The sequence below is a fragment of the Phyllostomus discolor genome, chromosome 2 (assembly GCF_004126475.2).
Source record: "Phyllostomus discolor isolate MPI-MPIP mPhyDis1 chromosome 2, mPhyDis1.pri.v3, whole genome shotgun sequence".
NCBI lineage: Eukaryota > Metazoa > Chordata > Mammalia > Chiroptera > Phyllostomidae > Phyllostomus > Phyllostomus discolor.
Window position 1 is genome coordinate 130,561,755 of NC_040904.2, and position 72,089 is coordinate 130,633,843.

Consider the following 72,089-nt stretch of genomic DNA (forward strand, 5'->3'; position numbering starts at 1 on the left):
TAGAATAATTATGTATTTACTTAAGCATATAACAAAAATATATCTACCATATAATAATGTGGTTTTGCAGACTTTAGTACTTTCAGAGCAATTATTTTTAAGTAATGAATAATCATTAGGTAAAACAGAGAAGGTGATAAAAACGTAGGATGTTGCTGATCAGTTGGCTGAAGTTTGAGGCTCACGGCGCTATGGGACAAATGACAGCTGTGATGGGAAAGGTGCACTGTGGAAACACCCTGGGATATGAAGTTGGACATGGAGGGACTCGTAAGGCAAATTCAACAATTTACCTTGACCACTCTGCACCATGCCTGTTTTAAGTGCAGAGATATAGCAATGAATAAAAGACACAAGTATCCCTGCTATGATGAAGCATTCACTCTGATTTTCATATCCTGGATGCTACAGTATAAGTTAAGTTTGGAATGAACTGAATTATGATTTTTAAATTATAAACAAAAGAAACTTCACTTCTCCCTTGGTTTTTGTTTGGTACTGACATTTTTTTCCCTAAGAATCTACACAATGCTTAAATGATTTCTCTTGTTTGGAGTTAAACATTTAAGTGGTTTGTTTTTAACTTCAACATACTCAATATTTAAAAATAAAATTTATAAGTAGTTGTAGAAATATACACTATTCTTTCAGGAAGACATTGTCTTTAGTACTTTCATAAAATTAGCTAGTTGGTATAGGAAATATCTTTAGTAAGACCCAAATTAAAAGTTTATTTGGCTATGTCAAGTTTGTTTAACTTTATTTTATGGTCACAAATCATACCTTTACATTTCATGATTCATAGCACTGCTGTGACAAGAACAGATACTTTACTGATGCTCAATTAACAGTACTGAAAATATATCCCTCCAAACAAAGAGTCAGTACTGTCATTCCAATTGCATTAGCTTGTCCTCAGATTATATCCTCAATTTTTGTAAACAAATATTTAGTAATATTAAAGCTTCCTTAGTATTTTCTCAGAAAATCTGTATATGTTCTGTTTTGATTTGATACTAATCTTAATAAAGAAGGTTGGGTATCTTCAGATTATATCTCTGGCATAATCATAGTAAGCTCCCAGGCTCATCAGTCATGGTTTACTGGTGGGGGCCAGGGTGGTCCTCTCAGAAGAAACCCTTCCTTCAGTAACATGATTGGCTCCTTCACTGCCTCTGACAGTTTCCTTCCATTCTGCTTTTTTCTCGTGTAAATTAAAAAGAAAAAAAACTTAGCCAAAACAATTAAAAAATGCTTTTTTTCCCCTTGGGAGGGGGCTCTGCCTGCAACCCCCCCCCCCCCACCAGCCACCATGGATGAGAATAAGTTTACCAAGACATGATCTTCTTGGGGAGGAAAGGTGTCCAATCTCTCAAAGGAGAAGGGCCAAGAGCCTTTTCCTCAATAGGCTTTTACTGGGTTCATTTGCATAGGAATACAGGTAAAGCTCATTAATTATTGTCAGGCAGTAAGGATCAAACAATAGATAACAAAGAACTCTGAGGGCCTATTTTGAGTCAGGGTCAGATAGCTAAAGAGCTATAAAACTTTGAGGAACAAACTCACTTCTTGCTTGGGCCCTTATTTAATTGAGAGCATTCTAAACAAAGCAGGTTTCACAGGATTTTACATATTCTTTCTTAGGCCTGATTGTCCTAGGGAACCTGCCCTTTCCAGCACAGGGTGGTACCCACCACCAGCATTATTTCAGGCTTAAGGCAGGCAGGGGAATTAAGGCAGCCAAGAGATTAGGAGACTTCTCGCAGTCAGAATGAGACTTCTCGCAGTCAGAATGAGAACTCAGGCCATGTCATGGCCGAGGGGTGAGGGTCCATCACCCCCTTTTTCCATAGTCCCCCAAGTCTTTCCCTGAGGGCCTCCACATGATCATGCCTGTCTGAGATTGTCCCTCCCTTGGGGAATCTTACCCACCATTGGCTAACCGATCAAGCACTGGGGGCCAGGCAGGGTGAAGAAAAAGGAGCAGAAGCGGCGCTCCTGCCAGGGAGATAACTTTTGTCTCCTTAGTGGCCTATGGTCTGAAGTTTGCTCACTTAGCCTTAGCCAGGGGGCGGAGGGGGGGGGGGATACAGCTTCTGAAACCAGGCAGGGTGGTTCCCAACATCCCCTAAATAAATAAATGTGTTGTATCATTCCAATTATATGAGGTTTCTAGAGTAGGCAAATTCATGGAGGCAATAAAATAGAGGTTACAGGGTCCTGAGGGGAGAAGGAAAAGTGGAGTTACTATTTAATAGGTACAGTTTTTGTTTGGGAGGGTAAAAAAATTCTGGAAATGGATAGTAGTGATGGTTACACAACATTGGAAGTGTACTTAATGTCCCTAAATTGAACACTTAAAATGTAAAATGGTAAATTTTTTCTGTTATTTTAATCACAATAAGAAACAAAAAAGCCCTTTAAACCACGAGATTTGCAACAGCATCATTAAGTACTTGGTTGTTAGGTAATGTTGGTGCCACCAATCTTTTAATTGCCAATTGGCACCCATTAAGATTTACAACTACATGAAGTCAAACATGAAATAATCTTCATGTTACAGAACAAGGCAGGGGGTGCTGGGATGATATACTGTTACGGAAAGGAACCCCCCAGGTTCGTTATGTCCGCCACCTTAGAGGAAAGACATCTCTCAATGCCAGAGATTCGTGAAAAGGAAAGGAAATGTTTATTTAATGCTATACAGACAAAGCAGTGACCTAATGTCTTCATCAAAATCTCAAAGTTCCTTAAAACACCCACAAACAGACACAGTCCTTCCTTCCCCCTTTGCCCAGTCTGAAGTACTGTATCTCAGGAAAAGAAATAGAAGTCCATGGCTCAGGCAGCCCCTGGTTCTTCCCAGTAATCCGTGCTTGGCTGGTAGGCCTCCCTTGGTTCCCGGCACCATCAGCTGTGTCTCTGGGATCTCTGGTAAAGCTGGGTGGTGGTTCCCCTTTCTAAAGCTGCGGGGGTCCCCACTCTGGCAAAGCCGAGTGGTTATCTCTGCACAATGGCTGCGGCAGTCTCCATTCAGCTAAAACTGCATGGTTCTCCCTCCTCAACAGCTGCAAGGCAGGGGGTCGCCGCTCTGCCAAAGCTGAGTGGCGGTTCTCTGCTAAAGCCACATGGTGATTCTCTCTCGCAGGGCTGCAGGAGTCTCCACTCTGCTAAAGACTGAGTGGGTCTCCCCCTGCACTGCTACAACCATGTCTGGGTTTAAATCTCTGCACCAATCTTCCTCTGAAGCCCCACTTCTGACTCCTCCCACCATCAGCTACACTTGCTAGCCTTCTCATATCCTTCCAGCTTTACTGGGCTGCCATAGTGAGTCTGGGCAAGTGTGGCCCCATGTCATGGAGCCAATCTTCTCCAATCTTCCACGCAGGCACTATAACTTGGGGGACTTGCCTTCCAGTTTTATCTTGGTGGGGAAGTTACTTCCATCCCCCTAGCTCAGAGCATGGCCACAGCTATTTAACATATCTGTGCAACCAGTTAAAGGTTATAAGATATGTTAAATGACCACACCAGAGGTTAGCTGTAAACTGTTGCTATGCAAAACAGCTCTCAAAGGCCCTGCTCCATTTGTCCTTTCCCCCAACCCACACCTGTGGGGGGTGGATTGAGGATGTCCTAATATTTCCTGAACACCTTGAGTTCTGGACCCCATTCCAAATCCCTATTTGGGGTCCCCCCTCTTGGCTATACCCTGTTACATTCACAGTATGTCCTGTGATGGCTCAGCAGCTATGGCTATGTGGTTTTACTTTCCTCAGACAAGCACATAATGTTCTTTCTTATTCAGAAAGTTAAAAATCATCTATGTTTAAGAGCTATTTTCATTTATTGATTTTAGAGATAGAGAGAGGGAAGAAAGAGAGAAACATAGATCATTGATGTATCGTTCTACTTATTTATACATTCATTGCTTGGTTCTTGTATGTTCTCTGACTGGGCATCAAACCCACACTTTGGGGTATGGGGATAACATTCTAACCAATGGAACTACCCTGCCCTGCCAGGGCCAAGAGCTGTTTTGATGGCACAAACTTCTGTGTTTCTTGCTGTATGGGAAGAACTAAATATTTTGTTTCTAGTGGTATTTTGTATTGTCTGAGACCATGAGCAATGCTGGGGAAGTTATTGAAACTGGCCTCCAAGAATGAAGATGTTTCACAAGAAGCCAACCTTTTGTTGAAAAAATCTCCAAAGAGATGTAAACCTGAAATGCTGAATGTGACTATGCCTTAATTTTCTTTGTTAATCTCATAGAGTCATAAAGTGAGCTCACATAGTGGTGAATTAATGTGCATACTAATGATATGCTCAGACATCATTCTAAAAAAGAGCACATACGTTATTTGTAAACAGTAATACTTCCTCAGGTATTGAAAATAGATTTATTAAAAATACAGGATTGTTTACAAAAATAAAAACAGTCATGGTTTAAATGATAAACCATATTCCACTTTGTTGTCATGTTAATCTTTATCTCCATCAAAAATCCATCTCATGTATTATTAAAGAAATAACCTCAACAATGCAAATTACCAGGGATGGATTATTGCTATTTAAGGGACAACTTGAAGGAAATCAAACAGTTCTCAAAGGGCTATAACTATCTTAAACAAAGTACCTAAACTAAGCCATTATTTTACAGTGCAGATACGAGAATAAAGCCTTTCATCTGTTTGCCCACTTAAATTCTGGATGGCTGTACTCTGTGGTGGAATATCAACTCTCCCCAAGATGCAGGGTAAACAGAAAGGAGAATATTTATAGACCAAGTAGGTGCCATACAGTAAATACACATTTGAAAGCTCCAATCTAAACAGGACATAACTTTCAGGCTAGAACATCAATCAAGGGCAATTTGAGGAGAAACAATCTCTTATTAAAAGCACTAATTCATTCCGAAATTTTTGTTACTTGACATGAACTTACATAGCTTATCTTATGTGACCATCTGTTCTATGCCCATTGCAACTACAGGCTCATTTTATCCTCCTGTGTAATAAGGTGCTATCCTTGGGGAGATTGCCTAGAATCAGGGACATAGTTAACGGCAGAGCTGAGAATCAAAGCTGAGCTGTCTGGCCCCAGGTTCTCTGTGCTCAAATACTACACTGAGCTACCTTTTTGAAAAGCTAGTGAAGAGAAGTCATCTTTGTTGCAGCAAATTGCAAATATAGGGTCTTTGCTTTCTAATACTCAGGTATTACACACTATTCCCTTCCATCTGTTATTCTTGGCTACAACTCTTTGCTTGTTTTTCTTTGTTTGAAAAGAAAGTATAGCATTTCCAGTGGAATCTACCTTGGTGGGTTCCTGGTAGCAAGCTTTATTCTTGCAGCCTAGTCAACTAATAAGTGAACTGACAGGCATATAGCCAGGAGGTAGTCTTCCAGGAAAAGTCTGGCTTTTATCTCTCTCTTTTGTAGTTTCGTTCACTTCTAACATGTACCTCTCCAAAGGTGGTCCCATCTGTAAAATGTCAACATTTCTGGCATCAGGGTGTGTGAAGCCTTCATTAAACATGAGGACTTTTCCCATGTGAGAATTCACAGGGAAAAATTGTATGTAACTCCTTCTCTCCTTTTTTAATTCCATAATTCAGATTACATGATTTCTCCAAGTCACTATCAAGACCACAAATTAAATATCCCAAAAGATGACCTCATAGAGTGGTCATTTACATATCCAAAGAGCTTTAGTTAACTTAATCATTTTTGTTTGTTGCTCTTTCCCATTTAAAGAATGTTCTCTTTGGAAATAAGTATGCAAGCAAAAGAAGTTCACTCTCCTTTTCCCTGACATTGCTTACACAGCAAAAGAACTGGTTGGAGCAGTGAGGAGAATAGAGTCACGGAGTGCATGATTTCATGCTCTGAACTGATTTATAATCAATTTTAAAACTGATTATGATAGTAACTAACTGATATGGTTCTTATGAGTCTTAGTTGAGATAAGACACTTAGAGAATACAGCACAGTGTCTGGCACAGAACAGGTCCTCCACTCATCCATCTTTTTTAAAAAAATTTTTTTAGTGCAAAAGCTTTTACTAATTTTTTAAGTTTATTTATTTATATTTAGAGAGAGGGGAAGGGAAGGAGAGAGAGGAAGAGAAACATCAATGTGTGTTGCCTCTCACACGCCCCCCTCCTGGAGACCTGGCCTGCAACCTAGGTATATGCCTTGACTGGGAATCAAACCTTGACCCTTTGGTTCTCAGGCCTGTACTCAATCCACTGAGCTACACTGGCCAGGGCCTCATCTATCTTTGATAAGTCACGTTGGCTTTCTGAGCAGTGGTCCAATACTTACCATGCTTATCTCCTGTTACCAAGATAGTATTAACATACCAAGATGAAAGTAATAGCCTGCTAATTAGTTCCCTTGATTGTAGGGTCACCCTCTGCATATACTTGCAGATTTGATTTGCCAAAATAAAACTTCTATCACATTGTTACCTCATTCAAGTACCTTTCATAACGTCAGCTATTTGCACAGGAATTGGCATATATTAATCAGCAAATGAATATTTGCTGCATAAATCAATGAATAAATGTGTGCTCTACAGGAGACTTTCAAGGCCTTCCATAGTCAGGATTTCCCCTCATTTCTTTCCTTATTACCCTTTAGCTTTTCCCATAGACTTGGATCTCCATTTACTGTGTGACTTCCACACATCAGACGCCATGGCAGTTGTTGAATATTCAAGGATGATAAAAAGGGCTCATGGCTTCCTTGAAAGACAGTGTCCACTTCAGCTGCACTGATTTATGTATTTTCTGGTTATCTTGTTGTCAAGGTTTTAATAGAAATGTTTCAGCAGCCTACAGAGCTGTCTTTCTGCTTTCACATTCTTTTTATCCCTCAGGATTCAGCTCAAACTGTACTTTGTTCTTAACAAATATCTAAACCACCCTTATGTAACGTGATCTCTCCCCCATTCCTCCTCTGACTTGCTGGGATAATTATTTTTAAGTACAACATATTTTGCTTTGGCCAGGTATTATAATTATTTAATGCATTGTAGGTTTTCTAGTACAACTCTAAATGTGCACTCTAATGTGCACATAAATATAATTATATATAGCTTATATATATAAGCTATATATAAGTAAATATATGTATATGTAAATATATGTATATGTAAATATAATTATACACACACACATATATATACATATATATAGCTTATTTTATATATATATGTGTGTATATATAAATATATCTTATACCCTATCCCCTTACTCTAGTCTAAGTATTCATGGGCATGCTTTTCACTTCATAATTTTTGTTTCTTTGTATCCTCCTCAGGGTCTAGTATTGACTTTTCTCCCACAGGGGTCCCTCAGTAAATATATGCTGATTGAGTGTTTGATAGGTTACTGGAAGTTTCCTTGTATTTAACAGAGGGTGTGTGCCTTGCACACACTACTAGATATTCAATAACCGTTGGCTTATTGTCCCAGAGCAAATTGACTAATGAATGTAGAAAGAATAATAAGTATTCTGACTGCAACTGACAAAAGAGATGCCCCCGAATATTCAAGAAGAGTCAAGGAATCAAGAAATTGAATACTTCTTGGGTGAAAGGGAGGTTCACATATCCATGACTTTTCCTTATCTAAAGTGATAACTTACCCTGTCCTTTTCTCTATTGCTATTTCTGCTTCATTGCTCAGAGTAGAGATTCTTTCTCTTGGAGTCTCTGGATTTTTATGAAGTCCCTGAATGAATTTCAGCAGGATTTACTTGGAACCCAGTAAAATGTTATGCATGAAAAAAGCCAGGCAGTTATTTAACAAGTACAAAGTATGAATTTAAACCCAAGCGTATCTAACTATGAAGTCCCTGTTTTTCCAGTTATATTGTTTAGGCGATCTCTCTGCAGAAAACACCCTGGGCCAGGAAAAAGGTGCAGTCTGCCTATTGGACTGGCGTGTCTGAGGAAAGGCTTGTAACAACCACAGCAGGAGGGGCAGCAGCAGGAGTGAGAACACTCGTGTACTGTTTGAGCTGTGTCAGGTACAGCTCCAAATGCGTTATGTAGTAACCTGTTTTAAACCTCACCACAGACCTACAGTGGGTAGTATTATGATTATCCACATTTTATGGATTAAAAACCTGAGAAACACAGGGGTTGCATGGCTTATGAAAGGTACAAGGATACTGAACACAGTGGTGATGGGTGAGGGGAATGGAGTCATGAGGGGAAAGAAAGGAGATAACCAAGGTAGTTGTTTCCCACTACCACATTTGGTCTCAAGCTGTCCCACATGCAAGGCTCCCCTGAATTACCCCCTGGCATTTTTTCTTGGCTAAAGGAGAAAATCTGTCTAGGATGGTGAAAAGAAGAGCCAGACAACCCACTGCAGCCGCTGACCTGACTTTGAAGAGTCAGTCTAAGAATAAACCAGTCACATCAGGTTTGTGAAGATAATCACTTGCTTTCAAACCTCTTAGAAAATAAAAGGATGTCACAAGGAGAACTTTCTAGGCTCTGGCATTCTTCACATCCTTAATATGCAGGTACAGTTTAAATCACTTGTATTGGATGTCACTGAGGAAGAATGACTAGCCTTAAAATGAACTTTGACAGCATGCAGAATGTAGTCACCCTGTTAACCAGTGGGTTGTCAGTAGAAATCACAGTTTAAGTGGTTTTAACAGCAGTTGTGGTATGTGCTCTGCATTTGAATATTTCAAGTATCTATACAGCAGCCAAGGTTTCTGTGAACCCTACCCCCACACATTCCAAACCAGGATAAGTTTCAGTCGTCTCTGTACAGGCCCTGCTTCCAGCCTCAAAATTGTTCCATTTCCCATTAGATTGAAAGCGGCCTGGATTCTGACCACAGCCCCCATGGTTTCTTTGTGGCTTAGTTGCATATGATTTTGTTGTGACTTAGTTTCTTCTATCTAAAAGCAAGCGTGACTGTAAATGCAACTTAACATCTGATTGAAAGTACAGATTTCAATTAAAATCGTGTTTGACCAAATTGTTGGGGTTTTGGAGGTGAGGTTCTTACTACAGTTTTTAAAAAGGAAATATTTGTTCCTACGCAAATATAGAGTTTACACAGAATTAAAATTTGGTCACAGTTTTTAAAATACTCTGAAAAGACATGCTACCCCAAGAATTTTGATGTTAAATTTCTATCTTCAGAGTTTGATCTTTCTTAAAATGTAGTATGGTAATAGGAAACTGGAAGACCTGAGTAGCAGCTTCTGTTGTGCTTCTTACCAGCTAGGTGAACTTGGGTAGACCATTGGAATTCAGTTTTCTCATCTGTAAAATGATAGTAGTACATATGATTTCTCTTAGTCATTTAAAGAGTTCAGTTTACCAGGGTCATGCTTTGAGCTAACGTGCTTTGTGTATATTGCCTCATAGTATCTTCACTCCAACATTATGAATTAGGTAATAATTTCTTCCTGTTGTACAGATATGGACACTGAGATTCAGAGTGGTTAAATAAGTTGTCTAAATTCACACGGATTACTGTCAGGGGTAAGGACAGTATTCCTCCTGCTGCATAAAAGTAAAAAAAAATAAGAGAGAAGACACACATGATGTTATGTCTTCTTCTCCTTCTGTTGTCCTCTTTCTACTGCATTTTAATATTCCTATCCCTCCCTTCTCACTCTCTCTTTCAACAATTATTGCTGTTATTTTTGAGTTGTAATTTGATAGGGTTGGCTTTTGTTTGTTTTTTTTAGATTCCAGGGAGACAGACAGACAGAGATAGAGGTAGAGACAGAGAGAGATGTGAGAGAAACATTGTTTGGTTGCCTGACTTACATACCCCGAATAGGGACTGAACCCTCAATGTAGGCCTGTGACCTGACTGAGAATTGAAACCATGACCTTTGGGTTATGGGACAGAGCTCCAACCAAACTGAGCTATACTAACAGGGCAGAGCTGGGCAACATAATAATCATGGTGTGGTCCATAACCAATGCTTTAATGCCTCTATGGAATCATTCAAGTGTTTCTTGAGAATTTATTATATACCATGATTGTGCTGGGTACAGAGACTCCATAAATATGAAAACACTATGCTTCCTCCCTTCATATTATAAAAACTATAATATGAAGAAGTGGCTGAAAGTCTTAAGAAAGAGATAAATGCCATATAAGAGAATATCAAAGGAAAAATTAATCCAGGTAAGGGGATCATTTGCACCATTGTTTAGGGGAAAAGAATACTTGCCTTTTTCTAAACCATCAAAATTACTGGGTTTAAGGTTATTAAATGTCAAGGATAAGAGGAGTGGGGTAAGGTGCTAAAATTAGGGAGGTGGGTTTGGGAAATAATGTAAAATATAATTTAATAGCGACCTTTCCCCTCCTTTAGTTACCCACTCAAGAATTTAATTCCTTGAAGTTCCATCAAGGCAAAAGAGTGTTTGCTGTGGAATTGTATACTCAGAGGGCTAGAGGAGGGAAGGAGGGAGGGTGATGAATGGAGGGGGATCCTCTCATGTTTCACAGATGTCGATTTCAAGTTTCCACCTGGTAATAGCCCTCGGGGCCAGAGCATAAAGATACAAGTCACAACAGAGAGACACACAGATAGAACTAACAGCGTCCAGCAAGGGAATTACACAAACTCATAAAAAAAAGCCTTCCAGTAGCTAAATAGATGACTTTCCTTGTACTTGCATTGTCTTTTTTCTATTACTGAAATTTGGAAAGAGCCATAGACTTTGCCTCTTCAGAGTCCTAGATTACAAAAGTATAGTCTATGAAATAAATGTTTTCATATGCAGGCTAAATTTAATTGTGACCAACTTCTAGTATCTGGGTGCTTTATTAAAAAAAACTGGTAGACAACAAGAAAGATTTTAAACTACGAGTAATAAAAGTAATAAATGATGTGTTTTTCATATAAAACCCTGGCTTTCTTCCAGGACACTAGAAACACATTAAAAATATATAGGAAACCTCCACAGCATAGTACTTGAATTTGCACAAACAGCCTAAGGCAAGTTAAGTATCCGAACGAGTATTTTCACTTAAGGCTACTCATTTATTTTCACAGACCACATTTAAAATAGCTACAAGATTCATTTCATTCCATTTGCTGGACTTACACATCCCAAAAGCAAGAAAAACTGTCCTTTCAGAAATATAATAAATGTTCCTTATAAACAAGACTAGAAAGGGTGGGTAGTGAGTGGGATGGGGGTGGGGAAACAAGCCTTTTAGTTACAATATTTTGGGAAATGAATCGACACAATAAAGCAAATTTTAAGTCAAGGTCCTTCACTATACTACATAAGCAGTTTAGAATCTTAAGCAGATGTAAAAGGAATAAAGCAAATGGGGAGAAAAAAAGGCCAATAAAGATTCTGGCTACAATACAAGAGACATATCATTACCATATGATCTAATGTGGGTGTCAGCCGGGTAGTGTTCATTGAGGGAAACCTTATTTTTTATCTGGACTATGGAGTAGAAGCAGGAGATTTTCAACCTAGTGACAGGCACAGAGCAGCACCTACCCCCTCCTCCTTTCCACACCTGCAAACTCTTTTGCTTGGGCTGAATATTTAGTGTAATTACATCTCAGCTTTGAGGGCTCCTGTGGCAAATCCCCGGATTAAAAGGTATGGTTTTCAATAATTGTCCTGAACTCTGCTACAAACTAATAAAACTTTGATCAAGTTGAGAGATTATTTGGTGAGAAAAAGAAAAGAAAAAATAACTGTGGTAAACTTTTAAAAATCTTTATGCAGCATTTTAAAAAAGTATTGTTGAAAATGGAAGTTAAATATTTGGTTAAATTGATTGAATGCATTGTTTTAGTTCTTTCTCTCTGTTCTTACAGGAAAAAAAAGATGCTTTTTAACATCTATGACTTAACAACATGACTATCTATGTTTATATATTTGTATTTGTACTGATGAAATGTTTAGCTCTTTACAATGTATTTGTAGAAAAGTATTCTAGACTAGCATATTATTCGTCGTTTCATTATATTGCATTACATAGTTAAGAATGTACTTCCTTTCTGAATTCTTGTCTATTTTAAGAACTTTTAAAACCTAAGAGAAGTTAACCCTGGTCATTAGTTGTAGAAGTCTAGTGTACATTTTTGCAACCTAGAAAAGATAAAAATTATCACCAGAGAGGTGAAAATAAACATTGAAAACATTTATGCTGATTATTAAAGACCTAACTAAAATATCAGACTTAGCTACATAATTCCTTAAATGTAAAGAAGCGACTTTGTCAGTATTTTCAATACAAATGAAAATTTTATATGATACATTTCCTATGAGATGAGGGTGTAGGTTATTTTTCTTTCTAATTGCAAAACAGGGCAACATGACGCCCACTTGTTCAGTGGGTTCCTGGTGATGTAAATACCTGTGGTTTTTCCTTCCAATGGCTATTTTGACCAGAAAAAGAACCAAATGCCTCCTCTAGTAGCTTTTGTTTATGGATAAATACAGTTGTATTGTTTACCTTAAAATTATTTCTTCTATTATTGAGGTTTTTTAAATTCACCTAGGGCTGGGGTGTTTTAATTTTGCTCTGCATATATAGCTTAATTTGTCTCTTGAGGGTTAAATTTTGGCTTTGAAAGCCACTCCAAAGTCAGAAATGACATCACACAAATGTTGATCTGAATTAAAAAATTAATTTACTCAGCTGAAGTAGTTTAAGGAACCAGAGATTGTTATTTTTGCTAAAATACTTGTAAACTGTGGCAAGATGCTTTGGTGAAGTAGTGACATTATTCTTAGCAATTAGCATTTAGGAAAGAGTCTTACATTTAAGAGTACTTAAAACAGTTTAATTAAATTAAAAAATAAACCATGATCTCAGTAATAGGCTGCCTGGTCTCTACATGGGCAGCTGTTGCTTTTTGTTTATTTTTCTGATTTCTTCAGGAAGGAAGGAGATGATTAAAGAAATCATTAGTATCAACTGCCCACATTAATTGTTTTAAGATGCTGAGTCTTCAAGTATTATGGCACCAATTTAAAAGAAGTTTGTGGAGGAATTTGTATGAAGTTCCTGTACATGTTAGTATATATTCCCCAAGACCATTGGGGTTAAAATGCATGCGCGCGCGCGCGCACGCACACACACACACACACACACACACACACACTCTGAAGAAATGGCACCTATAAGCTGCCTGTTTGCATTTAGCTTCAACCAAAAAGAATTTTATATAGAGTAAATATACCATTTTAACAAGAGTAAATAAGTATAAATGATAATTTTTCCTTGAACTTATAGCTCAACATTTCCTTTTGTGGGTTTGTGAAACAACCAGGCACTTTGTGTTCTGGAGAAAAGATCAAAAAGTGACATCTGCATTAATTCTAGTTGCTATTTATTAAATCTGCAATTACTTTGCTACATTTTTCTTCTAAAATTGTGAGACATTAAATATGCAAGGCTAGCAGACTTGCGGTAAACCATAAACTTTGCATTTTAATGTGAAACAGACAGAAAACCCTTCCCTTAGATCCAATCCAGGGGAACTCTGCCAAAACAATAGGGTCTCCGTTAAGAGGCCATGCAGCGAATGAGTGGGAAAGGGCTCCTGGGGAAAGCCTGATCCTGGACTTAAAGGGGCAGAGTGAATAACAATCTTAGTAGTATTTTTAAAGTAAAATCTGCAAGCCCATATTTTATATGTGCCACATTACATGTATTTCAGGAATAAATACAAACTAAGAAACAAAAGAATAATAATTGAAAAAATATTTATTTCCTCTCTAGTGGATCTAGGCAAAAATTTCCTGAAGATACATTAGGGTTAGGGAATACAAAGATTTGTTTGTTTGTTTGTTTGTTTGTGCTACAATTGGATAATGACTCCAACCAATTATTTAATTCTATATATAAATGTGCAGCTTTAATTTGGATTCTTATACATGTGAAATTCAAAATAGAGTTGAGGGGACTAAAGATAATATGTGCAATATGTTTCCAGAATACTCAGAACAGTTTCAATGCGGTTTTTAATGTATCAATTCAGAAGTAGACTCCTTGCTCTTTACATGATCAACTATTGTTTTGTTATTCTGATTTAGTAAGGTTTAGTTAATTTTATTTAGTTTACTTCAACCAAGTAAACGCCAATTTAGTAACATAGTTGTTTATAAGTGCTTAATGAATGAATTCATAAATATTGTATGGATTTGTCAAAAGTGTACTTTTTGTTTGTTTACAGATAGCCCTACAGGTAAAATGAAATCCTGTGTATTATATAAAAATCAGTTAGGGTTTTCAATAGGTGTTTATTGATTCATTTGAAATGATCAGTGTGAGAAACTATCCAATAGAAATTCTTAAAGTCAGTATTGCTTATACCAAGTTGAGGTATTCAATTCAATGTTTTTCTTATGCTAGAAATTTGATATTGAAAAAATATAATTTGTGTTTAAGAAATCAGACTGCTTGCTTAGCACACATTGAATAACTTATGTTAATAAACTGATGGTCAATTGAGTCATTTATGCGCAAAATATTGTGCAAGGCTGGGTAGAAAACAAAGAATAATAAGGCACGCCCTGAAGGAGTGCATCTTCTAGAGGGGGGTTCCCGACTAGACCAAGCACGCAAAACAAATTACAATAAAATGTGGTAAGTTCTTTAAAAGAAGTAACAGCAACAAGCTTTGGGAGCACAGAAGAGGGAGAAAGCAGCATCCTGACTGGATGAGCCAGGGAAACCACAGGGGAAGCCCGTTATCTCATTTAATCTTTACAACACTCTTACAAGGTAGGTACTTTAAGTAGCGATTAGCTTTGAAGGTCAGGGTTGAGGTGGGGACTAGGAGTGAAGAGCAAATGGAGAGAAGTATGGCTAGAATATCAGCTGGTACCAAATTATGCATGGCCTTACATGCACCACAGGGCACATAGACCTTATTGGCAAGCCATGGAAGTTACCAAAGGGTTTCCAGTAGGAGAGGAATATAATTAAGTTGAATTTTTAGAAGATGACTGGAGCAGCAGAGGGCAATATGACCTGGTGTAGAGGGAATATTCAAGGCAGATTACCATTTGGTAGCTTTTACCGTAATTTCAGGGGATGAGAAGGGCCTGGACCAAGATAATACAGTAGGATGCAGAGATGAGATTGGCTTCCAGAGATATTTCTGAAACAGAAATCAAAGATCTCTGAAGTGTATAGATAAAACTTATTGGACTGTGGCATGGCTTGTGTTGAGTGAGCACTGAGAATTTCAACATGATTTATCCATAACAATTTTGTCAATGATGTGAATATGTTTTCTTAATTCAGACCCAACATTCACAAGAAGATTTAAATAATATTCAAATTTCACTTCATAAGCAAATGGCCATGAAAATTAGTCTATAACGTACCTTATCACCTTTTAAATACATTTCTAATGTTCTGCTTCCTAACAATAAATTATATGTATATAATTTAAGTTATATACATATAAGTTTTCTCTATGCTCATCTGCTCTGCTATGAGGTGTTACAAACTAGGCAACATCACCCTTCTAAACCTTTTGTTTGTTTCCTAGGTTCCTTGGTTGTGAACATACATGAAATAAATCATGAAGACAACTCTCATCTTCCTCCTGCTTGCTCAAGTTTCCTGGGCTGGACCATTTCAACAGAGAAGCATATTTGACTTTTCTGAGCTCTTGTCAGCAGATGAGGCTTCTGGTGCAGGCTTTGATGATCCCCCTACTGATGGCACTGGGCTAGAGCCCATGGGACCGGTGTGTCCCTTCCGCTGCCAGTGCCACCTTCGAGTTGTCCAATGTTCTGATTTGGGTGAGTGGAGTGCAGGCTCTTTTTACCTACCTTCTTTGTTGTATCCTGGGAATGGCTTCCCTGGGAGGTTAGCACTTGCAGTTTTAATCTTTGCATTTCCAAATGTGAGAGACAGTGCCATCTAATGAGAAGTAAAGGAAGCAAAGTAGGATAGAAAGAAATAGCTTAAAGGTTAAGAGACTTTTTTTATATTTCCTTTTCTGTAAGTCACAGTTCCATCACTTTGCAATCTTGGACAAATCACTTTAACACAACTTTTTTTTCAGACTCATGGTCCCCCTTCTATACAGCAAAATTTTAAACAAAACAACATCTTACATTCTGTGATTCCAGAGTGATACTTTATTTTAATTTGATGATTTTTTAAATGAGACCTTAGATAGTAAGAAAACTTGGGCAATCTCTCTATTCTTGGCTTAGTTCAGACAACAGAGTTCAAAGATTACTAAACTGTAAAGAATGCAGAGTTATCAGAAGCAAAACAACTTTGAAATTAAAAAAAAATTTAAATACCAAAATACTCCCTTAATCTCTGGGTCTTATCTTTGCCTTCATTGTTGATATTTTCTATTCTAGCTGTTTATATTCTTTAGAAAGTTTCACACTAACTATTTATAAGGCATGGTGTAAATATTCAATATAATCACAGAGCACATATATTGAGCCCAACATTGTAAAAACAGTTTGATTTATCATCTTTCAAGAAGAACTTGGCCTGGGAATTTCAAGAGCAACACACTCTGAAGATAAATCTCTAGAAGTTTAGAAGTCCCAGAACATGGGCCAAAAGGGAATGAATTTAGTTTACATGGCAGCTGATTCATCGTCTTTTTTTCTTTTGGTACATTTTGTTATTGGAAAGGAAAAAGAAAAATGTCCCCAGTGAATGATTCTACCATGGTGTATTTCCTTGTGGAAGAAACCCATAGCATAGTGGGACATTTTTCAGAAACCCCATTTTTCAGAAAGCATTCAAAACATGCTTTCTAGCAGGATTTTGCTGGGAAAAAAATGCCACTAACTTCTACAGTTGAAATAAATTAAATACAGAGACCTAGGAAAACATAAAACATGTTAAATAATAACTGAAAACCAAACTATCTTCTTCAATATTGACATGCATTACATAGCTTTTTGAAACCCAAATAAATGTATAGAAAGCATGTAGAAAGGTTGTAAAAAGACTATAAGACAATTCCACTAGATTCATTCATTCATTCTTCAAATATATTGAGAGCCCTCAATGGGTCAGATCTTTTCTAGGCCCTAGAGAGAAAGAAAGACGTATGGTTCCTATTCGTGTGAGTCTGGTACTCTACTGGTGGTGCGTTTGTTTGTTTGTTTTTTGACTTGTGTAATCGTTACCAAGGAGATTAGATTACTATCAATTCAAAAGAAACTTCTATAAGCATCTAGAAATTATGTGCATTATGGGTTTAGGCAGAAAAAAACAATAAGGTTGGAACTATCTGAACAAAAGAATCATCACTTGATGGATATATTGATGGTAGATTTTTTCTGACGTCACTAATGTGGCTGAGTTCCCAAGAAAAGTGATGCAAGTTAAATTTCCCTTTGCCTCTGAACAAGGTTAAAAGACTTCATGATTACTCCCACCACATATTATCAACAAAAAAAGCTAATGTTTTTGAAGAATGAAGATTTGTCCAGTCACTTCACTTAATTTTATTTTTCCATAAATAGTTTTACTATTTGCATGATAAATGGTCCATAAAGCTTGGTTCTGATAAAATCGTTAGAAGAATTGTCCAGTTGTCTATCATGAAAAAGGCCCACGCCTACTGCGCAAAACTGTACAGAAAAGTGTAGTTTTCAAAAGAAACATCAAGGTTTGTTGACTTGGGTGTCTCACGACAGTTTTATTGATGTTGTCGTTTTGTTTATTTTCTTATTTTTAGATGAAAATGCTTTCTATGTTATCTTTGGTCCACAGGCTGGCACTCAGTCCACTGAGCCACACCATCCAGGGCAATGTTGTCTTATTTCTAAGAACCCAGAATCTGCATCATTCCTTTAGCTTTTTTTTTTTTTTTTTTTTTTTTTTTTTTTTTTTTTTTTTGAGAGGAAAGGGAGGGAGAAAGAGAGAGAGACAGAGAAACATCAATGTGCGGTTGCCGGGGTCCGTGGTCCGCAACCCATGCATGTGCCCTGACTGGGAATCGAACCTGCAATGCTTTGGTTCTCAGCCCGAGCTCAATCCACTGAGCCACGCCAGCCAGGCTTATTCCTTTAGCTTTTAAAAGGGATTTTATTTATTTAGTTTTAGAGAGGGGGTAAGGGAGGGAGAGAGATACATTGATCAGTTGCCTCTTATACACTGGGGACCTGGACCGCGAGCCAGGCACATACCCTGAATGGGAATATAACCAGCTACCCTTCAGTTCTCAGGTCGGCACTCAATCCACTGAGCCACACCAGCCAGGGCTCATTCCTATACTATACATAGTTTTACTGACTCACAAAAAAGAATTAGCTAAAATTGTAATAATGATCTGTCCTGGGGAACCATATTTAACCAAGAGAATTGAGTTCTAATGAGCAATGGGCTCATCCAAGTTAATTTTAGTCTTTATTACTTTACGGATGCATATCTAAATATTTAAATATATTATTGGAAGTGTTGGTCAGATATTCCTAAGACAGAAAATACATTTCCTTTAAAAAATTGTTTTTATTTTTCAATTACAATTGACATGCAATATTACATTAGTTTCATGTATACAGCATAGTGGTAAAACATTTATTGTACACAACTTATAAAGTGAAAAAAATACATTTCTTAAAAGGAAGAGCAATCCACATCTACTTGCCTTTACAAAAACACTCAATTCACATTTTCAACTACTATCTAACTCTTGATCATTTTATGATTTTGGACAGCTGTTCAGAGCCTTGATATATTTATCTTCAGAAAAAAATCACAATCAGTCTTAGAAAGCTCATTATATGTCTGAGGTGCCTGACTCAGAGTAGAGGCTCAAAATGTTTTTTCTCTGTGATGAAAAAACATCTACTTTATATGGAGTAAAAATAGAAAGCAAGGAAGAAGAAGTGGGCAAATTCATTCATACTAAAGGCAATTCGGTTTTAAGTTCTCTAGTGATCTGAACATGGAGTTTGTATTATAATAAAGAAAAAACTGCTGAGCACATTAGGATAAGACTTGTAAATGCTTATCTGTATCAAAGGCTAATGTTTTCTTCAGGGTTATTCTTGGCAGGGCTTTTAATTAGCAGACAGAAGCTACAGTGTTAAAGGACAAAGTCCTTTGTCAATTTGTCTAAACAATGTTTAATATAAAAAAAATTATTAAAATGTTTGACTATATTTGCCACTGAGTTATTTCTGACAAAGTTAAACATCAGCTTTTTAAAACTGTTCTTTTAAAGCTAAGAAGTAAAAACTGTGACAGTAGAACTGGATAATTACTCCACAGGAAAATTTGAGACCTTCAGGAAGATACACTTACTGTTCGGGTTTCTAGTTATAATTTATAAGAATTGCAATATATTATGTTTACCTAGAGCATGGCATATTGAGAAAGTAAACATATATCTTAACCTGTTGGAGGAAGTAATGAATTCTCCATAGACATTGGTCAGATTGGTTTGGCTAAAAGTGTTGCAATTTAGCTTGTAATTTAAGCCAGATTTTTATGAGGTCTATAACTTCTTTCTTTACTATCCTATTAAAACATAAAACAATTCACTCCTAATTATAGAATTTATAAAAATAATAATTTAAAAATAAATGTAGGAACAGAAAATTCAGAAATCTGTGGGTTACTTTGAAATAATAAACTTACAATGCAACTCATTCTTATCCAGTCTTTTGAAAATGCCCTAACATTGTTCCTGTGACTAGATGCTGTGTTTCATGTAACTAATATGTTGAAGAAAGACAGTCCCCCTTACTTGTGTGCTCTTTGAATTAGCCATTCATCTTTGGATCAGCTGTCCAATTGGCATTATGTGGTTATGATTTTCATTGTATGAATAAAGGGCAGATCAGCGTTGACAGGTGAAATAAATCTAAGCATTATACTTTTTACTATTCATCCAATTTAAAGGAATAGTTATTGATACATTTCTTATAAACAAGATTCAAAAGAACTGAAATATCTTTTTAAATTATTTAGTAATGTAAAGAACTTGGGTTATGCAGTTCAACAACTATGAACTCAAGTCCTGCTTTACCGTTTACTGCCTTTGGCTTTGAAACTTTCAAAATCAGTTTTCTCATTTGATAATGGGGCTATATCTTCATTAGATAAGAATAAAAATGTTTTAGAATGTTTACCATAAAAACTGTTACATTCAGTTTACCATTTCAGGTAATGTTGGCTAATAATATGAGGTTATTTCTGATAGGTTTGTTTATTTTTCTTTGAAATTGAGAATCTTTAATAAGTGTATATCTTCTCAAGTTGTATATAAAATAGCATTTTCTTTTCCCTTTGCCCTACAGAAGGCCACATCATCTCCAATGTAAGTAGGTGAGTTAGAAAATTGTGCAATTACTCAACAAATCAGTGTCCTCCAAACACTATTCCTTTGAACAAAATGGACTTGGTTGAGTGAAGAACAATGAAGCACTAAGCTATTTATAATCATAAAGGATTCACAGCCACATACTTAGCCCTGTAGAAATGATGTCAGAAGATGGAAGGTTTTATTTTGCCATGTAAAATCATAATAAATAAATACTGTTCTTATAATGTACCTCATACTGCAAAGGATATTTTAATAAAACTCAGGGGAAAATGTATAACCTTTTAAATTGCAAAAAGTTACTTTTCTTCTCTTTAATCATTTTCTCACCTGTTGAAAATTTTGTTAGTGGTCACAGCTTGGGACATATTATAGTACAGCTTATCTCTTGTCTGGGAAAACTAGTGTACCAGAGGCAAACCTTGCATATGAGGTAAATTAACTGTCAGACTTCCATGACATCAACCCAGTAAAATAATTAGGGCTCTTTTGTAAAGGAGTAGAGAGAATGCTGGAAGCTCAGTTGCTTTCATGCTGATCTCTAGCCCTATAGCAGCAAGGATGTGAGGTGACTCCCCTTAGGAGTTCAGATGCATCAAAAGGGCCCACTCCAAGATGTGGTATAGGAAAGATAGTGTGCACAGAGCATGCCCAGTGGGTTCCTGAAGTTAGTGTTGAATAGAGGCAAAGTATAACAGATCTTCAGATGAAGCAAAGGGAATGCCCAGGAGTAACCCAGGTAACCCAGGCTCCTGACTCACAGGGTTAGAGATGGAAAGGAGGAAGAAGAGAGGAGTTAGAACCAGAAGAAGCTTCCATCTCCTTGACCTGACTGAGAACTGACACATCCTTAGTTTCTCAGTCCCAGGAGGGGAGAGAGGCAGCTGTGTGGGGTCAAGCTGTGTTAGACTGCAGCTGTGGTGCATTCTCCTCTGTACGACCATTACTGGCTCCAGAGGACAGGATGGGAATGGGTTAGCCAGAACTTCAGTTCCCTGGGTAAAAGAGGAAATGCAGAGACCTTTTAATTTTAACTTTTTTTCTTCAAAAAAGTAGCAAGATTATATGTTTCCTTGAAAATAAGGATAAGGAAGAATTAAACCAGTTTGCACTTCAGTCTTAATAAAAGGAAGAAGCCTTGTAGCAGTTACACTGTAATATTCAAGATAAAGTTAACCCTTAACTTCGTCTGTGGATTGTTTTGAGGCAACTTCTGAGCTTGTCAACTTCTGTGTCTTCATTGTGATACACATTTGTTTTGATTGTTCTTTAGCAATCAATGATATGTAATAATTATTATTCACTGTCTTTTTATTTCCTGTTTAAACATCTCTTTTCTCTACCAGAAGGGAAGCATGGCAATAATTTAACTTTGTAGACCCTCTACTCAACTAACTGCCTTATGTTTGGTAGGCTGTCATACGTGATAAACACTTGGCAAATGAATAAATGAACAGATGTAGGCTTAGCCTATGGATGAGTACATAATTCTACACTACTCTTGATTCTGTGAAGCTGGAAATAGGAGGGATCAGGTCTGACTAGGCAATAGTCGTCATAGAGCTGTGGTTCACCCTTTCTTATTTTCTTTGAGAATGACCTTACAAGGAAGCTTATATCTTCCTTGAGTTCATTTGGAAAAACAATTCAATTGAAGGGGGAATCTTCTATATCTCAAATGTGGTCTGACTACCATTACAACCCAATTGCCATTTTTAAGAGGGAAAGAGGGAAACATGCATGCTTTGGGCAGGAAGGTATTTTGATGGGGCTGGATGTCTACATATTGTTCTGGTTATATGCCAAAAACTGAAATGTATCACCATTATCCTAATTATTAAATTGAAAACAGAATTACAAAAATACTGTTGGAAATCAATAAGGGTAAATAGAGGAGTTTGGATCCCTGCCACAAGTCAGAGGGAAAAAAGCGTGTTATGGGACAGCCTGGCCTTTGTTCAGTGTGGTGTTTAGCACCGTTGCTGACACTGCCTAACAGAGCAATGCTAGTCGTCACTGGGACTAGAGAAAAAAATAAAATTATTTTTACTAATAAGACTTTATTTCAGAACTGATTTCCCACGAACATCTTAAGTAGACTTTTATTTAATAAATAACCCTACTTTAAAGATGATAAAATTTCTTTTACAGAATTTGGGAGAGCAAATAAATAATTCAGAAAAACCTTAGAAATAACTGTATTTTAATGGAAAATGTAGGGTTATATTAAAGTATGCTCACTGAAAAATAGTTACATTTAGGTAACTACTCTGTTCCTTTTACTATTGCTGAATAAATATTTCCTCAAAACTTGGCAACTTAAAAATATAATTGTAATTATGATTCTAGGTACAGGAGTATTGAGCAGTGCTCAGAATGGCTGTTCTCACTTGAGGTCTCTCATGCATCTGTAGTCAGGCATTGGCTGTGGCCATCGCTGTGGGGTTGCTAGCCTAAGCTAGACCTCCAGGAAAAACAGCTCAATCTCATGACTGGCAGCTGGTGCTGCTGTTGCCTAAGAGCTCTGCTTTCCATCATCTGGAGTGCCTCAGGTGGCGTCTCCAGTGTGGTGATCTCAGCATAGACAGAATTCTTTCTTACATAGCCTCTGGCTGCCCCCAGAACAAGCATCCCAGAGGAATGGATATCAGCTGGACAGCTGTTTCTGAGCTAGCATCAAAAGTCATGCTGTGTTACTTCCACTACATCAGTTCATAGAATCATTAGGAGGCCAGGCCAGACTTGAAAGAGGCGAATTTGACTCCATTTCTTGATGCGGGTGGGGCAGGTTTGTATTGAGTAAGAGCATATTGGGTGGGAGATATGATTAATATCAGCTTTGAAAAATGCAGTTATCTACACAGTCACTTAAATTATATACCTTTCTTGACAAAAAATAAAGAATACCCTAATATAAATAAAGACTAATACTTTACAGATTTCCAAGAGAGTAGAGGATTTGCTACCATTAAAATAGGATTATATTGACCATGAACAGTTTTTAGGAGATTTCATTCCTAGTTGGGAGCATAGGCTTGTTAAACTGAGGATTACCATCCAAAAATGGAGCTTGGTAGATAAGCTCACCAAAGGCTCTAAACTTCATGAGAACAATGATCAATGCAGCAAGATGATGAACTGACTGACAACAAAAACCAACCCAGTATCAAGAGCTTTAGATAAAAAATCTGTGTGTGACATACCTTCCAAAGACATTTCAACTTCCAGATAATATGCATTATAATTGTATTGTGCAGAGAGAAAAAAAAAAACACGTTACAGAAATACAGACTTGTAATCAGCAGGGTATTGCCTCCTTATTGAAGATAATTACAGGCACCAATAATTTGGACCCTGCTATGCACTGTGGTAAGGAATTATTTTGTAGAACAGTTTATTGAGTTCTCAGAAAAATCCTGTGAAAGATGCAGGAAAATTAAGGAATAGAGAGTTTAAGCAACTTTTCCAGTGATCTTAAGGATCAAGAAATGGACCAAAGTTAAAATTCCAATAACAATCTTATAAAAAGGTGTGAGAATATTTTTAAATATACAAAATTTACAAAACAACAGACAGTTGTACACCCATCATGAAGCTTCACCAAGTATCAACTAACTCCAGTATTTTCTCTATAACCCCATGACTTCCCCCTCCATGTTACTTTGAAGCACATTTCAGACATCATATCATTTTATCCCACAAATATATCAGATAATTCTCAGAAAGATTAAAACTCGTATATAACACAATCACAATAACCAGATCATATAAAAAACTAAAAGCAATTTTTTATTTTGCTATTTTCTTTAGTTTTCATGCATCTTTACTTTCACATTACTATGTATGTTCCCATTTTCTAAATATTATCAAATATTTATCCAATGTACAGATTTTCAATCTTATAAATATTATAAATATTTTATTTTACAGTTTATTTGTATGAATCAGAGTCCAAATGCAGTATATACATTGCGATTATTTAAATAGCTCTTATGTCTCTTTTAAACTACAGTTTCACCAACATTTCTTCATTTTTCTGTGTAGTTTGTTGGTTGAAGAAATTGGGATTTTATTGAATCCATTTTTTAGTAGATTTAGCATGTTCTTTTGACCTCTATATTTTTTTGTAAATTGGAACTTACATCTTGAGGCTTAACCAGATTCAGGATTCATTGTTTCTTCATTTGTTTCATTGTTTGTTTGTTTCTGACAAAACTAATCCACAACTGAGGATCTGTTTCTCCTTCCAAATGCTACAATCACTCCCTTCCCCACCAGAAATTTGAGAAATACATGTTGCTCAAAGAGGATTGAGTGCCGGGCTATGAAGTAAGGGTCACTAGTTCGATTCCCAGTCAGGGCACATGCCTGGGTTGTGGGCCAGGTCCCCATTAGGCAGTGCATGAGAGGAAAGCACATGTTGATGTTTCTATCCTTTTCTTTCTCCCTCCCTTCATTTCTCTCTAAAAAAACAAATAAATAAAAGCTTTTAATAGAAAAAAGAAACTATCACCACAGAATCAGATACAATGTGGAGCAGAAAAGGCAGTCTTCTTCAGACACACAGGTGACCAAAGTTCCCTCACAAGTATATCAGACACATAAGAGGACTAGAGCAATTTTTAGGTACAGATATTGGGGATAATATGTTTGACAGTAGTATTTATTTCTAAAGTGTTCTTGGACAACCAAGAATCAGAAGGAAAATTATGATTATTATAGTTAGTTGTACCCCAATACTTCTCATGAAAGTAGGATGTGAAGAGATGATTGTAACAAAACCTTAGCAGAAAAGACTCTGAAGCTATATCCTGAAATGTTCACCATGGGAGAGCAGGGCAGACTGTGAATTCAGAATTAATCAATCAAAAATCTACATCCTGTGTGTAAAGCGGTAAGATTAAAGCTCTGATGAAGGACAGTCATTCGTCCTTGCTTAACCAGAAGTTTCAGAAAAGAAAGAAACCTAAAATGAAGTATCACATCAGAAGCTTATACATAAGGAGTTTGGAGGGCAGGGGTCATCATTATCTGGGTTGGCTAGGATGAATATTACAAGGGAGGGAAATGAGTATGGATTAAAAGATTGCTAGAATGGAAGCAAAAGGAAATGAGTGGGTGGCATATTCCATACACATAAGTTATATGAAAAAAAAGGAGTAGCTAGGAATAAGCACAGTATGTTCAAGAGAAATCATTGACCAGCATCTTTAAAAACATTCAGAATATTTACATGCATAAGTGGCACATTGGATTGTTCTGGAGTGACGACACATAACATCTTAGTCCTGGTCTAGTGTAGCTATGAGGTGCCTCAGATACGCCATTTAACTTCATTGAGTTTCTGGTTTTACTTATAAAAAGAGATTGCTAGATCAGCTTAGAAGTTCCTGATTTCTGGGACAAATACAGTTTTTTTGAATGTTGAACAAGTTAATTTTTTATTAAAGTAAAAAATCCAACAAAATAACAACAACCTGCCATCTGTATTAGAATCTTTATTTTAAGATTTTATTTATTTATTTTTAGAGAGGGAAGGGAGGGAGATAGAGAGACAGAGAAACATCAATGTGCAGTTGCTGGGGGTCATGGCCTGCAACCCAGGCATGTACCCTGGCTGAGAATCAAACCTGAGACACTTTGGTTCGCAGCCCGTGTTCAATCCACTGAGCTACACAAGCCAGGGTTAGAATCTTTTTTTTTTTTTTTTTTAAGGAGATACATTTAAAACCAAGGCAGTGTGTGTGCATATATCTCTGCTGTGTGTGTTCCACAGTTTATATTAAAACTAACCAGATTGCCCTTATCTTTTTCTGATTTTTATATAGCCTGATAAGAACCTCATCATGGAGTCTACCTGATCAGCATTTGGGAACCGTAGATTTGCTGATATTTAATGATCCTTCCCTTTGTGACATTCTAAGGACTTACAAGTGGCATAATTTCCCTATCCTACTCTGCCTGTAGTTGTCAAGCAAGCTAGTTAACTGACACCCAGATGCTCTCTCTAGCCCTTTAATGTGCAGCCATGCTATTGAGTCTGCTGTCAGAACAGTTCTTATTGGGGTACACACAGGCAGAATAGAAAAAAAAAACTTTTAGCTGGAAGCCAGAAGAATTTTCTTCTGGTCTGCATTTTTTTCACCCTGGCTGCTTGAACTTGTTCATTCATTAAATCCTTCTAAAAATTATCTAGAAAAATGAAATGCTCATAGTGCCTTACCCATCTCACTGAATTGCTGTGAGATCAATAAGATAACATATTTATTGCTATTTTTATAAACTGTAAAGCTACATAAAGTTTTAATAATAGAATAGTGATATATAACGTACCCCAAATAGATATAAAGTAACTAGAATTTCAGAGAAATTGTAAGATTATGATTTTGATTGTAAAAATGAGTTTCTAAGAACTGAACTATAAAAATCTCAAGCCTAAAGATGTTTTTATGATAAATCTTCAGAAAAAAGATTTTGATTTACCCCAAGCATGTCACATTTTTATGAAATCTAGGATGACAACCTAATCAAAATTGTCAGCCATCCAAATATACCATTTTTTTCTCTTCACATCTGAAAATTAGTTGTACTTTGCATGGAACAAATGTCAAAAAAGTCACTAGAATTTAAGTCCAATCACATACAAAAGGCCCTGGCTGGTGTGGCTCAGTAGATTGAATGCTGGCCTGTGAACCAAAGGGTCGTTGGCTTGATACCCAGTCAGGGTACATACCTAGGTTGCAGGCCAGATCCCCAGTTAAGACTTTGACAAAGATGCCTATGGAGTAAGGATTAAATGTAGGTAGTAAATTCTGTTCAAAAGAAAGGAAATATGCCTTTTCTTGGCTGGAAAACAGTAATTATCAGCCAAGGACCTGGCAGAAGTCTACCACTCCTAATTGCATGAAATCAGCAAACTGACATTTCTGAAAGCATCACCGATCACAACGCAGCACAATGGAGTAACCTGCCTCCAGGGTGGCTGGCTGCTCTGGTGGTTTTCTGTCCGTCACCGAAAACAGTTCAGTCGTGTAATTTCTCCGAGAACTCTTTCTGTGATTTCTTAGAATATAATTTACACATGTTTAGGATCACCTGTATTCTAATATTCATGTTTAAAACAATTGTTGATCAATGTATTGGGAACTAGACTTTTTTTCAGAGCAGGTGATTTTAGGTCCATTTTCTGTAGTTTTCACGGAAGACATGAAGATAAAATATGGCTACCATGATGATTTACCAGTATGCCCTACATAAGATTCAAAACTGGAAAGCTATCTTCTTCTCAATATTGCAGTTATTATCTACCCTGTTGCAACTTTTTTTAAAATTGGAAACTGTACATTGAATTACATTTTCCATGATGATGTGGGCAATTTTTGTCTTGTTCCTGCTCTATCCCTAGGGCCTAATAAATTGATGGTATCTAGGAAGTATTCAATAAAGCATTGATGAATAAATGAAAGCATGATGTTCAATACTTCAAGTTTCAGATATGACAGAAAGGTTGAAAAACATTTCTGATTTATGTTACAAAATTTTAAAATTCAGAAACAATCACATGAGTTTATGTTAATATTGTAGAATCTCAAATTTTGACTAAAATCCTTCATTAATATGGAATGAAAAATGTAAGAAAGACAAATATATAATTTAATATTTTTCTCCATTAACATTCCAAGTGATGATTTATTGTAAATGCCATTTATCTTGAATAAAACAGTTCATCCTTGTACTTCTGGTTGAAAAAATATGTTTTAATACAAAAGAATATTTTTATTCATTATGTTTATGTTTATATACTACAACCATAACTCAGTTATTTAGACCAAAATTTAATGTGCAGAAGAAATGCTTGACACTGATGATTTTAGACAAGCCCAAAGGTTTTTAGTTCATTTTATTCTAATTAGCCATGTATCCATCAGTCATGAAATATCAACTAAAATTGATAGTATTTTGGTATTCAGTTAGAACTGAAAGAACTCCCAAAAGTTTGGATAAGTATTCAAGTTGTTGATATAATAATGTGGTTGCATGTTTATAGAATTTTAATCTTAAATGTAGATCTATGAAAGTATTAGGTTTATCAAAAAGATTTTTAACTGATGATTTGACTAAAGCACTTCTCTACTAATAAGATATTTATGCAAAAAGGTGTAGATTTACAAATAACTTGCACTTAACACTTATTAAATGAATAACTTTTAAAACAAGAATGAGGTAGAATATACTGTGTACTGATTATTTGAGCCACACCCTTTACAAAATACACAGTTTTCTTTTATAAAGAAGAGTAATTGCATAATAAAAAATGTGTTCTATTTGCACCCCAATGTTCATAGCAGCACAATTTACAATAGCTAGGTGCTGGAAGCAACCTAGATGCCCATCAGTAAATGAATGGATCAAAAAACTGTGGTACATTTACACAATGGAATTCTATGCAGCAGAAAGAAAGAAGGAGCTCCTACCCTTTGCAACAGCATGGATGGAGCTGGAAAGCATTATGCTAAGCGAAAGAAGCCAGGCAGTGAAAGACAAATACCACATGATATCACCTTTAACAGGAATCTAAACAACAAAACAAAAAAACTAGCAAAATATAAACAAAGACACTGAAATAGGGGATAGTCTGACACTGACCAGAGGGGAGAGAAGAGGGAATTTCAGGGGGGAATGGGTAGGGTTTACAGGAACAAATTTGGAGGACACATGGACAAAAACTAGGGGTGGGGGTAATGGGGGGGAAGAGGGGAGGGTTGGGTGGGTGGGCTGGAATGGGAGTAGGGGGGAGAAAACTGTACTTGAGCAATGATTAAAATAAAATTAAAAAAAATAAAAATAAAAAATGTGTTCTGTTTACTAAAAGTAAATCCTTTGATTTGGTTGGAGAAAGTAAAGCAGGTATTTTAAACTACAACTAACATAATTCCTAGAAGAAAATATGCTACTTGTAAAACTTTCATTGCAAGAGTAATTTCTTTGTAAACACATCCTCTGTGATTCTGTAGTAATGTGTTTCTTCTCACTGACTCAACAGTGCTTTTATTCTTGTGCTAGGTCTGGACAAAGTACCAAAAGATCTTCCCCCTGACACTACACTGCTGGACCTGCAAAACAATAAAATAACTGAAATCAAAGATGGGGACTTTAAGGACCTGAAGAACCTTCACGTAAGAATTTTGTGTTTTTTTTTGTTTTGTTTTTAGTTTTTGAGTTGTAACAAGATCTGACTCAAAGTATTTTTCAAAACAAAAGCTATGTAAGGCCAGGAATACTATATGGTAATAAATAAGCACCTAAGTTTTTATTCAATTCTTAGGAGATGATGTGGAAGCAAATCATCATAGTCATTAACTCCTAAAATTAAGCCAAATTTTTTACATATGTTGCATATATATTTAGTGCTTGTTTCTTAAAATTACTTTAAATATTAATCTCATGTTTCATGACTAAAAGTATTTATCTTTCCAATTACATTCTACTTCAGTAGTGAAACAAAATGGACTGATTTCAGTGTTATTTTATTTGTTTCTTTTGTTTTTATTTATTCATATCCTAAGAGGTACAAATTACTTTGGAAAGGCTTATAGATTGACAACAAGAGAAAAAGGGGTAATATTTATATTTTATTTAGCAAATATAATTCCATCTTCAAATATAGATGTGTGCATATATATATACACACACATATATTGCTTTGTATTTTGGATTATGCATACTGCATTTTTATCTGTGTCTGTGTTATTATTATGATTTTCACTTAACTCTATTCTAATATATGCCAACACATCTAGTCTACCAGTCAGGATTTCAGAAGAAAAGAGATGGCATTCTCAAAAGGATTTCACAGAGGAGACATTACTAAAGTGACTCTTCACAAAGGGGTATGAAAACCAAGAAGGCTTTGTGAGTCACTCAAGCCCACAAGGCCTCAAGGAACTAGGGAGTCCCAGAGCCTTGAGAGAGGTGGGGAGCTGTAGTCCCATCTGATTTCCTGCCAGTGTCTTCTATGGTTGGACCTAACTGGAGGCCAGAGGACAAAGGCATATGAGTGGTGAAGTCACCAGAGCTTGGCCTTCCAGGACATAGGGAAAGGTCAAAAAGGGCAAAGAATGAATATAACTAACTGCATTTGGGAGAAGTGCATTAAAATGAGAAATGATCAACCTAATCATATAGGTTTAAGCCTCACTAAGGTAGCCTTCTGTAAGTGTAAATGAACTGTCTGTTCACATAGAGCATCTGAATCCCTATAAAATTTGTTATCTAGTCCAGTTCTTCACCTGTGATTTCCTATCAAAATATCATTGTGCATTTAGTGTTACTAAGCCAGATTTCAATGTCCAAATAAACACTAAATGTCTCTCTGTCTCTGTATCATACTCTGATAAGCCTCTCTTAAAATAAATGAGTCTAGTTCTGGACAAGACATTTTAGGAAGGACATTAACTTTTGAACATCCAAAGAATGATCATCATGGCTGTAAAGAATCTGGAAATCATGTCTTATAGGAAGGACCATTGATGGAGATGTGGCTATCTAAAGAACATGCAAAAGGTCATGACTGATATATTTCAAGGGCCATGTTGGAGAAGAGAAATTGAATTTTCTTGCTTCAACTACAAGATGTCAGAATTGTCCTATTGACAATTGAGTGGAAGTTCAGAGATGCAGACTTTTGTTCAACATTAAAAATAACAATATATAGAGTTAGAATTCTCAAATAATGTAGAGGATTGCTTAGTGATCAGTTACCTATTTATGGAGACAAATATAATAGAAAAACACTCATAAGGTTTATAAACGTAGAAAACTCTATGTTCATATTCATTTTTTCTTTTAACCATTATAAAAATTAACTGAAGAGTTATATAGTAAGAATAAACAATACATAGTAAAATATAAACATAAAAATAGTCTGGCTGCTGTATATTAGAATAAGAAGTGTGTGTTCAAGGGAAACACTGTAAAGTAAAATAAATGGACCATACTATGCTACAGAGTTCATGTAATGAGAACAAGATGTAATAATCAACTTTTCGATAGCCAAGATGAGAAAAGCAATAAACATGTATCCATTAGGAGAATTTTAAAGGGAAGCATATATCTTTTTTTCTTAAGATTTTAAGATTTCCCATTTAACTGTTAATTAAAATAATAGCACTTATAAAGTTGTGTAATCGATATATTGAAGGGTCCAGCAGTATATTGCTGGATATCAGTAGTGAATGTTAAGAGCACTGAGTAAGAGAAAAATAAGACATCATTTTAAATCAGGTCACCAGTTAATGTTTTGAGAAAATATGGGACAAAGAAGTCTCAGAATATTAGCAGAATTTTGAAGAGAAGAAGGTTTTCTGTGCAAGAGGGAAGGAAATGTAGAAGACAATAAGAAGCAGACAAATATAGATGCCAAGGTCTATTTATAGACTGGCTTGGATGAAAGATTCAGATTCCAGGACAGTAGAGGATAAAGTTTGAGCTAGAGATCTCAAACCATGGCCCCCGGGGTCCATCTCCACTGGCCAGTTTGGGGCTTGAGTGCCTACCTCATGCTCTGCTCTCATGTGATTGCTTCACGGGGGGTGTGCCCACCATGCTACCAACAGGGTTTTCAGCGAGTATTCAAACTGTCATTGGAATAAACTAAAAAGGGTAATACTAAAAAGGGAATATTATTTATTTCAATAAACTAAAACATTTTAAAAACTTTATTTTATTTCCATGTGAAAGCTACTTTTTTAAGAAAGGAAAATTTTCTTCCCCTGATTCCTACTTCCTGTGTATTTATGTATAATCTGAATAATTTATTTAAACTCCTCATATCCTGAAATAAGAGGTATCTAGTTTCTATGTTCTCATTAAGTCTGGCATTTGTAATAATGTGTTCTTTATTTTCCACATCTCCATCTACATATGTTTTTAGGCAATTATCTTCTTGGCAATCTCTTTTTTTCCTACTTCAAAGTACACATTGGAAGACGAGAGAGAGAGTTTATTAGAGCTTCCAACTATTCAGAGGATGCTAAGTGGCTACTTTTCTCTTAGTCTTTCATTCATGATCATTTCTATCCTTGTTATTATGCAAATAAACATCATAATTTCAGCCAGGAAAGCCTCACTGGAAAGAGAAGGGAAGAGACAAATGAATATGTAGTGAGGGTTAAAATGAAAAGGATTTAACAGAAAAATGTCTATTTTTTCCTCAATAATTTGATCAGTTTACAGCTCTGTGGTTCATTATGAGTGGTACATGTTGTATGAGTAATTATATGTAGTAGAAAAACTATATACTTGTTCTACAAAATAATAGAAAATTTTATGTCAATATTCAATACTTTTTAATTGAAGCTTAAAATCTAGTAAGGAATTTTTAAGTTAAGAATAAAAATTGTCAAAGATTGAATTATAAAAACACTTGTTTAACAATTACTATAAACTAGGCGCTCTTCTTAAGACCTTATATGCCTTAACTCACTCAATTCTAGTATTTATTCTTATGAAGTAGACACTCTTGATAACCCCTTTATGAAGATAAGGCCACTCAGTCACCAAGAAATTGAGTTACTTGCTCATAGCCACAGAACCAATAAGGGCCAAAACTTGATATGTAAACTTAGGAGGAGTCTAGCTTCAATATATGTACTAATAATTTCCTATAAATTTGATAACCACCATACAATTCCTTCAAACAACACCTGGTGTAGTGTAAGCTGTACATAAGTGGCTTTGGAAAAAATTTTATGTTTCAATTCAGCGTTCTATATTTTTTTCAGCTTTATTGAAATATAATTTACCTACATTACTGTATAATTGTAAGGTATATACCATAAAGAATTGACTTATACATATTGAAAAATAATGATCACAATGAGATTAGTTAACATCCATTATCTCAGGTATTATATTGTTTTCCATTATGATGAAAAATTTTAGGATTTACTCTCTTAGCACTTTCAAATATACCATACAGTAGTGTTAACTCTAGTCATCATGTTGTACCATACATCCAAAATAGTTGTTTATCTTATAACCAAAAGTTTTGTACCTTTTATCCCTTTCTTGGATGAAGGTGGTGAAAGTGCTTTTACTCCTGCTTCCAGCCTATTTCTATTGCTTGTCATCTTTTCATCACCTCTCCCTGCCTCCCAGGTTCGATCACTTTTTTTGTTAGTTACCTAAGAAGTAGGTTGTCCTGATTTTTGAGTCTGTGCTTCAATTTTAGATTCAATGTCCCTCAAGGCACTTCTCATTCCCAAGCAACACTTTCTCTTCTAATTCAATTCTCTTGGCCTCTTAGCTAACTAATAATAATCCATTTCTGCTTGTTTTTCTTTTTTATGTTAGGCAAGGTGGTCTCCAGAAAAACACCTGGAGTTTATCTTTTTCTTCACTCTGGACTTTCTTATTAGCCACTATAATTAGTCAGTTTTTTCCCATCTCAACATTTTGCCATTGCCTGTTATTGTATAAGTACACTTTCTTAAATACATAACCCTTTGTATGGAGCTAACATCAACCATTTTTATCAGTACTGTATATACACGAGTAACTTTCTCATGTGTGAATCTGTTTTAGATGACATTTTAATTTACATAGCCCTTAAAAGTTTACCGTATTATGACCAAAATTTTCAGTTTTATTTTTCAAATCTGTTTTATTCTGAAAACAAAGATGATTTTCACTGGACTAAAACTTTCATCGAACAATAATATTTGAAAGGCACTTAGTAAAGAAGCAGTCTATATATTGTAATTTTTAATCCTCACAACAACCCCTGTAGGTGCTCTTATTACTCCCACTTTACTGAAGAAATAATTGGGGGCAAATGTCATACTACCCCCGAAATCATCAGCAATCATTACTGCAACATACTCACAGGCACTGGCATCATCTAGTTATTAACTACTCAAAGAGGTAATACTTTATTACTTGGAATAGTAGGTAATGCATCCTCAGGTTAATTCTCTATTAATAGTTTTTAACATTTAACATGAAATAAAATAGATTTTCAAACCATGGTTAATGGGTTTAATTATATCAAGATTTCAGAATTTGAGGATCTCCTCTGTATTTAAAATTAAACTTCCACTATTTTGGGTGTCTTTAAATGATGCAAATCCTCTGAACCTCTGGCTCTGGCTTATACTGATTTCTTATGTATTTTGTTTGTTAATATAAATTTTCTATGACTTATAAACCCTGATGACTTTGTGAACTTGCTGACTCTTCACTGGAATTTTTTAGGATTTTGTTTTGATTACCAATGCATAGTTTAGAATTACATAAAAATCATGTTACTTGTAACAAGTGTTAACTAATTAAATAATGTCAACTACATGAGGATGGACATGGTGTAATTAACCAGCTGTTACTCTAAAAGTTATTCCTGCATTTCTGAGACTGGAAGTTCCCTCTCTTCTGTTGCTCTAGTTTCCTTCTCATCCTTCTGCGTTTTCATGGATGCATAAATGTTACTACAGTTGAAAATGCAAGTTTTTTAAAACTTGCTAAAAATTACTCTGCTAATTAGGATTAGTTGACAAAAGATTTAAAATAATAAGAATGGTATGGTTCTGTAGACATACAGATCGTTGGAAGACAATGAGGTAGTCCAAAAATACATTTGGCAATAGCTATGGAAATGGCAGTAATGAATGTTAAGTAATTACCCATATTAGGACAACTCCAAAAACAAAAACTTTAAAGTTGCCCCAAAATTAATATACTTAGCTATACAAAACCACTATATGTAAAAGGGGCAAGAAAATAGAAGAAAATATTTTTAGGCTCTGAATATCAGATTAGCTATATCTTTATTTTCTTAACCAACTACCAAAATTTAATAAAAATGAGAAGTATTGTGATCAGGCAAACCCTTCCCTCCAAAAACTATAGTAAATCATAATAAAATGAATGGAAATTTTTTAAAGCTCTCAAGCAACAAAAAATGCAAAATAAACCAACATGTTACAACATAATATACTAATTTGGCAAACTTTTGAAACAGATCATCTAAATTTTTGAGGCTTCAGGAAAACATTCCTGCCTTGTGCGGCTAGTGAGAGGGTCAGCCGGTGCTGCCCTCTCTCAGCGGGGCCTGCGACAGCAGTCAGGGCAGTGCACTGAGAGGCTGGACAACTGGAGAGTGGATGTGTGCCTTTTCAGGTGTCTTGGGTCACTCTAGCAATTTCAGTTGTTAGGAATATTATATATTGTTTAATATTATATATTGGGTTAGGCAAAGTTTGTTTAATTTTTTCAGTACGATGACTCTAATAATGCTTAGTTGCCATTAACATGATCCAATACAATTTTGTTAGATTGGATTGTGACAGCTGTCATATCAGCATGCATTTTTTAAAAACTTACGAAAATTGGTGAATTTTCGTGAAGCCATTTTAGTACTGAAGAAGTAAGAAAATATGCAACATTTTTGGTATATTATGCTTTATTACTATAAAAAATGTAAAAACACAACTGAAACACACACACACACACAAAAGATTTGTGCAGTGTATGGAGAAGGTGCTGTCACTGATAGAACATGTCAAATGTGGTTTGCAAAGTTTCTCGGTACTATGGGCATTTGGCCAAATAATTCTTTGCTGTGGGTTTGTCTTATGTACTGGAAGTTGTTTAGCTGGACCCCTGGCCTCTACCTAGTAGAAACCTATAGCAAGACATAGCCTACATTTTCAAACTATCCAAACAATAAAGTTATTGGTGACAATTACAAAAATGTGTCTTTTATTATATGGAAGAAAATAAATGAACTTTTTGGCAACCTGATATAAATAGATACATTTCATTATATTTCCTTCCCTCTTATTCCTGATGTGGAGTCCTTCATATACTTCTTAAAGGAATCATATCTGATTGATATTTACTGATTTCTTACAACTCTGTGGGTTTCTCTGCTAGCTTCATCAATGGAATGAACAGACTACCCACTCATTTTTTATATGTGTGGAAGGTTTTGGAATTAAGAGAAGGTTATTTTATTCCCTATCCACAGGCATTGATTCTGGTCAACAACAAAATTAGCAAAATCAGCCCTGGAGCATTTTCACCTTTGGTGAAATTGGAACGACTCTATCTGTCCAAGAATCAGCTGAAGGAATTGCCAGAGAAAATGCCCAAAACTCTTCAGGAGCTGCGTGCCCATGAGAATGAGATCACCAAAGTGCGAAAATCTGTGTTCAATGGACTGAACCAGATGATCGTCATAGGTACAGATATCCTTATGACTCTAAGACCAGGATTCAAGGTTCACCTTAGGAGATTTCAAGTTAAGCTTTAGCTGCAGGAAGCTGAATTACCTAGAACTTAAGCCTAGGTAAATTCTAGGTAAATTTCCATATTTTAAGCCTAGAAGAATGGCAGGAGCAGGGCCAGGAGAAGTGGGATTTTGTGCCTTCTACAGCATTCCTATTTCTTGTCTTGGGGTTCTAAGAATATAGAGAAAGCTCTAGAGCTGAAGTTACCCTACTGCATGTCCAACATGCTGCATATAATTAAGTAGGGCTTAATTAGAGATATTTGAGGATAGATTTTCATGTAGGATTTGGTTTTATCTGGAACATCTATAAATTATTTGCTTTTAAAAATGTGTTCTAATGTTTTGCACTCTACATGACAAAATTAGAATTTTATAATTGGCCTACAAATGTTAGATTCAAATTATGTAACAACATTTTAATGTATTTTAGGAAAGTAATAGTCCCATTATAAGTGTAATATGAAAATACTTGATTTTGTTGATTTCTAGGCAAAGTTGTATATGTACCTTAAATAGTTTTGTTGTTACTGTTTTTGCTACTATTTCTCTTCCATAAACATTTATGTATTTTGTTATTTGTTGTTCATTTTATTAAGGGTCATTATTACCCCATTTTGCAATCCCTTTGAGGAACATTGCTTTAATTTCTCTTTGTTTTTCAGTAAAGATGTTATCGAGCCAAATTTCTGTTTAATTCTTTGTTGAGATAAACACTGCTCTGACATGCAATATCCTAAAATTGTCTTCTAAAAGCTCTGCACTTACTGCATTTGCAGAATTGGGCACCAATCCACTGAAGAGCTCAGGAATTGATAACGGAGCCTTCCAGGGAATGAAGAAGCTCTCCTACATCCGCATTGCTGACACCAATATCACCTCCATCCCTCAAGGTAATGGCAAATTCTCCAAAGCAGCTTGAAAATCTAAATTCAAAGACTTTCGTACTTTAAAAAGATATTTTTTGTAAACCTGAATGATGACTCAAGTAGCCAACTTCATTTCTAGTAAATACCCTATCCCTGGAAGTGTTTCTACTGAGCCTGGCTGACCACTTGGCCAACTAGGCTCATTGTAGAGATGGTCCAGCTCTTTTACCTATAAAGTCTCTTCTAAGATGTAACTTAATGCACAGTGATTTCACATAATAGAATTGTGACTTCACAAAGATAAAAGCACAGTTATTTTAAGAAATAGAGTGCCTTGGTGGTACTTTGTTAAAAGAGTGATAGATACATGGAAGTACCTCTGAAATTGAACCAATTTTTTCTTTGAGTCCCTAATCGCTTAGTGAATTTTTTTTCCATTTGAGGATTTTCCAGTTAATACTCTTTGAGTAAGAGGATCTGTAGTGACCACACTCTTATTTAAATAGAAATGGTTGTTTCTTATAAAGAGTGTGGGTTTTGGAGTCTGTTTGCTTGATTTCCAATTGTCACTAATTGGAAGTTATCAAAATCATTTTCTTTACTTTTGAAGTGAAAATATTAATAATCACCTCAGTGGGGTGTTTTAAAATTAAACAAATAATTAGAGGAGTATCTGGCATATAGATAAGTAATGGATTAATATTACCTTACGTAGTTCATTTAAAATGTTTTAAACATTTATTTTCCTTGGGGAAAGTCCCAGACACAGGAGACAGGACAGTGAATAGGATATATTACCTGCCCTCAGGGAGCTTATTGCCTGAGTAAAGCCCAACAGTTCAACAGTAATCACGGCACCGTCCTGGGGGTAAGCTCATTGTATGAAGAGTTACCCAGGAGAGGCACATAAGCCAGTCTTTGTGAACCAGAGAAGGTATCAAATCACCAAAAATAAGTTCTTGTAATTTTCCCATTTTCCCTGTCTTAGGTTCTTCAGTCTCACAAAAAACCCTCTATATTCTCAAATTTTCCTTTCAATCTGCCCCTTCTCCATGTATGTCTTATTTTTAGGCTGAGTAGAAAGTGGAGCTACTTGCTCACAGAAAACAATGACCCTTTATTGTGCTTCCATAAAAAGTTCAACTTTTGAGAGTACATATTCCATAGAATGATTTATTACCACCCCTTGCCATCTCCACAGTCTTCTTTTTACTATGGAAGATATTTTTGACTGATAACAGCAACTACTGGTATAGATAGAGAGATACATAGATAGAGAAGGGATATTGATTTCCAGTTCATAAAGCACATTCATATTGACACTCTTACTTGTTGCATGTAATAAGTGATTTTTTTATGCCCAGTTCAGGGATTATATATATTTATATATTTATGTTATATAGCTTGTGCTGTATATTTATGAGATATATATACATACACAGAAAGTTTTACATATATATTTATATCACCTTAGAGAGCTGTAGGAGGTGAAGTAAAGTTACTGGAATTTAAAGTCCAGATCCTTCCACTGCTTCACGCTGCCAGATGGATTTCATTAAAAGAACAATCTTTGATTTTTCTCTCCTTAATGTATTTTCCTAAACCTCAGTAATACATTTTATCACTTAGTGAGAGGTTTTTCTACACTGTCTTATATCCTTTCTCTACCCTTGGTGCTCTTATCATTTCTAGCTGGTTTTTATTTAGTAAATACTTAATAATATTAAAATTATAGTAACTAAATTTCATTCAGTACATGTACCGGATACCTTTCATGGGCTCTGCTATGTATGTCAAATGCTTTTCATGGATTGTTAAATGAATCTGGAAACAACCCTTTGTAAGTAACATTATTAGACATGTTTTCATAAATGAGGAGAATGAGGCTTAGATTGTGATCGAAGTCTTGGAGCTGGGAAGTGGTAGAGCGGGGGTTGTGCGGGCGTGACGTCAGGGCTCCTGCATTTGACGTTTTGCTCTGCGTCCCTATCAAGGCCTTACTCCACGCATATTTATTCATATCTGATGTCAAAGTCTGCATTCTTAGGCTGGGACCCTTCTGCCTGAACATCACCTATTTTCAAGAAGCCTTAATGTCTGCATGTTACCTTCTATTACTGTATTGCAGTAGAATAAAATGTAGAGATTATAAATTCACACTTGAGTTAGACCAACCTGAGTGAGAGGCCTGCTCAGCCTTTTAGTTGCTCTTTGACTTGAGGCTATTTGGTCCACATCTCTAAAACCTTTGTTTTGTTACCTATGAAGTGGACACATCAATGACACCCGTCCTCGAGTACTTGTGAGGATTACGAGATGTAAGACTTGTAATGCACATATATGGTATTTGGCCCAAAGTGAGCTGTCAGTATATTTTGTCTTAAAATGGAAGGGGGAGAAAAGGTAACTATAGGTTTTTTGGCTAAATGCTGCAGTGCCAAAGGCTGATAATGTTTGCTGTTGCTTTGACTCCTCTGTCCTATGCAAAGCTTCCATCCACAAACTTCTTCCTGACTATAACTTTCCTTCTGAAAAACCGATGTGCCCAAAAGGGAGACACTTTGAAACTAGGTAAGAATGACAGATGTGATGATGCTTCCTGTTGCAGGCACACTGCGCTTTGGAAACATCTTTTCATGGTGATAGGGGAGAAAATAGAGGGTCCCGGAGAAGTAACGCCTGCTAGAGTGTAGTCAGTAGGGTAATAATATGGATGTAATCATTTATAGTTTTAATTTGAACATTTCACCTAAAATGCCATATGGTATGCTTGAATGAGATATTGTTATGCTACATAATTGCATACTTATGATTTTGTAATAAAAGTGGGGTGCTATCTGTGCCAGACCCTATATATGCAAAATTTAAAAAATTTCTAGTGTTGCATTCATTGTTTTATATATATATACACATATATGTGTGTATGTATATATATGTATATATATTCATTTGTTTTAGTCATAGAAATACTTTACAAATCCACATCCATTTATTCTAAGCAAATTCAAGTGGTTGAAATTTCTTATTCCAAGAGTGATTGGGATTTTCTATTATATATTCATGAGAATGATACAATTGCCATTTCATTTCCTTCAGTTTAGAGCATGCTATTTTAACTCCTTTTGACCATCTGGAAACTTACTATATTCTCTACTTACTACCTAGATAACCTACAGCAATTGTAACTTTTAATCTATGTTTCCTCATCTATGAAATGGAATAAGTAAAAATAATTTAAATAATGAAGAATTAAATGAGCTAATTTAGGAAAAGTGCTAATCTCAGTGTTTGGCACAAAACAGACATTCAGTAAGCAGACCCTTTCCTTAGCATCCCCCACATAAACAGAGAAACTAATAGTCACTTTCAAATCAAATATAGACTAAACTTTTATGGTAAATAGACATTCTTGACAGAATTCAGTGGGATGCAATGAAAATTTTAGACAAAGCATAACCTGTAATTTTCCAGTTGTGTTTTTAATGGACAAATAACCAACACTTTCTGCTAAGCAGATGTTAGTTCTACATGTAACCAATTTGCAGTTTTCTTTGTAGTTGTTGCTATTCTAAGTGGAACAATATGCTCCACTTAGAAGATAAAAAAAATTGTATTCAAGTATAATACCTCCTCAGATGGCAGGAGGAAATGAAAATAAAATATCTGAAGTTTTCTATTTATATTACTAAATTTTTAGAAATTTTAGCCATTCAATAAGTAGTATCCAGAGGTTTACTGGATACTTTGGATCTGAAGTGATTTCACCAGGTGCTCTACACATGCTCGATCACTTGATTATAGGCCTCTGCACTCAGCTTGTATAAAGAAACAGCCTTGATTAAAGAGTCCAAAGCAGCTTTAGCTCTTCCCATATACCTATGCTGCAGAGAGGCATTTGATATTTTTATGAAAAAGTTAGATTAAGACTAAGTCAGTATATCAGTGTTGATTTTTAATGATCAAATACCTAGTTAACTTATATATGATCTCTGTATTATCGTTCAATTGATCCTCTCTTCATTTTAGAGTTATGATATTTTGTCAATAACAGTGTTAGCCCTGGCCAGTAGCTCAATGGATTGAGTGCTGGACTGCAAAGCAAGGGGTCGCTGGTTCAATTTCCCATCGGGGCACATGCCTGGGTTGCTGGCCAGGTCCCCAGGAGGCAACCACACATTGATGTTTCTCTCCCGCTCTAAAAATAAATGAATAAAATCTTTTGAAAAATAACATTGTTAGCCCATTAACAAAAGTGTAAATACCTAATGAGATTCAGAGTTTCATTGCAGTTCTATAATTGTACCCTAACAATGCCTGGGCGGGGTGGGACGGGGGTGGGGGATCTGCTATTTGTTAAGCAAAATCCATATTTTTGTTAAACTCAATCTAGGAGAAAAGTAAAAAAGTTCTCATACTACTTCCAAGAGCATATATGATTATAAGTAGGATGAAGGAAAATGAGGAAAAGCAAGACTGATAAACAAGATGAAGAGCAAATTATTTGGAACTATTGTCTTTTAGAAAGTGGCGTATGTCATCATTACATACTTCTACATTCTGTAATTATGTTTATCTGCTAACTTAACTTTTTGTATCCATATTCTAGGTCTCCCTCCTTCCCTTACTGAATTACATCTTGATGGCAACAAAATTACCAAAGTTGATGCAGCTAGCCTGAAAGGACTGAATAATTTGGCTAAGTAATAATCTTTAATGAAATTCTATCAGTAAAATCCTATCAGCAAAATGGCTAGGTGTATTAGTGCCCATGTGCTCATAATTAGAAACATGATTGATTTTGGACTGCACCACATTTTTTGTTGCTGTTTATAACAACCTTGGACTTCAGCTAGCCCAATTATTTCTTTAAAAAAATCTAATGAAATAGTACATTTACTATAACTACCAAGTCAACTTCCTATTTTATGAATACCCTGTGTCATTAGATTCAGGTGTATCTTATTAGAAAGTATTTAAATCAGTATGCTCATTATGTTCTAACTTAACTTGCATTGAACAGAAGTTTAGCAAATCATAACACAGTGTCCAGAATTTGAAAATGCATTAAAATGAAAGCTACCAGGATATGGAAATATTGGGCATCCTGTACCGCACTATAGAGTTAGAACAGTTATGGTGAGATTTTCTAATTCTTATTCAGAAGAGCTTAAAATGTCCCTAGATACTTAATGTAGTATAAAAAAGATTTTTAAAGTGTCTGGCCCTTCTTCACTCCCCACCCCCACGATAGATCATCTCTAGTTCCTGTCTTTCTTTCTAGCCTAACTATAATATTCCTATATTTACAGTCTGGTTAAGTAATAAAAAGAGGAGAGTTCTGGAAAACTATTTCAGTTGTCTTCAAGAAACACTTTGTTCTTGATCCACCAGCACTGTTGAATGTTTTTACAGAGGAGCATGGTGTGATGCCAAATCGGCTCACTCCTCTCTTTGTATATACATTTCATGGTAGACAAATAAATGCAAAATATTCAGTTCATCTTTGAAAAGCACCCACTCCCAGATGGGTACCTCATGCAGCTTGCCCCTCTTCTGGGAAATTTCTCAGTAAGCCCCGGGACGGTGAGAGCCAAAGATGAGCATGTGCAAGTGACAACAGCTGCAGAGCATTATCCTGGTGTGTCACAGGTGATAAGAAATCCTTTATCTGAAGCTATTTAATTTCAGCTTCTAATGTAGAAAATATTTTTCAAAATAGTATTATGCAGCACCCACCTTTCTTTGTTGATTCAGTCCCTCTAGCTGCAGAAAAATGTTAGAAACTGAGTTGCATTACTTGTGTAAACTGTCTTTAGGACAGCAGTTAGTACTGGGTCATTGCTCAGAAGAGCAGTGAGGATAAGAACAAAAAACAGCATAACATTCTAAATATCATAGGTCATTCATAATATTTGTGCCTTTTTAGGAAAAAAAAACTTCTGTACTGAAAATGATATGGATATCTTGAGAGTCTAAACTTTAATACCAATACCATATGCTTGGCATTAAATAGAAAGAAGCATAAAGAACTAGTAAACTTTGAAAGGTCAATAGAAGTGAGGATTTCTGGTTAAATGGATTTGAGCCTCACTGACCAAGCAAACTTTGCTAACTCTAGAATTTATCAAACACATTTCTTTTGGGAATCAAATTAAGAAAAAAAAATGTCTATTAAACCATCAAAATCTTGTGCTACTTGCTCCTTACTGAAGTTGGAAGAGGAGAAATATTTTGGTGCTGAAATATCAACACTGTGAAAACCAGGGGATAGCAGCCACTGATCTCAGATCGCTGCTGCAGGCACATGTTCCAGCTGGTGACTGGGGACAGAGGGGAGGAAAAATGTGTATGTTCCACCTAAAAATCATTATTGTCAGGCAAACTTTCCTTTCTTATGCATACATGCATACCATCGTATATATCAAAATTCATATCATTATATCATCATCTCTCCCTATTCTTGGATGGAAAGAATTGTGGGTGTTTGAGCCATGTGCTGTCTGCCTCACAAGCCTAGGATAATACAAGCCTAGTCTTGAACATACTAAGTTCTTGAATACATAAATAAATTATTTAAACATTGAAGCTTCCTTGAATAAATTATTAGGAATATTATATTCTAAGAAATGTGTTAGCCCAAAACAGATGTAGGGCTTGAAGTGTAGTAAAAATAGGAGACAAGATTCTGAAATTAAAATAAAAAACAGAGAAGTCCAGAAACAAGAGAAAAATGCCTAAGATGAAGAGAAAACCAAAATATTCTGAGCCAAGTTTCCAGGTTAAGAATCTAAAGCCAAGATAAACCAACTGTGCTATTAATTCCCTAAAATCAGTACACTTTAATCTTAGTCATTTCAAACAGCAAGTCATGATTAAAATTTAGCCAGAAGCTAAATGTTAAAAGGGTTCAAAGGTCAGAACTAGCTAAAGACAAGCAGAAACCTATAAAACATGCCCTAGTCTCTTCCACTGCATTTGAAGAAACCCAGTAGATTCTTTCTCTCGCTTGAAGCTTTCTGGGTCTCTTCCAAAATCTTCTTGATTCATCCCTAGAGATGTAAGTCAGAGATGAGGCTCAGAAACTAGGGATGTCAGTAACTGGTACATTTGCTTAGTAATAGATGGTCATTCACTCTTTCAAAGTAGTGGGAGATCCTAATTATGGTGACTGTTCTGGAAGGTAAGCTTATTGACTCATCAGAATCTTATACCTTTTATTTCCAATAAATAAATCTATGCAATAAACATACAGTTGCTTAATTTCCAAAGTAACCAAAACAATAATAGTATTCTTTTAATTTTTTTCCCAAATAAATCCCCTACATTCACTGTATATAGAAGTCAGTTCAACAGCTATTCATTGATTATGTCAAGCTCTGTGTTAGTACTGAATATGCCACCAACAGTCACTGTTCTCAAGGAGAGACCCACAGGTACACAGTCTCTTGAGTTACCAGAGGGTGACAGAAGGATGCTTGCTGTATATGAGCATTTCCACTTAATTTAGTACTGTCAGAAGAATTTTAAAGAGGGTAAACTCTAAGCTGAAATCTTAAGAATAAATGGACTTTGTCCAGGTTCAGCAAGTTTGCAAAAGCACTGTAGGCAGAGGGAAGAGTAAGTGCAAAAATGAAAAACGTCCTTTTGCATGACTTGGTTGATCACATGTCTGTAGGTACCCAGGTGTTGTGTATGAGCTTGTTTCCTCTTTTCTGTTGTAGGTTGGGACTGGGTTTCAACAACATCACTGCTGTTGAGAACGGCTCTCTGGCCAACACTCCTCATTTGAGGGAACTTCACTTGAACAACAACAATCTTATCAAAGTGCCTGCTGGGCTGGCAGAACATAAGTACATCCAGGTAATGCAATGTCACTAACCATTGTGAGCAACTTCTAGGGAGCAAACCCTCTTTACTGGGGTGCCAGGAGGTAGGATGCTCCTCTTAGAAATCATTTTTCAGAGGGAAATGTTTAATGTTTGCACATAAATGGTCATTCTAGTTTTATAGATTTAAATGATTATTTTTTTAAAAACTAGGACTATTGCCTTGAACTTACTTGCTTCCAGAATGTAATATTTTTTTATGAGGCAAGGTAGTTTCAAGTAACAGGTTGGTGTAATAAATACATTCTAGTCAGAAGAAATGATAAAACCTGTGATGTATAGATATGGAATCAAATCAGAGTTTAAACCTTTAGCCTCAGCAGATGTCATATAGGTCAAAACTGAATGTTTATCCAGCAGTATGACTGAATTAACTTTATATAAATTATAAAGTTATAATGCATTCAAAAGGGTAAGATGATATGGTTTAACGGTCACTGTGGTAATAGAGCTTTGCTGTCTGTAAATCTATAAATGTAAGACATGCTATTAGTTTAAACTGTGATAATAATTTTATATATAACAGTATAAGACTTCCATTGTTACTTTGAGGAACTAAAACCAACAAGTTATTCAAACTGTATATTTTTTAAAAATTCAGTAATGTGGTCTTGCTCTTCTATAGATTTTACATATTTGCTTATTTTATCTAAATTTTCAGCTTTTGAAAGGCCATATTTAAATTGTTTCAGAGATAGGCACTTAGTTCAACTATGGTGATTCAAAAACTCTACCTTGACAATGACACTATGTTGCAGGGAAAATCATTTTATAAGTGTGTTCTTTTTGTAATCTAGAATTTCAGCTTTACAGCTTGGAGTTCAAAATAGGTTTCCCTTCTACTCTGCTCTCAACAATATGAATAAATCACTGATTTTTTTCATTGAGTTGTGACAAGACTCCAAATTAAATTGATACATTGCAATTTTCATTATCTTGTGCTAATTCTTTTTCAGTGGGTCTTTGGTGATGATAGAGAAGTGAGTAAGCAGGGTTTGAAGCCACAAGTAAAACCAGGCCACTTGGAAGACCTAAAGGAATAGCTTTCATTGTTACTACTAAGATTTTAGTTGGTAGTAGATTTTGTTTTCTTCATTTGGTTTGGTTTGGTTTTCAGTTTTAGATCTCAAGTAATCATTTGCACCTTCTTGATTGCTGTTTTTCAAATGTTAACCTGAACACATTATTAAGTCTATAAAATCAGTTTCATGGGTTCATTAGGAACATTTATGAAATGGGATAGTATGGGGTAGGGTGGGATGAGCCAGAATAAATTGAATATAAAAGAAAATATCCTGTAATATTAAGTATTTAAAAATCGGTTTGTATATACAGATTTTTTATATTAAACTGTAATTTATAATGTGTTTCACATTATGGATCACAAAGAAAAAAATGAAACATACTTGTTTGCATCTTTGTTGAATATAAGTAAATCTCATGGGCTTTCATACAAGGTCCCACATTCAGAAGGGCCTCGCTCTTGGTTTTCCTTATCTAATCGGTCCTCTGTGTACCCATTTTACCCCTCTTCCTTTAGGCACCAAGGGATTCCACCTACCCTTGTTCCTTTTCTATAATTATATAGTTCACTTATTTTAAGGAAAATAATAGAGTTGTTCAACATCACCACAATCCAGTTTCAGAATATTTCTATTACCCTCAAACTCAAAATATTCTCTTATTAATTTCTAGTCAGTTCTCAATCTCATCCCCAGATACAGAGAATCATTAATATTCTTTCTGCTCTATGCATTTGCCTTTTCTGGACAATTCATATAAATGTAGGACTTCTGGCCAAGATGGAGGTGTAGGTTCCTCACACAACCAAAAGAAGGATAACAACCAATTTAAAAACAAAAATACATCAGAATTGCCAGAAAATTGAACTGGATGGAAGTCCAATAACCAAGGAGTTAAAGAAACATTCATCCAGACTGGTAGGAAGAGCAGAGATGGGCACCTGGGGCAGAGAGGACACTTGACAAGGCAGCAAACCAGGTGGGCAAGGAGGTGGCTGGGGGACCCAGAGGTCCCACATTCATGTGCAGATAAGCTGGGAGAAACAACTGGGGAATGAGACAGACTGTACAAGCCAGGGCTCTAGCGTGGGAAACTAAAGCATCAAAACCATTGAATGTAAAAACCTATGGGGGTTGCAGCAACTGGAAAATCTCCCAGTCTCACAGGAGAGTCTGCAGGAGGGGACCACAGGATCCTAGGATATACACAAGCCCACCCTCCCAGGAATCAGCACCTGAAAGGACACAATCCACTTGTGGGAAGCAAGGGAAGTGAGTGAAAGCTGGTGGAGAGCCAAGCAAGCGGCATTGTTCCCTCTCTGACCCCACCCACATGTGAAGCACCACAGTACAGCAAAGTGAATTGGCAATACCTAATGCCCCACCCCTTACAACATAACAGCTGTGCCAAGACAAAGAAATATGGTCCAAGTGAAAGAACAGATAAAACTCCAGAAGAAGAACTAAGTGACAAGGAGATAGCCAATCTATCTCATGCAGAGTTCAAAACACTGGTAGGCAGGAGGCCTACAGAAATGATTGAGTATGGTCGCAAAATAAAGAAAGCAGTGAAGGCTATGCAAAGTGAAATAAAGAAAAATATGCAGGGAACCAACAGTGAAGGGAAGGAAACTGGGACTCAAATCAATGATTTGGAATAGAAGGAAGAAATAAACATTCAACTGGAATAGAATGAAGAAACAAGAATTAAAAAAAAGGAGAGGCTTAGGAATCTCTGGGACAACTTTAAAAATTCCAACTTCTGAATCATAAGGGTGCCAGAAGGAGAAGAGGAAGGGCAAGAAATTGAAAACATAATTGAAAAAATAATGAAGGAAAACTTTCCCCATATACTGACCAGCACTTGTTTATTGATTTGTTGATATCCATTCTGACAGGTGTGAAATGGTATCTCATTGTGGTTTTAATTTGCATTTCTCTGATGATTAGTGATGTTGAGCATCTTTTCATATTTCTATTAGACATTTGTATGTTCTCTTTGGAGATGACTCTATTCAGGTCCTTTGTCCATTTTTTAATTGGTTTGTTTATTTTTGTGTTTCATTTTGTAAGTACTTTATAAGTTTTTGGATAATAAACCCTTATCATCCCTGGCTGGTGTAGCTCAGTGAATTGAGCATGGGCCTGTGAACCAATGGTTGCCAGTTTGATTCCCAGTTAGGACACATGATTGGGTTGTGGGCCAGGTCCCCAGTGGGGAGTACGCAGGAGGCAACCGCACATTGGTGTTTCTCTCCCTCTCTTTCTCCCACCCTTCCCTCTCTCTAAAAATAAATAAATAAATAAATAAATAAATAAATAAATAATCTTGGAGAAAAAACCTTATTAGCTGTATCAGTGAATATGATCTCCCATTCTGTGGGTTGTCTTTTTATTTTCTTGATGATTTCCTTTGCTGTGCAAACACTTTTTAGTTTAATGCAGTCCCATTTGTTTATTTTTTCTTTTGTTTTCCCTTGCGTGGGGAGATACATCTGATAAAAAAAATTGCTATAAGCAACATCTGAGGTTTTGCTGCCTATGTTTTCTTTTAGGATTTTTATGATTTCAGTTCTAACATTAATTCTTTGATCTACTTTGAATTTATTCTTGTGTGTGGTGTAGGAAGGTGGTCTAATTTCATTTTTCTGAATTTATCTGTCCATTTTTCCCAACACCATTTACTGAATAAACTATCTTTAGTCCATTGTATGTGCTTACTTCCTCTGTCAAATATTAATTGACTTTGAAGGTGTGGGTTTATTTCTGAGCTCTCTATTCTGTTCCATTGATCTATGTGTCTGTTTTTAGGCCATTATCATGCTGTTTTGATTAATAAGGCTTTACAGCATAGTTTCATATTAGGCAGCATGATTCCTCCTACTCTGTTCTTCTTTCTCAGGAGTACCATTGCTATGTGGAGCCTTTTGTGGTTCCATATATATTTTTGAAATATTAGTTCTAGTTCTGTGAAACAAGCCATTGGAATCTTGATTGGAATTGCATTGAATCTATAGATTGCTTTGGATAGCATGAACATTTTAATGATGTTATTTTTCCTATCCATGAACATGTTATATGCTTCCACTTATTTGTATCTTCTTCAATTTCTTTCTTCAGTATCTTATAATTTACTGAGTACAGGTCTTTTATATCCTTGCTTAGGTTCATTCTTTGGTATTTTATTATTTTTGAGGCAATTGTGCATGGTATTGTTTACTTAATTTCCTTTCTGTTAGTTCATTATTGACATATTAAAATGCAACTGATTTCTGGATATCAATTTTGTACTCTGCTAGTTCGATGAATTCATTTATCAGTTTTAGTAGTTTCTGGGTGGAGTCTTTAGAGTTCTCTATGTACAATATCATGTTACCTGTAAATAAAGGCAGTTCTACTACTTCCTTTTCAATTTGGATGCCTTTTATTTCTTCTGGTCTGATTGCTGTGGATAGGACTTCCAGTACTATGTTGAATAAGAGGGGTGAAAGTAGACATCCCTGTCTTATTCTCAATTATAAGAGGAACCTGAATACTTGTAGTTTTTTCCCATTGAGTGTGATGCTAGCAGTGGGATTATCATATGTGGCCTTTGTTACGTTTAGGTATGTTCCTTCTATTCCCACTTTGCTGAGAGGTTTTATCATAAATGACTGCTGGATTTTATCAAATGATTTTTCTGAATTGAGTGATAGCATCCTGTGGTTTTTATACTACATCTTATTTATGTGGTGAATCACACATATTGATTTGTGAATGTTGCTAGTACTACACCTTTTGATTACTGTAGCTTTTGATTATGTTTTGAAATTGGGAGTGAAGATATTCTAACTTTCTTCTTGTTTTCCAAAATTGTTTTGGCTCTTCTTGTTTCTTTGCATTTCCATGTAATTTTAGGATCAACTTTTTCATTTCTGCTAAAATAGTGTGCTGGGATTTTGATAGGGATTGTATTGAAACTTTAGATCAGTTAAAGGAGCATTTTTATCTTGATAATATTGAGTCTCCCAATTAAAAAGCATGTAATATAATATCCAAGCATGTAGATCTCTTTTATCTTCTCTAATTTTTCACAACAATGTTTTGTCATTTTAGGGTACAAATGTTAATGAGTTCATTTCTGGGTTGTTTTTTTTTTGATGCTGTTATGAATAAATTGCTACCTTAATTTCATGTTGAATTGTTTGTTGCTGGTACACAGAAATTCAACTGATTTTTTAATCTTGTTCTTCTGTTCTAGTACTATGCTAAAATAGTTTTTAGTTATAGTTAGACTTTTTTATGTATTCTTTTGGGTATTCTATATTCAGGAATTGTCATTTGTAAATAGACAGTTTTAGTTATTCTTTTTTTATCTAAATTTCTTTAATTTCTTTTTCTTGTTTCATTGCAATGGATAGAATCTCTAGTGCAATGTTGAATAGAAGTTATGAAATTAAACATCTTTGCCTTGTTTTCTATTTTAAGAGGGAGTTGGACAATCAATTAAACCAATTTATGTTTCTGAGATAAATGTCTTGGTCTTTATGTATAATTTTTTTTACACGTGAGATACAGTTGTCTTATAGTTCATTAACATTTTTGTCTACATTCATATGAGATATTTGATTATAGTTTTATTGTGATGATTTTTGTCTTGCTTTAATATTAGAAAATATTGACCTCATAGAATGAGTTGGGAATCTAATTTCCTTTTTACACAGACTAATACTTGCTTTATATCTTGATATTTTCTTTCCTCACCTTCAATATTTGCCATAAACTCTCACCAAACACCTTTCCCCTTTCTTGCTAATCACTGCTAGGAAATAAAGAATGGTAAATGACAATAAGAAATGTTCTGAGTTTGAGAATCACAGAAAGCCCTTTTCACTACTAAGCGAGTGTGAGTGTTCTGGTAGATGGAATGGTATATCAAGTCAACTATGTTAAAACACCTCACAAATTTTATAACTTGCTTCAGAAATTGTCACCTTATATATCATTATAGTTAGCCTTGATTGTATGGTTGTATCATCAAGTCATTTATTGCTCTTCAGAATTCACATCTACATAAAGGAAGTAAAAAACCTCATTTCTTAAATCCTTTTTCTAAGGCTGATATTTAGTATCCCTACATAAATCTATGAACAAATTACCATTATCTTATATGCAATCATAAATACATTTCAGAAAAAAGCCTGATGAACTATAACGTATTTATAGACTATAATTTGTAACAGAGAATACATTAAAAAAAACTTTATAGGTATATTTATTGCAATTGCTGTGACACATTTTCTTACAGTTTAAGCTGATTTTGATTTCAGTATTGTATATCCTCTTTTTCTTTACTATTTATTACTTCCTCATTTTATATAACTTTATCAAAAGTTCTATTATTTATCTTTGCCCCTGAAAATATATTCCATATAGACACAATTTATGAAATATCAATGAATCCATTCATTTATTCTTGCAGCATGTGTTTATTGAACATCTACTCTGTCCCAGTAGGCACTAGAGATAGAGTCAGGAACTAAACAGGAAGAGGTTTTTCTCCTAATGGAACTTTTATTCTAGAGGAGGAAAATAGACAAAAATAAATGAATATAAATGCTATATAGTGATGATTGCTATAAAGAAGAATAAGTTTATTTGGGACAGAGAATGGCAGAAGGAATGATTGGGTGAGACTTTTTTACTAAGGAACAATGAATGACATGAGGCAGTAAGCCTGTCAGACATCTTGGAGGAGATGATTCCAGGTGGAGGCAATGGTGTATGCCAACTTGATGGGGAACCATGCTGTGTATGTTAGAGGAGAAGGAAGTAGGCCAGGGTGGTTGTATTGAACAGTAAGGGGAGATGAGGTCAGAGCAGAAGGGTGCCTGAGCATCCAGGATATGGAGCCAATGGAAGAACTTTGGGTTTTATTCTAGACATGGGAAGCCACTGGAATGTTGAAATAAAGAAGTTATAACTTTGCTGAGTTTTTAAAACATTTGTTTTGTGAACTAAAAAAAAAGAAAAGAAAGGATAGACTTTAGGAAAACAAAAGAAGAAGGAGGAAGAAAAATCAGTGTAACTTCAATAATCCAGAAAGAGATAATGGTGGCTTTGGAGAAGGATTTGGGAGTAGACCTGGGGAAAAGAACTGGATTATATGCATATTTTGAAGTTTGAGCTGGCAGGGTTTGCTGCTGGTTGGGGAGAGAGTGTGATAGAAAGGAAGGAGACAAGATAATGACAACGTGTTTAGCTTGAGAATCTGAAAAGCTTGTGATGCTGTATACCAAAATGAGGAGACTAAGAAAGGGGAAAGCAAGTTTTAAAAGAAAGAGAGAAATAAAAAATTTGGGTTGAGTAGTATTACAGTATTTAAACTGAAAAATGAAAATACTTATAAAGAACAAAGTATTTACATGAGGAGCCTCAGTACATTCAGAGGAAAATAATTATTCTCCATTATTTCATGCTGCAGGTTGTTTATCTTCATAACAACAACATCTCTGCTGTTGGATCTAATGACTTCTGCCCACCTGGATACAACACAAAGAAGGCTTCTTATTCAGGAGTGAGCCTTTTCAGCAACCCAGTTCAGTACTGGGAGATTCAGCCATCTACCTTCCGATGCGTCTATGTGCGCTCTGCCATTCAGCTGGGAAACTACAAGTAACTCCCAAGAAAGCCTCCATTTTTATAATGGCAAAATCCCATTAAAGTCATTGCTCTGAAAAAAAGAAAATGAAAGCTAGATATTGAAATCCTAACTGCAATGTGGATGTCTTTCCCACATGACTTATTATGCATAAAGCCAAACATGCAGTTTAAATAATTGCCTACAATAAAAAAGTATTTTGCCTGAATTCTTTTTTGAAGCTTTCTGTTGATGTTAACTGAGCTATCGCAGAATTCTTATTTCACTAAATGTAAAATTTGGAGAAAATATGTATGTCCAAAATTTAGTAAAGCTTCTCTTTTTTAATTTTCAAGAGAATTCAAATTTTAAAAGCATCAATCTTCTGTAACTCATAGGATGGTTAGTGCCTTTGACTTAAAATCAAAAGTCAAATTCCAGCTTTGTATTAATCCCCATTATTTACTGGAAAAGCCTCATTTGAATATGTAAATTCAATATAGGCTATGTAAAATTTTTAATGTCATTATTTTGAAAAAAATAAATTCACAAGTTCACACTCAAAAGTAATATTGTATAGAAACATAATTGTAAATCTTTCCTAAAATTAATTTTCTGAGAAGAGTGGACATTGCTTTCTTGATAGAAACAGCACATTCTTTCAAGTTCTTAGATATTTCTTCTGCTCCCGTCCTTTCACATTTGTGTAGTATAACCTACATTATCTATATTCAATGTTAAGCTGGTAAAGCACAAAACTGACTTTTTCTGATGGCTTGGAAAGGTGATATTTTATAGTTATTAAGATCTAAATCAGCTTTAAAACTATCATGAGTAAAATTAGGCTGCTTACCTAAACATTTCTATTATTACTGGATGTATTAGATATTCATTGCATTTAGTTAAACCTTCCTTCAATTTCAGACTGTTTTTCTCAGGATTTAGAAACAACTATCAAAGCAGACCATTCAACAAGCCTGGGGAATGGGATTAATTATGAAGAGTAAATATTTATCAAAGAGTGTATTTGTTCCATCAACGTCTAATAAGTAAACATGTGAAGACAGTTTGTTTCTTTTACAACATTGAATGTTTTATGGTTGTAAATACAGAAAAACAAATCCAAGCTTGTTTAAACTATAAAGGGAAATACAGAATAGTCCTTCTATTAGGTGAGCCTTTAGTTGCAGTCTGATAGAATTCTAGCTGAGTTTCTCTGCAGTTCTTTCAGCTCTGCCTTCCCTCACTACATTCTCAGGATGGCTTCTCTTATGTTTGCAAAACAGACATCTCACCTCATAATTTATCCCATTCAGAACACAAAAGAATGTTAGCACATTTCCCAGGAGAGTTCATGAGATTCGTTTTGACTTTTGCATATCAACCTCACAACCCTGTAGAGTCAATGAGTACATACTGTTACTCCCATTTTGTAGAAAACTAAACTGAAGTCAGTAGAAATAACTTTCTTGTAGTTAAATACCTGCTAAATACCTGCAATAGAGCTTTTTCTTTTTTCTTTGCAAAAAGGCAGGGTCTGGCAGAAAACAGAATTTACCCCAGAGAATGCACATGAAGGTGATTTAATGAAGGGACTGTGACAGGGTAGGCACAGACTTTATTGCATCAAAGGAGGGACAGTGAGACACCCAGAGACTGGCGATGGCGTCAAGCCGTTCCCACCATATGGCTGAATGCAGGGAAAGAAAGTGAGTTTCTGGAGCCAAGTGAGAGGACTGCTATGGAGTACTTTCATGCCCAGGGAGCCTTGTTCCTGGAGGAACACGACTTCTACCAGAGGTGACATACTGAAGCAGGATATATACTTTTCTCTCCTAATACAGATCCTGTCGCTCACTGTTCAAACCTAAAGGAAAGACAACCATCAAGGGAGCCAGGCTTCTCCTGGCGCAGGTCAAAGAGGAGAGGAAAATGCATCTGGTCAAGGCCTGTGGAGAATAACTAACCCAGGCACTGTAATTGCAATCATTGAGCAAATCCCACCAACCTCAGACAAACATTGCATTCACATCACCTGTTATCCCAGGCACTTCCCCTGACCCACACTGACTTTAGACTTTTTTGCGTTGATCACAGGTGCTGACGTGTGTGTGTATACCACACACACATATATATATATTTGATGAAACTTCATCAAATGATTAGCTGAATCTGGTTTTCCATTATTAAACATGAGGCCATTTGTATAATGTTTTTTATTAAAACAGAGTTTACTAATTTAAACAAATAGGTTAAAAATCAAAGTGCAAACAGAAAATTTACATTATTAAGGGGCAGTCAGTTATGTGTTATACATAAATTTGGCAGAAAACAAAAATAATTTTGGATAATTATGAGAATCATGAGAATGGAAGCATAGAGCTCTAAGCTGTTGCCTTTAAAGTCATATTGAAATGTACAAATCTTGGTATGAACTGTTTAATTTGGCTGGACTTTCATGAAGTGAACATGTTGGTGATATTTATTCACAGTCTGTATCAGTAACTAGGAGAAGCTATTTGTTGATTTAGCATTTACTTGTTCATTAAATAAACAAGACATGAGATGACTCCAAGCGGGAAAATGAAAACAATAACAACAATAGGTATCTGTTTCTGGAGTTTATTCAGTGAGTACAAATTACCAGCTTCTGGGTTAGGCTTTTTTTGGACCATGTACGTATTTATCACAAAATCCCATAAGAATATACTATTCCTATTTTACAGATGATGAAATTGAGCTATACAGGAAATATAGTCAGCAATATAACCCTGATTTGTGGTGATCCAGTTATGCTTGGCCTTTGCTTTTGCAGTAGTTGATACAGTTCATAGCATTATCATGACCAGAGGTGGTGGTCTTAAACACTACAAGAAGGGAATCTAGTCACAGTTCTTAGCAGTTTTGCAGCATTGTGTTCACAGGCTGGGGCCTTGAGGTTCAAGTGCCATAAAGATAATAACTGCCCTTTCATTGAACACTATGCCTTAACTGTATATACAGTATCTCATTTAATTCTTATACTATCCCTGTGGGCTGTGTGCGGTTATTTCATTCCCTTTTACAGATGAGCAAATGGAGTCCCAGAGAGGTCAAGTAATTTTCCCATAGATACACAGCTTGTAAGTAAGGAAGACAAATTTTCCATCATTTCAATGTGTTGCCTTCTGCTACTTTTGGGGGAAAAATGTATCTCTGCCTAACAATGAAGCATCACTAAACATTCACAGTATCATCTTTGAAATATTGTGCAGGGCTATAAAATAATGGTTAATCCTACCTGTCAGAATTAGTTTTGTACATTTCAAAAAATGATGAATTTGTTCATAACAAATAGAAAATATTCTATATCACTGTTTAATTTTGAAAATGTCCTTTATCAGTATGGTATCCACTAGCCACACCTGTCTATGAAGAACTAGAAATGTGATAGAACTAAAGAACTGAATTTTAAATTTTACTTAATTTCAATGAATTTAAAATTAATTGCCACATATAACTACTTGATATCATATTAGATATCAATTTCTAAATACTCCCAATGAGTTTAAATAGGACTTCCATGATATAGAGCGGATTTCTATTCATGCAAAAATATTTACTAGGCCTGTACCACTAGGTATATAATGACCTTAGAGTGATCATAATTTAATAAAGGATGCAATCATATAACCAAATAATAGAAATATGGAAGGGTAAATTTTATAATAGAGATGGATATAAGTTACAGCAGAGCCTCAGAGGAAGAGTGAGCAGTCTGCCAAGGGTAACAGAACAAGCAGAGCGATACAGAAGACTTCATGAGGAGGTAATGGTTGAGGTGGGTTTTGACGAATGCATACGAGTTCAAAAAGGAGATTTAGAGAAAAGGGCTACTCAAAGCAGAGTAAGTTCAAAGACTCAGGGTACCTCGGAAAGTCTTCTCTGGTAAGCTGGCAGAAAGGAGGGTGCATTCACCATCTCACTCTCCTTTACCTTCTTCTGAAGCAGAGGCAGTAGTTTACAATTAGATACGGTAGACACAAAGCTAAGGACAGCATTAGAGGAAGCCACTATTTATCCTCTTTCCACAATATTGCTGAGTCACAAAATATGAATTTCCTAGAATGTTCAGTAGGAGGGAGAAAATGTGTTTCTTTCCCTTGTCTCTTATGATTTCAAAAGACCCCACCCTCATAGTGAAAAGGAAGTTTCTATTAGAAGGCATTCAGGGGTTCAAAGTCTAAGCCGTCGCTAGATTTTTTTTTCCTGAGCTGGACCTTGAATCCTGCATTCTCTTCTCTAGTCCTGCCTCCTCCAAATTGTATCTTTCCTCTTAGGGAACAGCCTGCAGTTACCATGCTGCTTAATTTATGACTGCCGGAGGGATAGGTGGAGATAGAAGAATGGAAATACCATTTTGAACTTTTATCTGCAAGGCATGTCCTGTAATACACCTTTTCCAGCAGCAACGCTATTTATAATTTTGTTTCAGGAGCAACAGGAGAGGGGCGCCTGACCTTTGAGCACTCCTCTCTGAAGTATCCATATAACCTTATAACTTTCCTTTAGAATAAAGATACATGCAGTTCATGTCTTAGAATTCAACATTTGTTATTTGCATGACTTCAGAAAGTTACTTAGCCTTTCAAGGGGTTATTTCCATGTCTGAAAAATGGGGATGATAATAGCACACCTCTTATAGGTCGGCATGTGAATTAAGTCAGTTAACACACGGTGTGATCGTCCAGTCAGAGCCCAGCACACAAGAAAGGCTCAAATATGTTGGTGCTCTTGCTGCTGTTCCCCAGGCTGCATAGTTAGAGCTGCAGTAATGTCAAGGAATATTAGATCCTTAGGACTGTGTTTCGGTCTGAGACTGTGTATTTCGAACAAGCTCCCAGGAATGTTGCTGCTCCTTGATTCAGACTCTGATGAACAACTGACGAACGAAGCAATAGAGTCCTCTCATTACCAGTATGGTATCCACTAGCCACACCTGTCTATGAAGAACTAGAAATGTGATAGAACTAAAGGACTGAATTTTAAATTTTACTTAATTTCAATGAATTTAAAATTCATTTAAAGTACTACTTCTGTCTCTTATCTCCCACTGGTTGGCCCCTGTGAGAAACCACCGCTGTTATAGTTTCCTAGAGCTACTGGAACAAAATACCACAAACTAGGGGGCTTAAAATGACAGAAACTTATGCTCAACAGTTCTAGAGGCATAAAGTTCAAGGTGTCAACAGAGCTATGCTCCCTCTGAAGGCTCTAGGGGAAAAGTCTTCCTTGCTTCTCCTGACTTGTGGTAGCTCCAGGTATCCCTGGCTTGTTGCATTATCATTCTAATCTCTGCCTCTGTACTCACACAGCCTTCTCTCTTCTTGTCTTGGGTGTCTGCATCTATTCTCCTCTTCTTCTAAGGACCCTTGTTAAATTGGGTTAGGCCCCACCTCGATTCAGTATGACCTCATCTTAACTTGATCTTCTGCAAACACCCTATTTCCAAATAAAATCTCCTTCACAGGTACTAGGGATCACATCTGTACTGTATCTTTTGTAGGGACACAATTAACCATTAATGCTTTTTATTGTTATAAAAAGTTACTTATTTTTGTTCTTATTTTTATTAATGCTTTTGTTTGATTATGTGAAGTTTGCATAAGAGGTTGGAAAATGTGGCTCTGCCTCTGACCCTTTGCAATTGGGTAAACCCCCTACATCCATTCATGTTTAACTAGGCTGTGATCCTTTATGCATCAAAGGCAGTCATTTTACCATATTCAAGTGACCCACATTTTCCAGAACACAGTGTTTATGTTCTTTCACTGCATTCCTCTTCAGTGACCTTGATCTGGCAAAGAAAATTGTTATGTCGTCCTCATCACATAAATCAGGCACACTGTGGGTCTCCACTTTCCTTCTGGTTCATTCATTTTATTGAGTTGTGACTATTTTCTTTTTTCTTTCCTCCTTTTCCATAATATAATGCTGTTCCAAGGAACTCCTTCATTCCACAGTTCATTGCAGCTGCAGAATCTCGTTTTCTTATCTCCTTGTCTTCCATGCAAAGAAACACCTAATCCCTCAAGTAAACTAAAAACACTATCTTAACAGTTTCTCAGTCATCCAAAGTTCCTGAGAGGCCTGGCCCAAGGCTCCTCCTTAATGCACACAGAACTCTTCACCAGATTTTATTGCCCTTCAGACTCTGAGCTCCTGCAGCACAGGTACTATAGGCTGTTGCACTGATATTGCGGCCATTTCATTCTTGACTTTGCTGCTCATTTGCACTTTCCACACATTGCTAAAGCATTCCTTATAGTGGATGTGTTTATGTGTTCTAGCAAACTTCGAGTCACAGGCCTGTGACAGAGTGTTGATTTCACACTACAAAGTATGAATAACAGTGGGAAACGAAGAAAGTTCAACAGAGGAAAAACACTGAACTTATTAAAATCAAATACAGACATAAACATCCAAGAATGTAAAGTAAACTTAAAATGGAGTTAAATCGTTTTCAAGGAAGAAAAAGTCCATTTGTTTCCCCAATGTAAGATAACTAGAAAAGGGCTGGATGAGCTCCCCGCTGAGCACAGGACTCCCAGCAATGTGTTAGCCATTGATGGTCAGGAGACTCTCTGCCCAGCGCCTTATTGAGATATGAACTGTGAGGGCTGTGTTAATTAATGCTTCCAGGCCTCTGTGAGCAAGCATGGAGACACACATCAATTTAAAAATATATTCAAAATATCAAAATAATCTAAACCTTCTGTTCAGGCCTGATATATCTACTAGCAGAGATTATTTTGTTTCTTCAATACATATTTATTAAGGACCTAGTGTGTGCTTGGCACTCTCCTAGTTGCTGAGATAGGGCAATGAACAGTGTCTTGTGCTCACGTAGCAGATGGCACCAGCTCTGTGGCAGAGACCTTTTGAGGTATGACAAATAAAATGGAAGAAAGTAAAGTAGGACTGGGAAATAGGAATGTGAGAGATAGGGGCTTGTTATTTTACATAGGATAGTCAGAGAAAGACATTCAGACAAGAGACATTTGAGCAGAGATCTTAAGAGCTGAAGGAAGCAAGACAAAAAGGAGGAGCTCTAATTAGAAAGATGTGAGGACGATTCTAGTAACAGCAGAGATGGCATAGGTAAGCGGAGTAAAGTGAGAAAGGAGAGGCGAACATGACATGAGGCTGGAGAGGTAAAGGGAACCTACACCTGGCGGGGCTGTTTAGGCCACTTTAGAGACTAACTTTTCCTCTGAATGTAACAGGAAGCTATTGCAGGGTTCTCAGAAGAGAAATGACTTGATTCAACTGCCTGTGAAAGAATACTGGCTGTACAGACTGTGGAGAGACAGGAGCAGACACAGGAGGGATATTCGGGATGTTTTTGCAATAATAAAGCCAAACATGACACTGGTTTTGACCCAGATAGCAGCAGAGAAGTTGGTGAGAAGGGGTCACAGTGTGGAAGTGTTTTGAAGACACAGAGGACAAGGATGCCTGAGAGAGCAAATGCGGCGGGTGGGCTATGCAAGAGCAACGATAAAGACAGAGATTCTTCTTCCAAGAATTTTGACCTGAGCCACTGGGAGGATGAAGTCACTGGCTTGAAATGGGAAAGATGGTGAGGAGGTTGAGGTGGAGGAGATAGAAATCAACAGTTTGACTATGGATGTGTTCCTTTTAAGATGCCTCCTCAATTTCCATATGGACATATCAAAGAGGCTTTGTGGATCTGGGAGTCAAGCTCAGGGGAGAGGGTTGAGTTGTGGACATAAATTTGGAAGATACCAGAATATAGATTGTCTTTCTTTACCAGTACAGAAATGACTTAAGTCTGTTCAAACCAAGCAGTCATACTGTACATATTAGCAACACATTTTGCAAAGCCAGTCCTGGCCTTCTGCAATGTTCCTGTGGTTTCCAAGATAAATAAACATATTCTGTGTTTCCCACTGGATGCCTTTGCTGAGATCCTGTCAGCATTTCCAAAACAGTTCCTACTTGAACAACATGAAGACAAACCTCTTGAGGAGAAAGGATAGTATTATTTTTGAAAATAAATCCCTGTTTTTCTCTCATGAGTTTCAAATTGTACAAAAACAGTCTAGTATCTGCTTCCCACAAAATCTCACATTAACAAAAGTGCAGTTTGCCTTAAATGTGGGTTGATAATGTGCTGGTGGTTTGACAGTTTTGAACAGATGGTCCTGTTCCATAAAGAGGGCATATTCCTGAAACCGCAGGAGGTCTCAGGGCACCTTGGCCACTGTAACCAGAACGTTTAACTAGAAAGTCATGGAAACACGTATAAATCCCACAGCTAAGGTCGTTATTCCAAGGAATCCTAGCATAGACAATTCTCTAATACCTTGTATTGAGTACTAGTTTATAAGCAATCCATATGTTCATTTAAGCTGGCATTAATGTGTAAAAATATTAAATATTTCTATTGAAATAATTTATCTTTTCACGAAACCAGTTATGTGTGCGTGTCAGGTGGGCATGTGACAGGGGTGTCCTTCACTAATATTCACATGCACTACACAGGAAATAAAGTTTAATTAATTTAATTATTCACTCATTTATTCCTTTATTTCACATATTTATTGAGGTTTTAGAATATCAAAGGAACTATACTAGATCTGAACAAAATAAAAACAAAAAAATTTATATTTTCTTCCCTGTAGTAAAAACTATGTGATGTGAAAGTGAGATATTATTTCAACAAACTTTAGAAATGAATGAAAAGATAATATATGAGATGTTTCTGGGAGGAAATGAAAGTCAAAAGCATTGTACACACATCATGATTAAAAATTATAGTGTGAGACAAATTTCCTGTGGTTGTCCTTGACTTCGGGAAAAACATCTGGCACACGGTAAGAAATACAAGGCCACCTACAAATCACAAAGCTTTTACTGAGGTCAGGGAAATGATAAACAGAGCTTATGAGACCAGATGTGCCTGCATGCTGTTATTGTGATTAAGACCCTTCTCAAGCCATCTGGATTAATAAATGAATTTTTTAGGGCATATTTTTCTAACTTCAGCACTTCTCACTGATAGATATATCAGAGCTCTATTTCCCTGATAGGAATGACAATAGAGTTAGTACATTTCTGAAAGGCAAAGTGAGTGCAAGAAACTCCAACTACCGGTGAGTGAGATGAACGAAGTAGCCCAGGTTGAAAGTTGTCGTGCTCACAAAGCCTGCCATTTTTCCTGACATCCAGTGTCTGCTTTTAACTCTCCTCTCAGAAACAATGCCTAAGGCCTTAGTTGGCAAAAGTTGGAAAACAGCCAGCAATGTTATCGCTCTTTTCATCTCTTGCTAGGACTCCTTGACTTTGGCCCTTCCTGGTTGTAGCAAATAGCAAACTGGTTTGATGTGGTTGTTGTTTCACATGGGCAAACATTTATTTTTTCACTTCTATTGATATATAACTGACACTTTGGATTATAGAAATGTAAGGTGTAAGACATAATGATTTGGTATTATATATACATATGTATATCAAAATGATTTCCACAATAAATTTAGTGAATATTCATCAGTTTACATACATTCTCTGGATGTTCTTTCAGTAGCCATGATAGTGAAAATGGCAATGCTAGTTTGCACTGATATGGCAGCTTTTCACTGACAAGTGTGTTCACTGATATACTCTCTTTGCTGTTTTGCAAGTAGTGCAATTAATTTACATTCTGATTTAAAAAAGAGACAAGAAATAAGTAATTAAAAAGAACTTTGGCAAAAAATGAGATTACACATAGGCCTAATTCCTTAGCTAGAGGATAAAGAGTTTAACTGCTAACAGAAATTAGGAAAGAAAAAGTTCTCTCTTTCTGCTCCACATTCTTAGTGATAGTCCTCTCCCCCTCCACTCCTTTACTCTCTCATTTATCAGTTCCATCCTTATAGTCTGAATGTTTGTGACCGCCCAAAATTCATATGTTGAAACTCTGCTTTATAATGTGATGAAAGTAGGAGGTGAGGCCTTTGGGAGGTAATAACCATTAGATGAGTTCATCAGGGTGGAGCCCTCCTGAGTAGGATTAGTGCCCTTTTAAGTCTCCAGAAATCTTGCTTTTCTCTGCTCCATGCCACCCGAGGATTCAAGGGGAAGTTGGTCATCTGCAACCCAGAACCAGGTACTCATTAGAACCCAACTGTGTAGGCACTCTGTTCTCAAACTTTTAGCTTCCAGAACTATAGTAAATCCATTTATGTTGTTTATAATTCATCCAGTTTATGGTATTTTGTTATAGCACTCTGAAATGACTAAGATAATTTCCACCATCCTTGCTCCATGAACGGGTCAGAACAGGGCCTTTCAGAGTTGAGGATCAAGGGAAGGTCCATGGGCTTGCCCCGGCCCAGGTTTCAGAGTTAAGGGAGAATATGCTCGGGGGTCCAGACCACCCCTGTGGAAGCCTGAACTGTAGCCTCAGAATCTGAGTCAGCTCCTGAACCAGCAGCGAGCAGCCATCAAGAGTAAGAGTCTCTGGTCAAATGGGCCTGGGATAGTCTCTGTTTCAGTGTTTACAAGCTGTATAACATTAAGCACTTCAGTTTATCACTCCAAGCTGAAAATGGAGAATAATAACAAAGACACCACCCCCCAAAATTACTTCGGACAATTAACTGAAATACTATATGTTAATAATAAAAGATCCTGTAACATAAAATTAAAGGGAGAATTAAAGTTGTTGGGAGAAAAGGCACTTCTTTGAAAACTATTTCTCTAGAAAACACATTTTTAAAAGTTCTACTCTAAGTAAATATTGAAAAAGTAATATGTATGAAATAACAGATACTGAGATGGAAGGAAATAGAGGACTAAATGATAGGCAGAATTTAAAGAAATAAAAATGGATTATGAGAAAAGTAATCAGTTGCAGAAACAGTGAAAACATCATCAGCACTGCAGAAAGAAGGCAAAAGAAAAGAAACAAAGGAGTGAAATGTGATGACAAATGAAAACAGAATGAGAAAACCATCACATGAGTTCTTGCTGTTCTTTAAAAAGAAACTAATTCAACTAGTGCAGAAAGAATAATCAAAGGAGAACAGGAGAAACATTCTCTGAGTGAAGATTTGAATCTGCTGCTCAAAAGGGTGCCCATGGAGGACAAAAAAAGGATTAATGAAAGGAAAGTGTTTGGAGGATTAATGAAAGGAAACAAATCTTAATGAAATCTGCCTGGTGAAGTATTTGGATTTCAAACTGAGCATGATACCAAACACTCGCAAAATCACACAAATCATGTGACACAAACAACCACAAATAAAAAAGTCTGTCTACGGAGGGAAAATGACTGTGTTTGTTTTGGACTTTTCTACAGGATGAAACTTCAAAAGAATTTCGATAAAATTTGTAGTTATTTGTATACCCTCTTTTATTTCTCTAAGACCTGTGTTACAGTAGGTCATGAATAAGCATTTGTTAAATGAATTAAGATGGAGTAAATACAAATGTGAGTAGAGCAAGCTTTTTTAAAATATCTATATATTGTTTTACTTTTTCATTTTATTTTTATTACATTTATTTGGGTGACACTGGTTAATAAGTTCATATAGGTTTCAACTGTACATTTCCATGATACATGATCTCTATATTGCATTGTGTGCGCACCATCCAAAGTCAAATCATCTTCTGTCACCATTTATTTGACCCCCCTTACTGTTATCATGTTCCCCACTCCCTTCCTTCTAGTAACCATAATGCTGCTGTCTCTTTCTATGAGTTTCAGTTTTATATCCCATTTGTGAGTAAAATCATATTGTTCTTAGCTTTTTCTGACTGGCTTATTTCACTTAGCATGATATTCTCAAGGTCCCTCTGTGTTGTCACAAATGGCAGCATGCCATTTTTTCTTATGACAGAGTAGTGTTCCATTGCATATATGTATCACATTTCCTTTTCCAATCACTTGTTGAAGGACACTTCAGATGTGTCCATGCCTTGGCCACCATGAATAGTGCTGCAATGAACACAGGGGTGCATATAGCTTTGGGAATACATGTTTTCAAAATTTTTAGGTAGAAACATGGAAGAGGGGTTGCTGGGTCATATGATAATCTGATTCTTAGCTTTTTGAGAAACCTCCATACTATTTTTCATAGGAAAGAGAATAATGTACTGGATTTTAAGCAAGGAATATGAGCTTTACTCATTAAGTAGTAATTAGTGTACCTGTTTTTCAACTATATTTTCTGATAATCATTATCAATATTTTTATGCTTTTTTGTCAAGAGAACATAATATGATTTCCATTGCCTTAATGTTATTGAAATGAACATAGGTTGTTTCTCTTCAATATACTATAGAGTCATTGATTTGTTCATCCAAAATCTGGACAATACTTTTTGATAATCTGTAAACAAGTACTACCAGCATAACACCCAAAGCATATCCTCAATTTGTCCCCTTTTTATCAGTTGCAACCAAATCATACCATCACATCTCACCTGGGATGTGACATATCCTGAGTGATTTTCCTGCTTCCACTTTCTGCCTTTCTCTGCTTCATTCCATACAACCCCACTTCTACAAAATGCAATCTATAGGGCTGTCCAAAAGCAATTTTTTGTCCAACTCTCAGCACTACCATGCCGAGCTCATCCTACCTGAGGACATTTATACTTGCTCTTCCCTTTGTCTGGGATCATTTGGTCTGTGCTCCAATGCCATTCCCATGACCACTATTTATGAAACAACATATATTTTCCTGGCTTTCCGTCCTTTTATCTTTTCTTTTCCATAGTACTTAAACTATTTTCTGAGATTATCTCAGTTTCTAACTTATTATCTTTTCTTCCCCCAATAATTCCTTGTTTGTCTTGTTTGTTCCTACATGCCAAGAACATAGGTTAATTCTAGACTCACAGTTGGGCTTTTAATATATCTTGACTGAACAAATGATTAAATACATGAACGAACACCTCAACAAAAGAGGCTGGTTGTTTAGTTTCTGTATGCACCCTCAAACTATCTACTTAAGTTGTGAATTTTTGTCCAAAACTGCAAACCAGCTGCTTCTATTTATGTTCTTTTATTCTCCTTAATTTGGAGTGTTTGGAGAAAGGTGCAATCAGTAGAGATGACTTGCAACTTGCATACTGCCAGAAGAATCTGAGGAAGTAACTCCAATACTAGAAGGGGAACATGTAAGATCAAGGTGACACAATTTAGGAAAGTCTTCATCACTCTTTGTAAACCCCCACAAATATCTGCATTTTGAGCGGGTATGAGCAATTCTGATACTGAAAATTCATTCTTTTCAACAAAGTTTCTTTCATTTTGCCATAAATGCCCAAAGGATAGTTGATGAGAGAGAGAGGTGGGGTGGGGACAGAGAGGCAATGACTGAGGAAGGAAGGAAGGAGAGGAAGGAATTGAGAGAGATGAGAAAGAGAGGAAGGAAAATTGTTTTATTTCAACAGCTGCACCAAATTAGAAAACCAAATGACATTCTCTGGGTTGGATTCTTAACTCAGAAAACTGCAGTTGTGGTAAACACCACATTATTTTTAGCCAGTAAATTAGGGAAAATCGCATCTGTAATACTGGGTTCTATAAATGTTGGTGAGTTAGACAGATACCTTAGGACACAGTGTTCAGAAACTGTAAAGTATTGTTACTGGTGAAATGGAAAATCAGAGTTAATGAAGTTTAAAAACAGTCACCTAAAAAATTCCTTTTTGCAAACTGAGCTAAGGTTTGTTTTGGGTTTGTCTATGTTTATACTAGGCAAAACGTCTGAAAAGCCTCCTTTGGTCGTATCAGACTGCCCATCTATTGAAAAACAGTATTTCTTTGAGATGAGGTAATTATTTCTGAGTACGCAGAGCATTTTCTTCAAAATAAATATAGGCATAGAATTCAGGGTAGATGTGCTTAAAAAATATATAAAATATTTATCACATTATTGGGAAATGGAATTTGTAAGATATATACTTTTAATTTTTATTACTATATCTTTTCTGAAATTTGAATCAGCAAGTGTAATTTCATTTCATAAAACTATAATTGTCACAGTGTAAAAATTAGAAGTTTTTAAGGTTTTGTCTAAAATGCTCATACAAGTTTAACAGGGCAAATTATTTTTGGTTGGGATAAAAATACATAAATAAGATAGAAAATTAGATCATAATTACAAAATAATAAAACAAAATATACATTAGCATTTAGGAATTATTCATCATTAAGAATTAGAAATTGCCTCTTTTTGAGAAGATTATTCTGATATTAAGTTGTGTAAAATTATGACACTAAAGCTAAAGGGCATCTGTAGTTCCAGGAGATGCTTGGTTCAATGATTTCACTGTAACTTGCTTCATTGTCTGGTGTGTAAGCTGTGCGAATACATACTGTTATATCAACGCAAATACAAATCATGAACTTTTGTGTTGCACTTTTACTGATTTATTTGAATAGAAATGTTTCTACTTCATTATATAATATGGGTATAATTTTAATAATATGTTATATTTTATTATGTGTATGTATCCCACAGTCACTGTCCATACTCTTAATCTTCTATTTTATAATTTCTTTCAATTTTCTATTATGTAGTGTGGACAAAAATAATGTCCTGATTATAAATCAATTAAGATTTTGATATCTAGATATAAGGATTACTGGATCAAAGGCTGTGAACATTTCAGTACCCTTGGGCAATTACAATTGTTTCTTGAATTAGTATTATTGTTTTAAAGATTTTCTTTATTTTTAGAGAGAGGGGCAGGGGGGAGAAAGAGAGGGAGAGAAACATCAATGTGTGGTTGCCTCTCATGTACCCTCTACTGGGGACCTGGACTACAACCCACGCATGTGTCTTAGACTGGAAATCGAACCCAAGACCCTTTGGTTTGCAGGCCCACACTCAATCCACTGAGCTAGGCCAGCCAGGGTTGAACAGGTGTTATTTTATAGGTCCAAAATTGTAACTTATTTTCTCTGTTTACTATTAGTTTTGTTATTGTTTTTCTACCTAGTTGTACCTCATTGACTTTATTATAATGATGACTATAGGAGCCCATAGAAGTTAAATGATTGACCAGAAAAAAAGAAACAGCAAATTAGTTAAACAGCTAATACTACCAGCTCAAGTATGAAAGACTGTTAAATCTGTGAGTCAGAACATAAACATTTTTGAAACACAAATTAGTTGAGAAATAGAAGGTTTAAGAGACTTGTATGATGCATAAGGATCACATTTAAATGATTTCATGATGCAGCCTAAGAAGTGTGGGAAAACTTTGATATCTCCCAACCTTCGGCAGCATCTCACATAATTGCTGAACTACCTCCATTACAGGTTAATTCTTGCAGGATATTCAAGAGACTTCGAATAGATTCCAGAACCCCTTGGTACATAAAAACAGTTTGAGCTATGAGTGAATTCAACTGTGCTCTTCATCTATGTGTTCAAGGATTCGACAAACATGTGGACGCCTACCCTGCAGAGAGCATCGTAAGAAATGCTGCAGGCACCACAGCGACAACAACATGAAAAGCAAGTGTGGTTGTCATTGTTGAGGGACATATGTGCACATGCACAGTCACAGAAAATTAAATAAAAGGCAAATTGTAATAGGTGCTGTGACAGAAACGAAAGAGTAACTGAGGCTGTGAGGCAACATGCCGGGAGCAAGGCCCAAGGGCTTGTAGGGCCTACGTGAGCTACAAGGATCTGAATTGGGTTGGGGGTGGTGGAGAGGGTTAGTGAGACAACTAGGATGCAAAGGGATATGGCAAACATGAGAGGCAATATTGCTTAACTCAAAGACAGTAGAGCTGGGAAGTCATGGAATCTGGAAGCGAAGGTCCTGTTTCCGAGGCCTGATTTTCTTCATCTTTAACACACCCCTAACAGTTTGTATTTCACTGGGTTTTAATAAGGATTAGGTCAAATTGAAAGGGATTCTATATTATAAATCACTAAAATGTTAATGATCATTATTATCTTTGTCAACAATGGTAAATTGGTGAATTTCTCTGGCTATCACTACCATAAAAGAGTCTTCTAACAAGCAAGGCATTATAATACGCTACTGATGCAGCGCTGCATCTACAGCTGGACCTGTTTAAAGAAACCTGATTAGACCTGGCATGTTAGAGTCACAGTCTTCAAACACAGAATAATACCTTGAACATCTTTAACTAGTTCAATTGGGAAGATTTCTGTATTGGCGGGGGAAGGCAACCTGGGAATTTGATTTGTGTTTGAACCCCAACTCCTTTCCCAGTGTTACTTTTTTCCTTTCCACATTTCGTAATATTCATGGACAGAGACTGATATTTGGAATTGAGGAAGGAAGGCATAGGACTAAAGTTAAATCATATGTTAATTACATCGAAAAAAGACTAACTTTTCCTTTTTTCTAAGGAATGTTCCCAAAATATATACTATAAGAATGTTCTTTATGCTCTAGTAGATGTAAGCGAAAATTCTATATAGAGGCTAATAAATTAAACTGGTGAATCTAAAAAATAACAGAAATTCCCTTCTTTTGTTTGCTTCCTTGTTCTTTTCAGTCCATCTGTGTGGACGGCATATGTACCAGGCACTAAACATGTGCACACGCACACGCACCTATGTACATAGAAAAATAACACGTGTTCACATTTATCACAAAGTAAATGGAGGAGCAACAAAGGAAAATATAGTTAAGAAGCAGGCGGGAGAGTGTGGATGGAGGGGAGTCAGCATTAATGAGGATCCTGATGATGCTCATGGGCAAAATGATATTAGAAATTTGAGGAAGTGTTTTCCCCGGTTGTGAACCATGATCCTGCACAGCAGCACAACTGTTCCTCTCTTTCGATATTCACCTTCTTCTTTTTCTCCAAAGTCACAGAATAAGGCTATGAATCATTTAAGGATTCCACTCTGAGTCAGGATCGTGGCGATCACAGCACCGTGCAGGCTGGCGGGCTCTCACTCCTCCCTCTCCTGGTTGCCCAGACTAGTGCACAGCATCACTTCTGGGAAGAGCAACCCACATACCCACAGGCACATTTCTCAGTGTACTTTACAAGTTATTCCGAAGTCCGTTCCCAGAAGAGACCTTAGCCAGTCTCAGAATAATTCATTTTAATTTTATTTTCACTTTCAAAAGAATATGAAATTCACAATTTGGCGATGTAACAGCTTAATTACTCTATTAATGATCATGCCTCAGTTCCTCTTCCTAACTGATTCTAAAAGCTTAAAAGTAGAAAGTCTAAGCCTTCAATGTTAGAATATAAATTAAGAGATACTGTGTGGTATAGCTATAATTGACTTCTGAAAAAAATTATCAAACATATTAGAAGTCATAGATATAAAAGCAGAATTTCTTCAAATCAAACACACATTTGGAGATTTCATTTAAAGGAACCTATAGTTCCAAAAAATGTTTTGGAAACTGTTGTAGGCAGAATAGTGGCTTCTCAAAGGTGTCCACTTTTGAATTCCCAGAAGTTGAAACTATGTTATCTGAGGTGGCAATGCTGCTGGACTTCAGGGTGCTGCAGTTGAGTTCAGGGAGCTATCCTGGATTATTCTAGGTGGAACTAATGTACTCAGAGGGTGCTTCAAAGCGGGAGAAGGAAGCAGAAGTGTCAGTGTCAGAATGCTGTGATATGATGCTTAAAAGGCCCACCTGGCTATTGATGGTCTTGAAGATCATCTTGTTTCTTAAAGATCACCATTCTTTAAGAAACAAGATGGTTTTGTTTCTTGAAGAGACAAGAAACTCGGGCATCTCTAGAACCTGGAAACAGCAAGGACACAAGTCCTCCCTTAGAGCTTCTGAAGGGATGCAGCTGTGCTGACACCTTCATTTTAACCCAGTGGAACACATTTTGTACTTCTGAGCTCCAGAACTGAAGGATAATACATTTGTGTTGGTTTCAGCTATTAAATTTGTGGTGATTTGAAACAACAGCAATAGAAGACTAATGCTGGAACTCACCTGGGTCCCTTTTCCTCCTCCCTTACTATACTCGAGTCACTTTGTCCGTGGTTTTGATAATGGAGAGTCAACCACACAAGCAAGAATTTGGGAGTCATAGTTAAACTTCAGAAGTCACTCAAAGCCAGCCAGAGATGGTGAGGGATGAATCACTGTGGAGGACTGATGGGCACAGGACTACCCCAGAGATAAGAGGCCACAGACTCAAAAGCCACAATCTCTTGTTGTAGGGATTAATCAAGAAGATACTAAAATGAACAAAAGAACCATAAGACAGATCCTAGTAGCCACTCTTTCCTTACCTTAATCCCCTGACACCAGGAGAATACATTGTGTTTCCACACCCAAATTCCATCTTGTAGAAGACACTGATGAGGGAATTAAATTCTGGAAGTCTAAAGAGGTAACTGAAATTGAAAGAGACTGTTTAAATAGATAGAGGTTAACAAAATATCAACACATTCAAATGTCCTACCATCCAATGTTGGTGAAAGAAAGATTTAAAAAATGAAAAAAGTAAATATTCTAATGTTCTTTGTACATCTGAATACAGTGCACTAACTTTCAAGAAACATAAATAAACACTCTGTGATCAGCGAGCTTCTATACTTAATTCTTTGTGGACTGAATATATTGGCATGAGGCAGGTCATGCTGAATACGTCTCTGCTTCCCTGGTGGGGTCTTTCTGTTTAACCTTGAATTTCCCCCACTAGAGTTACGCATTTTCATTAAAAATAAAAAAGGCAGAGATACTATCTCCTTAAGGGAACTGAAAAAGCATAAGAGTTGTAAAGGTGCTCTTTAATTAATTCAGGAGCCCATAAGAAATCAAGCAGCTGGAATCTGAGGTCATTATTAAAAGATCATTTCAATAGTGTTAAGTAGGGGGTTCCCCATGCCTGATATTAGCATAAGGCCTCCAAATTTAGGGTGATCGTATCTTCTACCAGAGGGACAAAACTAGAGAAATGAACAGAATGTGTCTTACCTTCTGCCATCTGATTATCCCTATCATTTTAATGATGGTCACACACATTCAGTGAGGACATCCAAGGGATATCTCTTGGAACTCTACATTTCTTGGAAGTTCCTTAAATGATCTTGATCAACAGCCAATTTTGAAAATCATTG

At 36.1% G+C, this 72,089-nt stretch overlaps 1 protein-coding gene across 2 annotated transcripts; it reads left to right on the forward strand.

Annotated features, from left to right (window-relative positions):
• The first annotated feature begins 11,426 nt into the window (after positions 1 to 11,426).
• Positions 11,427 to 53,516, forward strand: DCN (decorin). 2 transcript variants are annotated; one of them, XM_028532444.2, is made up of 8 exons: positions 11,427 to 11,628; positions 15,543 to 15,798; positions 29,373 to 29,485; positions 36,334 to 36,547; positions 37,374 to 37,487; positions 42,070 to 42,163; positions 45,185 to 45,323; positions 52,835 to 53,516. In XM_028532444.2, exons 2-8 carry the CDS (start codon positions 15,576 to 15,578, stop codon positions 53,027 to 53,029), a joined length of 1,092 nt encoding a protein of 363 aa, XP_028388245.1. In that variant the 5' UTR covers positions 11,427 to 11,628; positions 15,543 to 15,575; the 3' UTR covers positions 53,030 to 53,516. The 2 variants fall into 2 exon arrangements, with proteins under 2 accessions (XP_028388245.1, XP_028388246.1); XM_028532445.2 differs by lacking the exon at positions 11,427 to 11,628 and adding an exon at positions 14,584 to 14,767.
• The last annotated feature ends 18,573 nt before the right edge of the window (positions 53,517 to 72,089 follow it).

What these genes read in the sequence shown, in the direction of transcription:
- DCN (XM_028532444.2), top strand. Translation starts at nt 15,576, where the DNA reads ATGAAGACAACTCTCATCTTCCTCCTGCTTGCTCAAGTTTCCTGGGCT. An exon ending in GAACCAGATGATCGTCATAG is followed by an intron (nt 36,548 to 37,373) that starts GTACAGATATCC and finishes CTGCATTTGCAG; the next exon opens with AATTGGGCACCAATCCACTG. An exon ending in CAGAACATAAGTACATCCAG is followed by an intron (nt 45,324 to 52,834) that starts GTAATGCAATGT and finishes TTCATGCTGCAG; the next exon opens with GTTGTTTATCTTCATAACAA.